The sequence below is a fragment of the Zingiber officinale genome, chromosome 3B (assembly GCF_018446385.1).
Source record: "Zingiber officinale cultivar Zhangliang chromosome 3B, Zo_v1.1, whole genome shotgun sequence".
Classification (NCBI taxonomy): domain Eukaryota; kingdom Viridiplantae; phylum Streptophyta; class Magnoliopsida; order Zingiberales; family Zingiberaceae; genus Zingiber; species Zingiber officinale.
Genome location: NC_055991.1, coordinates 46,765,615 through 46,837,703, shown reverse-complemented (window position 1 = coordinate 46,837,703; position 72,089 = coordinate 46,765,615). Strand labels below are relative to the sequence as shown.

At 39.7% G+C, this 72,089-nt stretch overlaps 2 protein-coding genes and 1 non-coding gene across 3 annotated transcripts; all 3 read right to left on the bottom strand.

Moving 5' to 3' along the window:
* Positions 1 to 38,553: 38,553 nt before the first annotated feature.
* Positions 38,554 to 39,177, bottom strand: LOC122054863. The gene is made up of 3 exons (XM_042616288.1): positions 39,080 to 39,177; positions 38,881 to 39,009; positions 38,554 to 38,673 (listed from the first exon to the last, which is right to left on the bottom strand). Exons 1-3 carry the CDS (start codon positions 39,146 to 39,148, stop codon positions 38,554 to 38,556), a joined length of 318 nt encoding a protein of 105 aa, XP_042472222.1. The 5' UTR covers positions 39,149 to 39,177.
* A 185-nt stretch (positions 39,178 to 39,362) lies between these two features.
* Positions 39,363 to 58,065, bottom strand: LOC122054862. Its single transcript, XM_042616287.1, has 2 exons — positions 57,684 to 58,065; positions 39,363 to 39,493 (listed from the first exon to the last, which is right to left on the bottom strand). Exons 1-2 carry the CDS (start codon positions 58,063 to 58,065, stop codon positions 39,363 to 39,365), a joined length of 513 nt encoding a protein of 170 aa, XP_042472221.1.
* LOC121968802 lies at positions 49,749 to 49,854 on the bottom strand. Its single transcript, XR_006108338.1, has one exon. It is a non-coding gene; the product is annotated as a small nucleolar RNA R71 (small nucleolar RNA).
* Positions 58,066 to 72,089: the final 14,024 nt, after the last annotated feature.

Below are 72,089 nucleotides of genomic sequence, written 5' to 3'. Positions count from 1 at the left end.
GGAGAGGGACGAAGTCCCAAACCTAAGATGAGTGAAAAGAGACACGGGCCTGGCACGGCCCATGCCATGACCATGTGACATCCACACGGCCAATATCTACTTGGTTTCTAGAAATTTCACGCTATCGTGTGGATTTACATAGTCGTGTGTCAAGGTCGTGTGAGTGTTTTGAGACTTTTATAACATCTTAACTTGGTATTATCAAGTTAAAGTATTCATCAAAGTTGTAGATCTTGAACTTATCAATATTTTGGTATAAATATCAACCTGAAAAATTAACCGACCAAAATGTTATGACCATTTTACTTTTAATGTGCAGTGTAGAAAATCTAGAATTTAACATGGTCGTGTGAATCTTATAGAGACATTTAGGATATCTAAATGTGGTTTTTTCTAGTTGAAGTCTTCAACAATGTTGTTGATGTTGGGCCGAAAAGTAGCTAGAGGGGGGGGGGGGGGGGGAATAGCTCGTCGCGTGCTAGATGCTCGTCGTTGCTTGTTTCTTCGAAGATGTGCAGCGGAAAATACAGAAACAAATCACACAACGCTAACAAGGTTGGTTTACTTGGTATCCACCTCACAAGAGGTGACTAGTCTAAGGATTCACACCTACTCACGTACCCTCCACTAATAAAAACCTCCTTTTCGGTAACTACCGAAGGCGGAGAAGCCCTACAAAACTCTCAGTACAAAAGAAAGGGAAGGGATACAAGAATACAAGCACAAGCTTACAATAAGCGTAGAAAACCCTAACCCTAACTTTTCTCCTTGCCTTTGATCCGCCTCTTGACTTGGAAAGCTTCCAAGATCTTTCAAGAACTGGCGATATGAGCTTTGAGAGCGCTGTGGAGGAGCTGGCGAGAGAGCTGAGATGAATCGGTTAAGCAGTGCCGAAGGAGACGCTCGCCTTCAGCTCAAATACGACGCAACGGTTGGATCCCGATCGATTCGAAAACTCCCAATCGATCAGGGAGGCTTTGGATCGATTCACGGATCGATCCAGAGCACCTCTGTGCTCTGGAAAAACACCTGGATCGATCCACGAATCGATCCAGCGCTTATCGTGCGAAGAAGCAGCGTCCCAATCGATCGGCTGATCGATTGGGACTTCTGGATCGATCCACTGATCGATTCAGAGACTCTCTGTTCGCTAGGAAAGGCCTGGATCGATCCACTGATCGATCCAGCTCTTGGTTTTTGCCCAAAACCAAGTCCCAAGCCTCTCAAACCAACATCCGGTCAACCTTGACCTGTTGGTACATCATACCTAGCATCTGGTCACTCCCTTGACCTGCCAGAACTCCCCACCAAGTGTCCGGTCAATCCCTTTGACCCACTTGGACTTTTTCTCTTTGTGCCAAGTATCCGGTCACTCCCTTGATCTACTTAGACTTCCACCAGATGTCTGATCAACCTTGACCCATCTGGATTTCCTCGTGCCAAGTATCCAGTCAATCCTTTGACCTACTTGGACTTCCCAACACCAGATGTCCGATCATCCTTGATCCATCTGGATTTTCCCTTGCCTGGCTTCACTCACCAGGGCTTTCACCTAGCTTCACTCACTAGGGTTTTCCATCTGCCTAGCTTCACTCATTTGGACTTTCAAGTCAGGTATCCGGTCACTTTTGACCTACTTGACTCTTCTTCATTCACCCTGATCAGAATCTCCCCATATGAACAACTGCACCTGCATTGTCCATGTGTCTACATGTATTGTCAAACATCGAAACTATGACCAAGACTCAAGCTTGGTCAAACCAGTCAACTTTGACCTAAGGGATATTGCACCAACAATCTCCCCCTTTTTGATGTTTGACAATACCTTTAAGTTAGGACTACTCTGAGTTAAGCTAATCCCACATCCTTAACTCTCTTCATGCCAAAGTATGAATGTTGGTTCCCTTCATTCTCCCCCTATGACCTCCCCCATAGGTAATGAAGGCCTAACTTAAACCACACATTCTCCCCCTATTGGCACACATCAAACAACCACTATCTCTCCCCCTGAAGAGATACTCATCATTGGTTACAACTTCACTCGTTGAACCTTTATCCCTTTTTAAACTCTCCCCCTGAAGAGTTTCTCAAGGTCGTGATCAACATCATAATGAAGGTCCCATACCCTTCATTTTCCCTACATTCTCCCTCAAAGTAGACAAATGCCCAACCTTGAGCATTTTTCAACTATTTGAAATACCACTTGAAATAATGAGGATATCCACTCTCCATTTCAAGTTCAAACGCTCATTCATGAGCATTTTCTCTAAAGAAGGTTAACCACCCTCCAAGGTTTATGAAAATAATTTTCATGTCTTTTAAAGAGTCCCTCCCCCTAAAGACATGGTGATAACTTCTGTCATTGCACCAACAATGACTTGGAGTCCCTAAACCTTTAGGAAACCCAATTTTAGAAGTTTTGAGGTTCAAATATTCAAAATTTGAAACAAACCTCAACCTAAACTTCAACTTAACCTTCCTTAACCAATCCATCCTTATTTTCAACATGAAAACACCCTTTATATGTATACAAATGTATTTTCAGGGGTTTGGAATGGTTACATTGACTAAACAAGGTTCAAAATGCTGAAATCAGGCCTTCCCAGCCAAAATCAGCAACTTGGATCGATTGGAGTTGAGTTCCAATCGATTGAACCTTACTGAATCGATCCACTGATTGATTCAGGATGGCTGGATCGATCGGTGGATCGATCCAGAAAGCTTCTGTTCACGAGAAGCTTGCTCTCAATCGATCGCCCGATCGATTGAGACCCTTCAAACGATTGGGTGATCGATTGAGGTCTGATAGTTGCTGAACTTCACTTTCTGTGAATTTCAGAAGCCCCTAGAAAAATCTACAAAATTCCAAAAATCGTAAAAATTTGTGTAGACATTATTTAGGGCATACTTTATCATGGAAAAATAGTTTTCTATGAAAATACATTATATTTTCAAAGATTGACACAAGCTTGAAAACTTGCTAAAACTTTAGCATTTTCTTCAAGTTTGTGTCTAACTATTCAATGATGATTACTATCAAAAGATAGCCTTCACCAAGGTTTTACAAAAGCAATTTAAATTAATTTTCAAAACCAATATCCCATCACATTCCTTGGGCTTAATGCACATGACTTGTACATTAGCTTTCCCAATGATGGGAAAACATATAACTATGTGTTTTGATGAATTTAAAACTCAAAAGAATGCACTAAATCAACATCTTGAGTTTTGTTCATCATCCTAACATCTCACTTGTATCCAGTGTGCACTAAAACACATACAAGTCATCTTATTGGTCTTTGTGAGATGTAAAGTTTGGTTTTGCCCTAATCTAGGGATCATGCATATCTATCTAGGCATTTTGTGGATATTGAACATCCACTTAGGATGTTACTTGTAAATACCACTTGTTGACAACACTTGTTGAAAACACTTGTTGATAAATGCCATTTGTCCTTGCTTTTAAGGAATTAAACATAATACATGATAATGTTATGGCATACATCAAAATGAAATAATTTTCAAAAGAAAATATCCTATAACTACATGATGTATGAATGTCATGACATGATATTTTTGTATTTTTCATAATAAGTCATGAATGTAAAATACAAAACTAAAACATGATGTCATGACATATAATGGGCAAACTATCATGGCAAGGTTTAGCATGAATAAAATATACCTAGATTACTTATCTAAGTATCCTTAACCATTTAGCTAACTCAAAATACACCACTTGTTTTAACTTAACACGTTAAACCTAGATTGCCATAAATGCTTTAAAGAAATGCCAAAACCTAAATTGACATTTCTATTTCTCTTGATTTGTTTATGCCACTTAAAAATTAAGCATATCCTCAAATGTTGGCACATTCCATTTTTCCTCAAGAGTAATCACATAAATCAAGGCCCGGATTGCCTTAAATTTCTAAGAGAATACCAAAATCCCAACTTGGTATTTCTCTAGGTTTTCCCAATTTATGCCATTTTAAGATAAAATCAAATTTTCCGCCATTAGGCACATTTTACTCTTTCAAGGAATAAATAATAATTCCATTTCATTTTAAGGTTAACAAAAACCTTGAAAATGCTCCTTGAGTGTCAATTTCCTCAAAGTTGAGTTAACTACCCTTCTAATCAGAGTTGACACTCTCTAACCCATTTATGGGGTAGAGAAGATGCTCCTAGGAACCCAACACCTATTGGTGCTCCTTGGATGCTCTAGGTACTCACTAGGGATAACTTCCCTAGATACCTTCCTAGTGACCTTGTTGGACTTCTTAGAAGCCTTGGTCACATTTTCTAGGTCAACTCTAGGGATAGCCTCCCTTGTGACCTTGTTAGTGACTTTCTTAGACTTCTTAGAAGTCTTAGTCACTTTGGTGACAAAGATGTTGGTGCAACCTTAGGTCAAGGTTGACCTGGTTGACCCGACTCGAGTTGACTTGACTCGAGTTGTATTTTGATGTTTGACTTGGGAAGATTGTCGGTGCAACCTTAGGTCAAGGTTGACCTAGTTGTGTTGCGTGTTGATGTTTGACACTCGTGAGAGAGTTCTATTCTTGATATGGGACAAGAATAGATGTTTGGGAGATTATTGGTGCAACCGTAGGTCAAGGTTGACCTGGTTGACCTGATTCGGGAAAAAGTCCAAGTATGGAGACTTGGCAACGGAAAAGTCCAAGCAGGGAGCTTGGCACTGAAAAAGTCCAAGTATGGAGACTTGGCAACGGAAAAGTCCAAGCAGGGAGCTTGGCACTGGAAAAGTCCAAGTATGGAGACTTGGCACTGGAAAAGTCCAAGCAGGGAGCTTGGCACGGGAAAAGTCCAAGTATGGAGACTTGGCACTGGAAAAGTCCAAGCAGGGAGCTTGGCACGGGAAAAGTCCAAGTATGGAGACTTGGCACGGGAAAAGTCCAAGTATGAAGACTTGGCACGGAGAAGTCCCGTGAGTGAAGCGGCAGATGGAAAGTCCTAGAGGGATGTTAGCGGTTGAAAGTCACGGTGAGTGAAGCTAGGTGAAGGTGAAAGTCCTGGTGAGTGAAGCCAGGCATTCGGGAAAATCCTGGTGAGTGAAGCCAGGTGAAAATCCTAGTGAGTGAAGCTAGGTGAATGAGAAAGTCCTAACTGGGATGTTAGGCAGTGTGAAATCCTGGTGAGTGAAGCCAGGTGGAAAGTCCTGGTGAGTGAAGCCGGGCAAGGGAAAATCCAGATGGATCAAGGGTGATCGGACATCTGGTGTTGAGAAGTCCAAGTGAGTGAAGCTTGGCATATGGAGTCGGAGAGGGCTCGGTAGCTCGTTCTCCGAACTAGGTTAGAGAGGGCACTCTAAACCGAGGAGTTGGATCGGTCTGGTGACCGATCCAGTGATACTGCGTTTGCCCTGATCGGTCTGGTGACCGATCAGAATTAGATCAGTGGCTCACTGATTGCAATCTGATCGGTCTGGAGACCGATCAGGAGGCAACGCAACCTTGCGAGAAGAAAACCGTGGATCGGTCTGCTGACCGATCCACCCATGGCCTGATCGGTCGGCAGACCGATCAGGAAGAGATCAGTGGCGAGAGGAGCCGAAGACTGATCGGTCTATGGACCGATCAGGAGGTTCCCTGATCGGTCCACAGACCGATCAGGGCTTCGATCGCGACACCTGATCGGTCTGGGGACCGATCAGGTGACAAACAGAAGCTTCACGCGCCTAGGCTGATCGGTCTGCAGACCGATCAGTGTTCTAGCCGTTGCGATGCAACGGCTAGTTTCTTCGCTGTTTCTTCTTCGCAGGTATAAAGGGGCTGAGGGCTTCTACAGGGTTTCTTCTTCTTCTTTCTGGATGTACTCTTCTGCCTGAAGCTTTTGCTTCTTCTTCCTGCTGAGCTTTGTTGAGCTCGTTGGGTGCTAAAGCTTTGCGTGAGCTTCTTCCCGTTGCTGGTTTTCTAGCTAGGCTTGGATCCGAGAAGCTGCTGCTTCACCAGGGTTCCTGCTGACTTCAAGAAGGCAAGCAAGTGTTGTTTACATTTCTGTTCTTGTTTTCTTGTTCCTATTTGTACTTCTATTGCTGTTGCAAAGATTGTGGTGAGGTTTCTCCACCCACAAGGAGTATCTATTAGCCGGGTTTCCGGGGACTCATCCACCGACGGATTGATAGGCTTCGTCCACCTTACGGACACGCCGAGGAGTAGGAGTTCATCTCCGAACCTCGTTATATGGTTTGTCTTTCTTCTCCTGTATTCTTTCTGCATCTATTTTTCCGCTGCGCTAACTCGACATTGTAGAAAGAATCGAACGAATTGGGGTCGGCTATTCACACCCCCCTCTCTAGCCGTACAAAGGATCCTAACAAGTGGTATCAGAGCGAGGCCGCTCTTCGACGGATCAACACCCGGGGGAGCACGGGCTAGAGATGGATCTCTATGGAGAAGATATCACGATTCAACCCTTCTACGAGTCTCACGACAACTTCACATATTGGAAGGTAAGGATGATGTACTTTCTTAGGACTAATATGTTAAATTGGTTTTGTGTACAAGAAGGTTTTTCCCCTCCGATGGACGAGGAAGGAAAACCTATCAAGAAGAAGGAGTGGACGAAGGAGCAAATCCACAAATCAACCATCAATGATGAGGTAACGAAAATCATTGAATTTTCTTTACCTAATGATGTTTTGTGTAGGGTAGAAGGATACAATAGTGCCAAGGAGTTGTGGAACAACTTGGCCAAACTTCATGAGAAGAACTCCACTTCAAGTCATGAAGAGGAGACAAGTGAGTCATCAAGTAGCTCACTTCATGGAGATAGAGAATTGGGAGTTGAGGGCTACTCAACATCCAAGGAAGAAGAGGAGGAGAGCTCTTCTTCAAGATCGGAGCAAGAAGAAGCATCTACCTCCGGAAGGGATGAGGAAAAGAGCCTTCATCCATCCTCAACCCTAGGTAACTCAAGCATCGTAATTTCAAATAAGTTACATATAATATGCTTTGAGTGTAGGGAGTTTGGGCACTACAAGAGTAAGTGTCCAAGGAGGGTTAGGAAGACTCCACCGGCACCAAAAGTCAAGGGAGCCGGAGTCCCGACACGCAAAGGCAAGGAGCACGTGGTATGCTTCCAATGCAAGCGAAGGGGACATTATCGGAGTCATTGTCCGAGGGGGAGGCAACATCACAAGGGCAAGAGACCGGGCACATCGATAGGGGGAGCTAAGGCAAACCCTAAGGTAACCTCTAAGGTTCATTTTTGCAATTCTAATAAAATGCATGCTAGGAGTTTTATTGCAATTGCAAATAATGATAAGCATGATAATCTTAGGAATCAATATATGTGCTTAGGTGCCAAACATGTGAGCCTAGATAAGGATAACACTAGGAAGGCTAACCCTAGGATCAACCCATCTAAGGCTAAGGATAACCTAGGTAGGAATCCTAAATCAATTAGACACATGCCTAGGAATACCTCAAGGAAGAGTGATAAATCAAAAATTGAGGTATTAGAGAAGGAGAATCAAGTCTTGAAGTCAAGACTTGATACTTTGGAAAAGACTCTTAAGAATTTGGAGAAGTCATCTCTAGGCTCTAAGAGTCAAAAACCAATGTCCAAGGACAAGAAAGGTTTGGGTCACAAACCTAAGTCCCAAGTGGTCAAGCCCACTTACCACAATGTTCCATTTGATTATGGAACAAAACCTAGGGCTAGGAAGACCATTACCAAGGTCACAAGGGGAGTCACCCCTATAGTTGACCTTGATGAGACCCAAATGACCAAGGCTTTAAAGCCTAAGAGGGTCATTAGGAGGGTTGCTAGGGAAGTTATCCTAGTGAATATTTAGTGAACCCAATGAGCTCAAATAGGTATTGGGTTCCTAGGAGCATCTTCTCTACCCATAAATGGGTTAGAGAGTGTCAACTCCAATAAGAAGGGTAGTTAACCCAACTTTGAGGAAATTGACACTCAAGGAGCATTTTCAAGGTTTTGAGAACTTTTGAAAATGAAATGAATTATCATTTACTCCTTTGAAGAGTTAAATGTGCCTAAAGATTGGAAATCTCATTTTTAATCTCAATTGGCACAATTTGGGAAAATCTAGAGAACTCTCGAGGAAAAATGAAACATGCCAAGTTTTGAGGATAAATTTGATCTTTAAGTGGCATGAATTAATCTAGAGTTCAAGAAGTGTCAAAATTAGGATTTTGGCATTTTGGGGCAATCTAGGATTAAATTTGAAGTTAGCCAAGTGGTTAAGGATACTTAGATAGGGAATTTAGGTATTTTATTTGTGTTAACTTACCATGGTTGTTTGCCATATGACATGTCATGACATCATGTTTAGTTTTATCATCATTTGAAATGTCATGATAGTGCTAGGCTAGTTTATATGTCATGCTTTATTTAAGTTTTCAAACTTTATGCCATGACATCATGACATTGGCACATGTTTTTACTTATGATATCATTATATGCCATGTCATCATCTCTTGCATTAATAATCAATTGAATTGATTTAAGGATGAAAAACACATTTTGATATTGAGATCAAATTTGTGTTTAGAAAATGCATGAGACCTTAGCCTAAGATACCTAAACCCATATCTCACATCAAAATTGACATGGATGTGCTTGATACACTCTAGATGTGTGTGAGATATTAGGATCATGAATTAGGATCAAGGTGCATAGCTCTTGTACCTAGATGAGCCTAATTCAAGATATGGGGGATCATAGGGAAAGCTTGTGTACAAGTCATGTACATATAGCCCTAAGATTGTGGTCCCAAATTAAAGGGTTTGAAATCATTTCAAAATTGTTTTGAAAAACCTTGATGAAGCTTTCCTAGTGATAGCATTCATCATTGAACATTGTGATACAAAGTTGACTTAACTTTGAACTATTTCAAAGTTTTTGAATTTTGTATCAAGATTTGAAAATGGAAGTTATTCTCATAGAAAACTATTTTTCCATGATAGTATATCTTATGAGGAATGTATCCTCAAAATTTCACAATTTTTCGAATTTTCTGGAATTTATTAGGGGTTTCTGAATTTCGAGAGAAATCAGATCGGTCCAGGATTGTGCGGATCGGTCACTAGGACCGATCCAGGAGAGTGTGGATCGGTCTGGTGACCGATCCAGTGAAGGCTGATCGGTCTGGTGATCGATCAGAGCGTGCCAAATGCTGATTTTTCGACTGTTGACTGAAATTTCAGCTATGGAAGTTGGTAGTTTAGATTTCTAAAGGTTTGAAACTCTCCAAGACATTGTTGGTGCAATGGTCAAGGGGGAGTTGGCCTTTAGGGGAAGTTTTAACTATTAGTCAAGGGGGAGTTGACTTTTAGGGGGAGTTTTTACTCCTGAGGATTTGAGTGATATGGGATTATCACTAAGTGGATTGTTGAGCTTAGTATCAAGGGAAAATAAGAGTTTCAATGAAAGGTATGGGACTTTCATTAGGAAGAAACTCTTGACCTTGATTCATTCTTTTTGATGTGTGTCAAAAAGGGAGAGTGTTCATTGGAGAATTATTGGAGAACCCAAGTTAGGTTATCGGTTTAACCTAAGCTAGGGAAGATTGTCAAGGAATGTTCGAGGAAGAACATTGGAATATCTTTTGATGTGTGTCAAAAAGGGGGAGAATTATTAGAGAACCCAAGTTAGGTTATCGGGATAACTTAAGGGGAGAATATCCAGAGAATGTTCAAGGAAAGAACATTGGACATTGGAAGATGGTTGGAAAACCTAAGTTAGGTTATCGGGTTAACCTAACTTGATTATGGGTTTTGTCAAACATCAAAAAGGGGGAGATTGTTGGTGCAACCTTAGGTCAAGGTTGACCTGGTTGACCCGACTCGAGGTGACTTGACTCGAGTTGTATTTTGATGTTTGACTTGGGAAGATTGTCGGTGCAACCTTAGGTCAAGGTTGACCTAGTTGTGTTGCATGTTGATGTTTGACACTCGTGAGAGAGTTCTATTCTTGATATGGGACAAGAATAGATGTTTGGGAGATTATTGGTGCAACCGTAGGTCAAGGTTGACCTGGTTGACCTGATTCGGGAAAAAGTCCAAGTATGGAGACTTGGCAACGGAAAAGTCCAAGCAGGGAGCTTGGCACTGGAAAAGTCCAAGTATGGAGACTTGGCACTGGAAAAGTCCAAGCAGGGAGCTTGGCACGCGAAAAGTCCAAGTATGGAGACTTGGCACTGGAAAAGTCCAAGCAGGGAGCTTGGCACGGGAAAAGTCCAAGTATGGAGACTTGGCACTGGAAAAGTCCAAGCAGGGAGCTTGGCACGGGAAAAGTCCAAGTATGGAGACTTGGCACGGAGAAGTCCTGGTGAGTGAAGCCAGGCAGTGGAAAGTCCTAACTGGGATGTTAGGCAGTTGGAAAGTCCTGGTGAGTGAAGCCAGGCAGACGGAAAAGTCCTGGTGAGTGAAGCCAGGCAGATTGGAAATCCTGGTGAGTGAAGCCAGGTGAAAATCCTAGTGAGTGAAGCTAGGTGAATGAGAAAGTCCTAACTGGGATGTTAGGCAGTGTGAAATCCTGGTGAGTGAAGCCAGGTGGAAAGTCCTGGTGAGTGAAGCCGGGCAAGGGAAAATCCAGATGGATCAAGGGTGATCGGACATCTGGTGTTGAGAAGTCCAAGTGAGTGAAGCTTGGCATATGGAGTCGGAGAGGGCTCGGTAGCTCGTTCTCCGAACTAGGTTAGAGAGGGCACTCTAAACCGAGGAGTTGGATCGGTCTGGTGACCGATCCAGTGATACTGCGTTTGCCCTGATCGGTCTGGTGACCGATCAGAATCAGATCAGTGGCTCACTGATTGCAATCTGATCGGTCTGGAGACCGATCAGGAGGCAACGCAACTTGCGAGAAGAAAGCCGTGGATCGGTCTGCTGACCGATCCACCCATGGCCTGATCGATCGGCAGACCGATCAGGCATAGATCAGTGGCGTGAGGAGCCGAAGCCTGATCGGTCTATGGACCGATCAGGAGGTTCCCTGATCGGTCCACAGACCGATCAGGGCTTCGATCGCGACACCTGATCGGTCTGGGGACCGATCAGGTGACAAACAGAAGCTTCACGCGCCTAGGCTGATCGGTCTGCAGACCGATCAGTGTTCTAGCCGTTGCGATGCAACGGCTAGTTTCTTTTCTTCTTCGCAGGTATAAAGGGGCTGAGGGCTTCTACAGGGCTACTTCTTCTTCTTTCTGGAAGTACTCTTCTGCCTGAAGCTTTTGCTTCTTCTTCCTGCTGAGCTTTGTTGAGCTCGTTGGGTGCTAAAGCTTTGCGTGAGCTTCTTCCCGTTGCTGGTTTTCTAGCTAGGCTTGGATCCGAGAAGCTGCTGCTTCACCAGGGTTCCTGCTGACTTCAAGAAGGCAAGCAAGTGTTGTTTACATTTCTGTTCTTGTTTTCTTGTTCCTATTTGTACTTCTATTGCTGTTGCAAAGATTGTGGTGAGGTTTCTCCACCCACAAGGAGTATCTATTAGCCGGGTTTCCGGGGACTCATCCACCGACGGATTGATAGGCTTCGTCCACCTTACGGACACGCCGAGGAGTAGGAGTTCATCTCCGAACCTCGTTATATGGTTTGTCTTTCTTCTCCTGTATTCTTTCTGCATCTATTTTTCCGCTGCGCTAACTCGACATTGTAGAAAGAATCGAACGAATTGGGGTCGGCTATTCACACCCCCCTCTCTAGCCGTACAAAGGATCCTAACAAAAGATACTTCTAGGGATATCTTCCCTTGTATCCTTGACTTGACCTCTAGACTTAGAGTTTGTTCCATAACTATATGGAACCCTATGATAACTAGGCACATCCTTTTTAGCTTTGAGTTTGTATCCCAAACCTCTATGGCCATTGGATGACTTTTGTACTCCTAAACCTAGGTTATGCTCATTTTGTCCTAATAGGATGTTTTCCAATCTTTTTAGGGTCTTTTCTAACTTATCAAGTCTTGACCTCAAGACTTGATTTTCCCTCACTAAGTCCTTAGTATTTGATTTTTCATTTGATCCATGAGCATTTTTATTCTTGGGCTTATATCTATTATGCTTAGTGTTCTTGCCCAAATTTTTATCTACCTTCCTAACCTTAGGTTGGGTAGTCTTGGCATGTAGGGCCACATGCTTTTCCTTAATGCCCTCATGCTTTCTATTCTTATGGTAAATTGCATTAAGATGATAAAAATTAGAACTATCATGCTTTTTACCATAATGTAAAGGGGTAGGCTCAATAAATGTTACCTTCTTCTTTACCTTGGAGGCTCCCCCTTGACTAGTGCCTCCTTGAGCCTTGACCATCTTCTTCCACTTGGAGCATTGACTTCGGTAATGCCCTTTTTGTTGACACAAGAAGCACACAATGTGCTCCTTGCTCTTCTTTGTCTCGGGGGTGGTCTCCTTGGGCTTCTCCTTGCCCTTTTGTGTCACTTGACCCTTCTTCTTGGCCAAGTTAGGACACTTGCTCTTGTAGTGCCCAGTTTCCCTACACTCAAAACATATTATATGATTTTTATTTTTAATTGAAACATTTATACCTTCTTGTGTAGGGATGGCACTTGCTCCTCCATTTGATATTTCTTGAATTTTGGAGGTGGCACCATCTTCTTGTTCTTCACTTGACCCGGATGTGGAGGCCTCTTCTTGCTCCGGGTTCATTGATCTACACTCCCCCTCAATCCTAGAGGTGGATGCTTCATCATCTTGTACATGGAACAAGGAGTATGCTCCCTCCTTGTTCTCTTCATTGCACTCCCTTGAAGATGAAGCTTCTTCTTGGACTTCTTCTTCAGAGGTTGAGCATCTCTCAACCTCAGAGTCCTCCTCTTGGTCTTGCTCCAAAGAGTCACCCTCTCTGGATTCTTCTTGCTCTTGTACAGTGGAGGGGATCTCTTCATGAAACTTGGCCAATTTACTCCATAATTCCTTTGCATCTTCAAATTCTCCAATTTTGCAAAGGATGGTGCTTGGCAACAAATTGACCAAAAGCTTGGTCACTTTGTCATTGGCCTCGCACCTTTGGACTTGCTCTTGGCTCCACTTGCTCCTCTTGAGAACTTTGCCCTTTGAGTTTGTTGAAGTCTTGAAGCCTTCCATAAGAGCAAACCATTGCTCTATCTCCATCATAAGAAAATTTTCGATTCTTGATTTCCAAGAATCCAAGCTCGTGGAAGTGTATGGTGGAGCCACCCTCGTGTCGAATCCGAGCCCAACGGAATTCCATTGTAGAAGTTGAGCTTTTGAATTTCTTTGACTTTGACAATTTTGCTTCAACTTCTTGACCCTCTAGCTCTTCTTGTTATGCTTGACCCTTCCGGCGATGATTCCGGTGAAGAGCAACCTTGCTCTGATACCACTTGTTGGGACCGAAAAGTAGCTAGAGGAGGGGTGAATAGCTCGTCGCGTGATAGATGCTCGTCGTTGCTTGTTTCTTCGAAGATGTGCAGCGGAAAATACAGAAATAAATCACACAACGCTAACAAGGTTGGTTTACTTGGTATCCACCTCACAAGAGGTGACTAGTCCAAGGATCCACACCTACTCACGCACCCTCCACTAATGAAAACCTCCTTTTCGGTAACTACCGAAGGCGGAGAAGCCCTACAAAACTCTCAGTACAAAAGAAAGGGAAGGGATACAAGAATACAAGCACAAGCTTACAATAAGCATAGAAAACCCTAACCCTAACTTTTCTCCTTGACTTTGATCCGCCTCTTGACTTGGAAAGCTTCCAAGATCCTTCAAGAACTGGCGATCTGAGCTTTGAGAGCACTTTGGAGGAGCTGGCGAGAGAGCTGAGATGAATCGGTTAAGCAGTGCCGAAGGAGACGCTCGCCTTCAGCTCAAATACGACGCAACGGTCGGATCCCGATCGATTCGAAAACTCCCAATCAATCGGGGAGGCTTTGGATCGATTCACGGATCGATCCAGAGCGCCTCTGTGCTCTGGAAAAACGCCTGGATCGATCCACGGATCGATCCAGCGCTTATCGTGCGAAGCAGCAGCGTCCCAATCGATCGGCTGATCGATTGGGACCTCTGGATCGATCCACTGATCGATTCAGAGACTCTCTGTTCGCTAGGAAAGGCCTGGATCGATCCACTGATCGATCCAGCTCCTGGTTCGATCCTCTGATCGATCCAGCTCCTGGATCGATCCACTGATCGATCCAGCTCTTGGTTTTTGCCCAAAACCAAGTCCCAAGCCTCTCAAACCAACATCCGGTCAACCTTGACCTATTGGTACATCATACCTAGCATCTGGTCACTCCCTTGACCTGCCAGAACTCCCCACCAAGTGTCCGGTCAATCCCTTTGACCAACTTGGACTTTTTCTCTTTGTGCCAAGTATCCGGTCACTCCCTTGATCTACTTGGACTTCCACCAGATGTCTGGTCAACCTTGACCCATCTGGATTTCCTCGTGCCAAGTATCCAGTCAATCCTTTGACCTACTTGGACTTCCCAACACCAGATGTCCGATCATCCTTGATCCATCTGGATTTTCCCTTGCCTGGCTTCACTCACCAGGGCTTTCACCTAGCTTCACTCACTAGGGTTTTCCATCTGCCTAGCTTCACTCACTAGGACTTTCAAGTCAGGTATCCGGTCACTTTTGACCTACTTGACTCTTCTTCATTCACCCTGATCAGTCCCTGATCAGAATCTCCCCATATGAACAACTGCACCTGCATTGTCCATGTGTCTACATGTATTGTCAAACATCGAAACTATGACCAAGACTCAAGCTTGGTCAAACCAGTCAACCTTGACCTAAGGGATATTGCACCAACAGTTGATCTTGAAGTTGTCTACATTTAGGTATAAAGATCTACCTGAAACTCCTACCGAGCAAATCATTATGACCAATTTACTTTTGGTATACAGTGCTGAAATCTCTAGAAATTCCACACAACTGTATGGACTTCACACGGTTGCAGCCTGCTTCGTCTCTAGAACTTCACACGATCATGTGATTTCACATGGCTCGGGCATTTTAGACACTCTACACTCCATTTTAGATCCATTTTCTATCAAATTTCTTTTGTAGGAATATGCACGAGTCAAGGAATATGGCTAGAGTGTATTCCTTGATTAAATATCCAATTGGAAGGTCTTTTGAATGCTTTTTTTTAATGTATATTTTGTGAGACCATGCTCCTTTCTTTAACTTCATGTTTTAAGACTTTTTACTCTGAAAATATGTCTTATTAATCAAAATAAGCAAAGAGCAGATATCCAAACAAAAGGAGTGGAAATATAATATTATAATGAAATAAAGTTAAATGAACATAGATTATGCTCATGAAATATAAGTAGATGTGTATTAAAGTATGTTTATACACTACAAGAAAAAAGCTAATAGACAACGCTTTAAAAGCATTGTCTATGTGGCTAAAAAATCGTTGTTAAAGGCACTATTGTTAAAAGTATGCTCAAAGACAACACTTTAAAAGTGTTGTCGTTTATAGCAAAGACAACGCTTTTGCAACGTTTTAAAAGAGTTGTCATTTCTTACAAAGACAACACATAAAAAACGTTGTCTTTGTTAAAGACAACGCATAAAAAGCGTTGTCTTTGTTAAAGACAATGCATAAAAAAACGTTGTATTTTTTAAGAAAGACAACAGTTTCACAATGCATAAAAAAGTGTTGTTTTTTATTGTAAAAGATAAGAAGTTTAAACTATTGTCTTTTAATACCAAAGATAACTAAGAGATAAATGAAAATAAATATATTTCAATCAACAACATATTATTAAATAAATAACTAAGATTAATATAGAAATTATCATCCTTACACTTCTATAACAAACATAATTACTTGCATACAAAGAAATTTTAATTAGGAGACACTCAAAACTACTCCTATCGACTACAACTTATTGCATGAACTTAAAGAATCTTGATAGATGCTACTTATCCTCTTGACTTGAATATTCTTTACTCATTAGCTTTAACCATCTTCTCGTTTAAATCCCAAAGTCTTCTTAATAGTTCTTTGCCAAAGTACTTTTCAGTCGCACCCTTGAGGTTTGGATGTAGTGCCACATAGCATGTAGTTGTTGCTTCTATAATCATCCATATCTGAGCTGAGATGGAGTTTTTGAATACCTCCATTCACCATTCAAAATATCTGAAAAGACACTGCATGTAAAATTTCAAAAATCTCAATATTTAATGAAAGTCAACAGGAATAAGCAAACGACATGTGAAATTTTCACAATCTCAACTTCTATCATCCAAGAAGTCAAAACCTTATTTCAAAAAGTTAAGAAATTGATGCATTAGAACATAGTCAACTGGAATAAAACTATCAACTAAACATAAAGACAAACATAGGAAAAATAAATACCTTGCAGATGACATATAAGATTATTTCTGTAGTCCACATGGCAAGGTCTGACCAGGATAATTAGTATCTGTTCTATGTAGTTGTTTATAGATTCACAATGTTGAGATACAGACTCAGTCATAGTTTTGCCACCCAAAACTAACTCTTGCAATGATGCAATGATAATCATCCAATGACAAACTATATATGCATGTCAACAATTTACAAGGGAAAGTAGGAAACTCACTTGTTCACAGTGTGGATTTTTGATCCAATCTAACCTAGAGCATGGAAAGTAAAAACACATCAAGTAAACATCTAGTGAAACAAAAACTAGAGCATGTAACAAAACCTAAACTAATTGCATTCAAATAAAGAACAAATATCATAGGAACATAAATCACTAAACTAACAAGCATTACATGGAATTAAATTAAAGAGACATTTCACTGAACACCTACTATGCATGAAACAAATAAAGCAAGATGAGTGCAATTCAAACATAGGGAATTAAGTTCAATACAAGCATTCAAACAAAACTCTGCTGGTGGCTGCACACTTCTACACGATGATGGTGAATGACTCTTCACTTGAAGAAACCCTCTCTAAATGAAGTTGGCAAGCTGTGGAAATGCATTGCAAAGGAATTTATGATCACTACTGATTCTGAAGATTACCAAATATCTAGTATCTTTTGTTAACAAAAGAAATAAGGTTGAAATTCAGAAATTTAGATTACCAAATAAAGATCAAACATTTACCCAAGGACATGTGAAAGCTACAACAAAGCATTCTTAACGGCATGAATTGGAGTTCAAAGAAATACTTGTGGGGCATTCACAAACTCAAAGTTAATTCTATCAGTTTGAAAGGATAAGTGATATTATACAAAGCTAGAGCTAAGTTCTGTTACAACTGCTAAACACTAACAAAGAAGTAATATTTCTCACATGTCCTTGGATAAATATTACAATTGCAAGAGGAACAAGAGTTTCACAATACTAAGATCATTCAATGATAAATCTAGAAATTATAAATGCATCCCTTTCTAGTGAGAAAAAATATCACAAACACTTAGTTAATCTGTTGGAGTCAAACATTTAAGATCCACAAAAACAACTAAAGATGACATTTAGAAACAACATAGAATTCTTGTGTTTTTGATTCAAAATCCCGTGAGAATCCACCTACTCAAGTTCCTAACTTTAGTGAGCACACAACTAGTTCCATCACGTGGACTTTAAGGAAACTCGTCTAAGAGGAAAATTCACAAACACTTGAAAGCATGAGTCAAGGGACACCAACCTCCAGCGCTTGCCGGTACCTTCGGCGCACACGAAGCTCTCTGATTATATTCTGGAGCTCTATGTGTCGTACGGATTTTCTCTTGTCGACCCAACGGTCAAGCACCGGCGAGAGGTTAATGTTGGGGTCACCTAGCGTCCATATCTTGGACTGCAGCGTCAGATGACGGGGTTTCCTGGTGCAGTAATGCCTGCCATTCGCCATGCCAAATCCCAGTGGAGGAAACAACTTTCGAGGAAATTTAAAGTTAGAACTTCTTTTCTAGAACAAACTCTACTTGATTCTGAAGATTACTACTAGCTAATAAAGAAACTTCAAACACACAGAAATTTAAGAGAACAATGAAGAAATTAAATATTTAAGAGAACAATGAAGAAAGTGATATATTAAATATTGTCAGAAATTCTGAAGGTGTGAATCCTAGACGATGAAAAGAAGATACCTAAATCAATAATAATCGAGTGTTGAAGGGAGATCTGAAGTAAGTTAAGAGTGATAAAATATTTAAGAGGATGCCTAAACTTTGAGCCGGATGATTCTTTGTTTAAGAGTAAGATCATCAGGAGTACAATCAAAATCTCATATTAAAAATATATAGAAAAAAAAATCATAAATTTAAAAAAAGAAAAGACATGTTAAGTAGAGTATAAAAGTAAATGTATGAGGGCTTAAGTCTAAATTATACCATATCATATCATTATAAAAAATAAAAAATTGAAAAGGTTATTAATTAATTTTGTTTTTTTTAAAAAAATAAAAACCGGCTTAATAAAAATTGTAAAAAATCTTAATATTTTTTTATTTTTTATTCTTTTATTACTTAATAAAAAAAATGATTCAATGGGTTTAATCATTTTTCTAAATGATTTAATCGAAATAATTAATTTATGTTTTTAAAAATAAATTATGAATAAACCAAATTGAATTTCTAAATTAGTTCGATTTGATTGGTTATTTCTATTTAATCAAAATGTTATTCATACCTATGTAAGTCTCTCTAATAGAGATAAATAATCGTTAATTCTTAACCGATACAAAATACCTTATTTGATATTTAATCTACTTCGTATAAACGACGATAAAATATTTTTTTTTTATTAATTCTTAACCGGAGAGGTGTTGGAAGGAGAGGCGTGAGAGGAGTTGGATGTAGAAGGCGTGAGATGATGAGTTGGGAGAAGGGTTCGGGAGGTATTTTAGCGGAGGATAGGTGGGCGAGTGAAACCTAGGGTTTTTCTACTTCTTGCTTGATCCAACGGTTTGTATTATTCTAGATTTAGATGAAAACTTGACAATAGACAATACTTTTTAAAAATTATTGTCGTAGACACTAAAAAAAGGCTAATAGACAACGCTTTTTACGAAGCGTTGTCTTTGACCCATAAAAATCACTAATAGACAACGGTTTTTAGAAAAGCGTTGTCTATTAATAAGAAAATAATGAAATAGACAACGCTTTTCACTAAAAGCGTTGTTAAAAAAAAATAGATAACGCTTTTTAAAAAAAGCGTTGTCATTTAAGTGTTGTAGAATCCCAATTTTCTTGTAGTGATAATCTATGTACATCACCAATCACCATTGTACGAGCTTGCTCACTCATCAAGGCCTCTTGTCTCATTCATCTTATTACCTAAAATAGTTAAAAATTTATGAGTCGAGAGACTCAGCACATTCAAACCATATTACGAATTAATTAGTTCCTATATCCATGTGTCCTAACAAGAAACATGGCTAACTACATCTTCATTCATATTAAAGCATTTTCCTTGTATATGCAAACTAAAGCATGAATGTAAACATATTACGTGCAAGGACATACACCTGATCATGAATATAAAAGCATAGACATGATCGAGCATGAACATACTCAGTCATAGACATAAACATATATGAACATAAATGTGAACATGTGCATAAAAGCATAGGTATGAGCATGAACATATATAACATAAACATACACATGAACATAAACATGAACATAAGCCTTCATGATATGGCGCGCTCCTCGGGCGTGAGTCCCCGGATCATACCACTGTCCTATACATGAAGTTAATTGATTTCTTAGGTAAGCTTCCGAGGCTTGCTCGAGACGTATTTTACCAATCCCCTTGCTCTAACCATAAGTGGCAGGGATCTGAACCTTTGAATGAACTGAAGGCGTTGGAATTCCGTTCTGTTTCAATTTCCCCTGTATAAAAATTGTACAAGTATAGAATTTTTTCTAACAAATCACATTTTTTATCAGACATGTGTTTGATCAATCAAGCAAGTACTTGACGGATCAAAGCACACCTTGATGGAAATACAAGATCGTTGGCCTCTTGTGTTGGTATTCAGGATCGATACAAAGAAAACTAAACTAATTACACAGCGGAATCAAAGAACTAGTTGTACCTTTCCTTTGTAGCTAAAGACCTCTTGATCTTCAGTTGTATTCCTCTCCTCTTCTTGGACGTTGTGTGGGCGACAATCTACCAAGATAACAAATACCCTTCCCTTCTTTGTTTCCAAACCGCCGATCACCAAGAGAAGCTCTAGGATGAGGCACCTTCTCTTCTTCTTCTTCTTCTTCTTTTCCAAGCCACCGTCCATAAAGGATGATAAGCAAGGGTCGCCGACCCTAACAAGGAGGAGGAGCCGACCCTAGCAAGGAGATGGAGGTGGCGTCGGCCCTAGCAAGGAGGTGGAGGTGGCGCCGACCCTAGCAAGGAGGTGGAGGTGGCACCGACCCTAACAAGGAGGTGGAGGCGGCGCCGACCCTAGCAAGGAGGTATTAACCGAAAACAAAACATGGATGGGTGGATGCGAGACTTTATATAGAGGCTACAACAGGGACTTAGAGGAGGAATTGGTTTAGGCATCCTGATGGGCTTGGGCTTCCTTTGTTTGGACAGAATACTCAACTCAAGTCCATCAATAATAACCCATACCACTAAAGAATTATTATTGAACTACCGCACCAATCCCATATTACAATATTGGCTCCTTCTTATCATGATTACGTTAATCTCCCTGTGTTTAAGATATCGTATGCCCGTTAATTAAATGAGTTACTGACAACTCAATTAATTAACATCTGACTCCAAGAATAGTATCACTCAACTTTATTATCATGCTGGATTAAGTCCACCTGCAGGGTTTACATGATAATCCTTATGACCTCCTCAAGGGGACATCAGCAACCTAAATAATTAGGATACAAATTCCTTCTATAATCAACAACACACCATATAAACCGTACTATTTGCCAACTCATCGGCCCTATTGATTTAATAACTCTCTCCATGGAAGATTTGCATATGAAACATTAAAGCCAGATCCTGTTATAAGTCAACTCTTGCTGAGCCTTCCAGTTCGAAAAGTTGTGAGTTTCTGGGGCATGGATGTTGAAACTCTCTGATTCAACTTTGTCTTTTTTTCACTTCACTAACAAGCTCATGAATCGACTTGAATGAATAGATATTCACTAATGGTGATTAAGCTCATGCTGCTAAAGTGCTTAAGAAGTTGGATCTGGAAGATTATTTTGATACTGTTATTTGCTTTGAGACACTAAACCCACCATCCTCTTCATTTAGAGAAGATAATTTAGCCAACATCTTCGACATAATTGGCTACTTATCAAAACCTGGTCCAAATGTTGATCTACTAAAGACATCAATATTTTGTAAACCATCCATTGAAGCTATTGAGCACGCTCTCAGGATTGCAAACATTGATCCCTAGAGAACTGTAAGTTGCATTTATGAATGAGTCCTCATTTCTATTTGGTTGTTGATAACTCATGTTAGGATTTAATAAGTATCTTGACCTTCCTGTTTGTTAGAGTGCATACTAAAAGACTAGCTTTCTGTAAACATTTATTTTGAAATAACTGTTAGCTATTCTAGTTGCTTGCCATGATTGTAACTATATTTTACTAATAGTAAAATGGAGAAAGCATGGTTTGTAAGTATCTGAAATTCTACGTTCGATGATTAGTATGCAGAAAAGGGATGAGAGAAAGCATGGTTATGGTTTACTTCTGTATAAACTTAACATGTTGTAAAAACATATGTGTATTTATTATTCTTTCAGAACAAGTTTTTTCATACATATAATAGTGTATTTCTTTTGATATCAGTAGGTTGTTGATCTCCTGGTGCCTTATCAAAGGGGTGGAAAGATTGGACTTTTTGATGGAGCTGGTGTGGGGAAGACTGGATTTATTATGAAACTGATGATCAATAATATTGGAAAAGGTTGGTATAAAAGAATCAACAAATGAGAAAAAAGAGTTCAATGAAATCCTACAAGTTAAAGATTGTGATGGGACTTGCGTTGATAATAATTAAGTGCAATCCTACATAGCATGAACCACCATCACAAGTTTCTAGTCTTTTGGCTATTGTTCATTAGTTGTAAATGGAACTTATTTGTTTATTTGTAATGAGATAAATTTTTTTTGAACATGAGACGTGTTTCTTCTTTTGTGATTGTAATTCTTATATAGGTAGCATTCTGAATGACATTGATGTGGAGAATATGCTTTCTTTTGTGATTATGATTCTTTATTATATATTTATATTGAAATATGATATATTGGTATTAAAAGATAATAATTTAAAAGACAACGGTTCAAAACCGTTGTTGTTGTCTCCCTCAAAGACAATGGTTAAAAACCGTTGTTGTAGCCCCAAAAACGGTTGTAACTGGCAGTTTTATTAAAAAATGCTCTAAACAACAATAGTTTTAAACTGTTGTCTTTTCATTCAAAGACAACGGTTTAAAACCATTGCAAAACTGTTGTCTTTTCATTCAAAGACACCGGTTTAAAATCGTTGTCGTAGCCCCCCACTTTTAACAACATTGTCAATTACAACGATTTTAAATGGCCTACGACAATGATTTTTAACCGTTGTCTTTTAATGTTTTTGTTGTAGTGGTAAGTCCATTCGGCGGTGTAAGTCCAAGTGTGTAGCCTTGGAAACGTAAGTCCATTTGTTATTAGCATTGTTATTTGTTATTTATTTTTCCTAACTTAAATGTATTGCCAAACATCAAAAGAGGGAGATTGTTTGAGCAATCCCAATGGTCTCTGCAACCATGTGCTTTGGTGTTTGGGCAAAGTGTTTAAGTTAGGATTATCCTTGTTATTTGATATGTGTATGTGAGTGTGCAGGTTTGCAGGATACACATATGACTGAGCTTGATGGCTTCGGGTCCAGTGAAGGATGGAGCATCCGAGGGACCGTTGACAAGGAAGCAAGGACAAGGGTCGAGGGAGGCAACTTTAAGGCATACGTGAAGGATGACATTAGGGACGAGCCACGAGCTTGTATGCATCAGAGGGACGAGAGCTAAAGGAAGTAGGCTTGAAGGCAAGAGGTCAATGTTGGTGCGGGAAGCATCCTACGATCGAACCTAAGTTTTGATAATGACAAAGGGTTCAAAGATAAGGTTATTTGTTATCTAATGTGTTTCAATGAGTTTGTAGAAAAGTCCTAAGTGTACTTAGGCAAAAAGTTCTAGCTGTGATTAGGCAAGTGGAAAACTCTAAGGGGCGGTGACCCTAGGTTCTAGGGGTGGTAACCCTAGACGGGAAGTCTTGGTGGGTCGAGGGCTTCGGGCAAAAGTATTAGAGTCGTGGACTGTAGGTGGAAAGTCTTGGTGTCGCGAACCAGGTGAAAGACTAGGCAGGTCGTGGAGCGGATGTCTACCGGAAAGTACTGGAGCCTCGGGCACTGAGCAAAAAACAAGTTGATCTGTAGGATCAACTGGCAACAGGTAAACTCTCCTGAGTGGAGTAGGTGAGGGCGCGTTCCCTGGTGAGGGAATAGTAGGCATCGGTTCAACCTAGGGTTTCTGGAAAGAAATCCGAAGTCAGAACCAGAAAGTCCTATGACTGTCAAATACAACCAAACCAAGTTAAGTTAAACCAAACCAAGTTAAACTAAACCAAGTGGGAGGATGCGAGGCTTTATATAGAGGCTACAACAGGGACCTAGAGGAGGAATCGGTTTAGGCCTCCTGATAGGCTTGGGCTTCCTGTGTTCGGCCCGAACACCCAACCCAAGTCTATCAATAATAACCCATACCACTAAAGGGTTATTAATGAACTACCACACCAATACCATATTGCAATATGGGCTCCTTCTTATCATGAGTGTGTTAATCTCTCTGTGTTTAAGATATCGTATATCCGTTAATTAATTGAGTTACTGACAACCTAATTAATTAACATCTGATTCCAAGAGTAGTACCACTCAACTTTATTATCATGCCGAATTAAGTCCACCTACAGGGTTTACATGATAATCCTTATGAGCTCCTCAAGGGGGCATCATTAGCCTAAATAATTAGGACACAGATTCCTTCTATAATCAACAACACACCATATAAATAATACTATCTCCCAATTCATCGGGCCTATTGATTTAACAAATAAATCTCACCCATTAATAAGTTAAAGAAATAAATATTAAGTATACGTGCTTGTTATTATATAGGGATTAAGAGGACGTACATCCATAATAACAGAGATTCTGTTCTTTTATGTAGTCAGTACAAATCGAACAACCTCAAACGATCCTGCTCAATACACACATAGTGTACTAGTGTAATTTTATAGTCAAGACAGATTAATACCAAATTACACTACAACCATTCCAATGGTTTATCCCAATCCATCTTGGTTGTGAGCTACTATTTATAATTTATAAGGAACCGATAACATGATCTTCTGTGTGGCACCACACACCACTCTATTTACAATATAAATTAAATGGATAACTACATTAACATATATATAAATATAAAATACAGACATTTGACCAAAATGATTCTCATTTCAAAATATTTCAAAACGGATGTTCATACAAAAGCTAGACTTATAGTATACATCCCAACACTAACAAGGTTGAAAGAGATTGCAGGAAAGTCCTAAGTGTTCTTAGGCAAAAACCCTAGTTGCGGTTAGGCAGGTGGAAAACCCTATGGTGTGGTAACCCTAGGCGAAACATCCCTAGACTTAGGCAATTTTTTTTTCATTTCGACCGATATACTTGAAACATCACCGTCGGACAATACGAAAACAAGTGAATCAAATATAAGACCATGAACTCCAGTAACAATTTTATTTTTAACAGACTCAAAACTACACGGCACTCCTGGAACTTCTGGACAATAACGTGCATCCATCTGGTCTCCTCGACTTCCCCATCTGCGTTTCCTCCCTCCATCCTGAGGCACATCTTCCTCACCTGTAAGTAGGCATCATGAGTCTACAACCCAGTAATTACAAACTGATATGAAGGGTATGACATTCAGGAACAATAAACAATCCAAAGCAGTACTATATCTAGATATCCAAGTTGATTACATTAAGAAGAAGAATGATGTATCTCACGGAAAAATAAAACCTCCTTAGTTAACTAGGGTGTATATGCCACACTGTGTTAACCACAATTAGAGCTAGTCTATTAGTCCAATCCATGACCCTAGATGTACCTCCTAGGTGAAAGTGCATCCATAGGGTCGAAGCCCACATGGGTTACAGTCTCTGTCATAGCATACAATTCCAGTCACTTTTTGGAAGGGCCCTCCCCAGAGCTCATCCCGGGGCACCCAACCCGTACTATCACCACATGTGTTCATATACATCCAGTTAACCTCTTAATCCCTATTATTAATATATATATATATACCACTAACTTCAAGATCCAAAAACAATAAGAAAGCAATAAATAGTTTCAAGTTGTGAAGGAACTAAACTTCCGAATCAAGGGCTAACATAACAAGGCAACTAACACTAACGAACCTCCTACTACAGAGAACTAACAATTTAAACATGGAAGCTAGCATAGCATGGCAATTTAGCATTAATGAAATTCCTTCTAATATGAACTGCAATTCAAAAAGGTGCAAGCTATCTTAGAATGGCAATTAACACTAGAAGAAAAATCATATTATACAAGAACTAAATTCCTTAAGTAGCAACCAACATAACATGGCAATTCTTACTAAGAGAAGATCATGCTGTACAGGAGTTAAACCCATGATTAGAACCTAATCTAACTTTTTAATTGCTACTAAAGAAACTGAAAGTAAGGTAGACAATTATTTCAGTACTAGGTAGCCCTCATAACATTCCAATTAATACTAAGGCAAAATAAGTGAAGCAATTAATCACGGATTCTACCCAAACTAGAACCCATTCTCCCTGCATAAGCTCCATTCATTCATAACAATAATAAGCATTCCCTTTCAGTAGAGATAAATACCAAAACATAGTTTATAGCACCGAATGCAATTCCAACAGCGAAGGGAATCAACATAAAACCTCAAACACACAAACCTTTGATCGATTCAAGAATCTGCACATACTAAGATCGAAATCACCAACTGCTAACTCCTATCAACTATTCCTGTAGAATCAATGATTCTACAAGAGTTTTCTTTGATTCAGTTAATAATAGTTAGAGCCTGCAACCACAGAGTTAGCATATCCTATTATTATCCTGCCTAAATTATGTATGACATGTGCATAATTAAACTAAAAACCAAACACACAGAGGCAAACCCTAACTCTGATACCAGTTGTTGGTTGCTACTCGGAATATTGTACCGGTTCCCCTGTACAAAACTTTTGTACAAGTCCTGTACCTTTCCTAACAACCTATTGTGTTCTTTAGAAATTAAATTTGGAATCACAAACGGAACTTAACATTACTGATTCCAAATTCAACTTATTTGTTCTTAGAGGTTTAGACTTGGATCGCAAACGATGCTTAACATTATTGATCCAAATTCACCCATGTTACAAATTCGATTAAATATTTATTTCAGAGATCGACTTCCAGGTTAAACATGGCGAGACACTAGGCCTTCTTGGGTATGGGATCATCCACCACTTCCTAGACAAAGCCTTTCAACGAAATTCAATATTTAATCTCCTTATAGTAACCCTAGGTTTAACCAAAAAGAACAATCGAATCACAAGATCAAAAAAACAAAAGAAACACAAATTCGAATCATAAATCTGAAACCTAGAATCATATGCCTCTTGTGTTTGGTATTTCAAGATCTAAATAAAAGAATGAACTAGTTATGATGCGGAAACTAATAACTAGTTATACCTTTTATAGCTTATAGACCTCACGATCTTCTATCGTATTCCACTTCTTATCTCGGAAGTCGTGTGGGCGACGATCTACCTAGACGAGAATCCACCCAAGCCTCCTTCTTCTCTTTGCAAGTTTCGGCCACCAAGAGTCTTCAAGAGATGAAGAACTTTGGCCACCAACCAAGCTCCAAGGGATGCAAGAAACAATGCCTCCTATCTCTTCTTCTTCCACTAACAAGATCTATCCACCACCAAGCTCCTTGAGATGAAGATGCCGCTGGCCACACAAGGAAGAAGAATAGGAGAGGAAGAGGAAGAGAAGGGTCGACCACCACAAGGAAAAGAAGAGAGGAATACTAGATGATATGTTGTATTAAGGTGATACACCTCTACCCTCTCTTTTATATTCCTTGGTCTTGGCAAATAAGGAAAGTTTTAATAAAAACTTCCTTATTATCTTTTCCATTGAAAGGAAAATTTAAAAAATTTCCTTTTCTCAATCATTGTGGCCAGCCACCTCTAATCCTCAAAGCAAGGAAAATTTTAAACACAAAATTAAAACTTCCTAATTTGTTTCTGGAAATTTTAAAATAAAAATTTCTCTTTAAAAATTCCCTTCATGGTTGGTTATAAAAGGAAACTTTTATAAATTAAAATCTCTCTATTAAAAGATGTGGATGATTACAATAAGGAAAGTTTTCTCAAAATTAAACCTTCCTTTCAATCAACAAATAAGGAAAGATATCAAATCTTTTCTCTTAATCTTTTGTAGAAACTATAAAGGGAAAGATTTAAATTTTAAAACTCTCTTTTAAAACCATGAGGATGGTTACAAAAAAGAAAAGTTTTATAAAAAATTAAAATCTTCCTTTTAACTACAAATAAGAAAAGATATCAAATCTTTTCTCTTAATCTTTTGTAGAAAGTTATAAAAGGAAAGATTTAAATTTTAAACTCTCTTTTAAATCAAGGCTTCCACATATGGAAAGATTTTAAAAAATAAAATCTTTTTTATTTTATTGTGGCCGACCACACCAAGCTTGGGTTCAAGCTAGGGTCGGCCACCTCTTTAAACCATCTCACCTTGGTTTGGCCGTTCCTAGCTTGGACTCCAAGCTAGGCTTGGCCGGCCACCTTAAGGTGGGTAAGAAGATGGGTATGGGTGGGTATAACACTTTATAAATAAGAGGCTATGACAGGGACCGAGAGGAGGAATTGGTTTTGGTCTCCCGATGAACTTGAGCTTCCCATGTTCGCTCCGAACACCCAACTCGAGTTCATCAATAATAACTCATACCACTAAAGAGTTATTATTGAATTACCGCACCAAACCCATATTACTATATGGGCTCCTTCTTATCATGAGTGTGTTAATCTCCCTATGTTTAAGATATCAAATGCCCACTAATTAAATGAGTTACTGACAACTCACTTAATTAATATCTAGCTCCAAGAGTAGTACCACTCAACCTTATCGTCATGCCGGACTAAGTCCACCTGCAGGGTTTACATGACAATCCTTATAAGCTCCTCTTAGGGATATTATCAACCTAGATTACTAGGACATAATTTCCTTCTATAATCAACAACACGCACTATAAATAATATCATTTCCTAACTTATCGGGCCTCTTGATTTATCAAACTAAATCTCACCTATTGATAAGTCAAAGAAATAAATACTAGATATATGTGCTTGTTATTATATCAGGATTAAGAGCACACACTTCTATAATAACAAAGGTCTTGTTCTTTTATGTAGTCAGTATAAAAAAAACTTACCTTAAATGGTCCTGCTCAATACATTCAGAGTGTACTAGTGTAATTTTATAGTCAAGATAAACTAATACCAAATTACACTATGACTATTCCAATGGTTTGTTCCTATCCATCTTAGTCGTGAGCTACTGCTTATAATTTATAAGGAACTGATAACATGATCTTCTGTGTGTAACACCACACACCATGTTATCTACAATATAAATTAATTGAACAACTACACTACATCGATACTATCCTAGCTTGTTTTAGCATGCAAAACTCCAAGAAAGGTTTTCTACCTTTTCGACATGGAGTACCTTTTTCTAAAGAGATGTGTCCTAAAACATCAAAGGAGATAGAGGAGATGAAGACAGTTCCTTATGCTTCGGCTGTAGGAAGCCTAATGTATGCGATGCTATGTACGAGACTGGATATCTATTTTTCCGTGGGCATGGTTAGCAGATATCAAAGTAACCTAGGACCGGGATATTGGATTGCCGTAAAGCATATATTAAAGTACCTGAAAAGGAATAGAGATTATATGCTAGATTACCAGGCAGATGATTTGCTCCCTGTGGGTTACACGGATTTAGACTTCCAATCAGATAGGGACAATAGTAAATCAACCTCCGGAAATCAATAGGTGAGATACTAAGTATGCAATACTTAGTATTTATTTCTTTAACTTATCAATGGGTGAGATTTATTCGTTAAATCAATAGGCCCGATAAGTTGAGAAATAGTATTGTTTATATGGTGTATTGTGTTGGGACCTTTGTGCCCGCTAGAGGGGGGGTGAATAGCGGTTCGTCACGCGCTTGCGTTGTTTGCTTCGTCTTGATGGTATGCAGCGGAATACAGCTCGAAGATGAACTATACAATGCTAACAAGTAGGATTTACTTGGTATCCACCTCAAGAAGAGGTGATTAATCCAAGGATCCACACACGACATGCTATCTCCACTATGAAAACCTCCTTCTCGGTCATAGTCGGAGGCAGAGAAGCCTCGTACAAACTCACACACAACACAAACACAAATACAAGAAGAAACTATAAGAATACAAGTAAATACACCTTTCTTCTTGCTACTTGGTGTTGCCTCTTGAACCTTGGAGATGCTCCCCAAGTGCCTTCAAGATTTGGTGTGAGTGCTGGAGAAATCACTATGAAGATTGCACAAAGCTCGCAGAAAATAGATCGCAAAAATCTACGGAGAAAACGCTCCGCCCAGTCTTTAAACAGTGCTCCCAATTGATCCAATTCATCCCCAATCGATTGCCACGTCAACACCGCTTCATCGTAGCCGTCCATCACCTGTATCCTGCGCAATGGTCACTTCCCAATCAATCGACCGATTGATTGAGACTGCCTGAATCGATCGCCCAATCGATTCAGAACCTTTCTGTGCTCTCGCGTCTACGCGCAAGCTTCTGCTGCCCAATCGATCGATCGATCGATTGGGACTGCCTGAATCGATCGCCCGATCGATTCAGCGCCTTTCTATGTTCTCGCGATCGCGCTAGAACTTCGCTACCCAATCGATCAGCTGATCGATTAGTAGCTCCCAATCGATTGTCCGATCGATTGACCAGCCTGGACTTGACTCAAACTCAAGTCCAAAGCCTCCAACCCAACTCCTGGTCAATAACTACAACAAAAACCCTCATAGACATCGGTTTTCCACCGGTGTCTATTACATTTTCGACCGATGTCTATGAAGGCGATGTAAAAAGTCTGCCATTTTAGACATCGGTTTAAAATCGGTGTAGTATCACTTAACGACACCGATATTTGAATCGGTTATTAACCGGTGTAGTATCACTTAACGACACTGTTTCATCAATGGTGTAAAATCGATGTAATATTATATGTTAATAACACCAGTTTTGGCAGCGGTATACGACCGATGTAATATTAGTTAATAACACCGGTTTTGCAGCGTTGAAAACCGATGTAATATCAGTATTTTTTAACAGTACAAATTTGATTTCCGAAACAGTAACCAAAAAAATACACAAATATTCACAAATTACACAAATATTCTTCATTCAACAGTATCTATAAAATACACAAATATTCACAAATTACATAAATATTCTTCTTACAACAGTATCCATAAAATGCACAAACATTCTTTTTACATCAAAAGCTAATAGATATCAGAATCAAGGTAGAACATTCTTTTAACAACACATCAAGGTAGAACCGCACTTCAAATGTAATCTAGCATGCATTCAGCCCACTCGAACCGCACTTCATCAATTTCAACTCTAGAGTACTTGAGATTTGTAAACTGTAAAAATACATAAATAATATATTAGTAAACCAAGACTAAAAATTATAGTTGAAAAAGTAGTAAGAGCACCAGGTAACAAGATGAATAATTGGAATGCTTAAAAAGAGAAACATTCATCAATTATCTCAACGTATATCCAATATTAAGGGAAATTAAGAGTAGAACGTTTTTCTATAGAGAGAACACAACGCAGGCTCTATATGCTCCTACTACATCTTATTCGAAATGTTAAGTTGCTCCAACGTTCTTGTAGTGCTCCAAACATGGATTCTTAGCAAACTCTTCAATCACCTGATAATTGAAAAGAATCAAACAATTTGTTACCTTCGGTTAGTGATCATGTTGATAGTTTTTCAAGTAGCACAAGTAAACAAGGCATGCTTATTTCAGTGCTTGCAATAAGGATCTTCAGTGGTTCACAAGGTATCAGAAAGTTGAATTTGTAGTTACAAATGAAGTAAAAGAATCATATTCAGCTGTCAAAAGATAACTAGATCCATGCTCTTAGAGAGAACCATACAAAACAAAATGAAAGGTTTCGAACATAAAAAAATTAAAAAAAAAATGTTAGCCATGCCAAGACTGAGATCACTCATCTATCTATCATTTCAACCTAATAAATTAGTTAATTTGGTTTTGCAAAGTCTCCCAATTGTGTAGGAACCTCAGTAGCTTTTATCCCAAGTTCAGAGAAGAAGAATAATAATGAGGAAAATCAATTTCTATATTTACAACACTATTTTGATGTTAAATGTTGTTAACCTGTTTGTTTAACATTGTTGTCTCCTTGTTTAGGAGCATTCTTCATAGCCCGCATGAATTTTTAAACAAAAATTATGTCTAGTACTATTTTCCATTTTTCTTATTGATGGAATTGAACCCAAATCCATCGCTAAGAATTAATTTGTCTCTGGAGCACAAAAAATTATGAATTTTCATAACCTCAATCAAAGCATTAGTTTGCTTTTTGTTCTAGCATCTAAAGCAAAAGAAAGTACATAAAGGATAGAGGATAAGGAATAACCATGACAAGAAACCTGGAAAATATATAATAACAGTAGTCCTTCAAAGACAATGAAAATAAAGTAACTAACTTAAATCTGAAGGTGATGCGTTAGTTCAAAAATCTTAATAAAATACTTTGAGTGAGACCATATTGATAACAGGTAGTCGAAGATTGTAAACCCAAATTTCATTCCCATGCTCTGATGAATCAAGGTATAGCAAGATTTTAAGATTTACGAACTACTAAACAAAAATATCATGAGGAAGAATCTATAGAAGTACCTGGACAACATGGGAAAATTCATTAAGAAGTACCTTAAGGCATTTCTAAAAAAACACATAAAGCTTATAAATTATCAGAACGCTTGTTCAAGTTTGCAGACACACTAGCCTCATTAAATTTGCAAATGCACAACACTTGTACATACAGTGAGAAAGGAACTGCAAATTCTATGGGTACATGATTAGAGTGTTAGTCCTTCATTGGCAATAATAGATAAAAGCTCATACACTGATAACCGAAGCTAACAAAATTAAAGATTTTAGTAAAAATTAGAAAAATTAACATATACACTGACCGGGAGAGTGAGGCCACCCAAGATGCCAGCAAGACTAGACAGGAAAGGAAGTGCTACTCCAATGAAGAACGAGATGAAGCCATAAAATACTCGAAAGCCAGATCGAACCCAAATCGAGCAGGGTCGATTTGTTCGACTTGTATAACCTGCTTCAAAGCTGTCAAAAATAGGAATGGAGTATATCTGAAAACTGCTGAGGCAGTTAAACACAACCAAGAGGAATGTTGTTGCTAGAAGCCCTCTTGGGATATCATGGCTGTGATATATATAAAGGGCATTTAGTATTCCTCCTTGAGGCATTTGGAAAACATATAAAGGTGTAAGAGGCAAATTATAATTCAAAAAATCTTTTAACAAGATGCAATATTTATTATTGACTGGCATACTTACTAGGTTACCATAAGCCCAGAAGCCTCCAATGGCAATAGGGAATAAACACATTGCTATTAGAAGATAGGCGACCTTGGCTCCCCTCCACATTGGAACATGTGCAGGGTGTTTGAAAATTGATGGCATTGTTGCCTGGAAACCAAGATATAACAATTTCTATAAGGCAGTAAAGAGGGTAAAGAATCTGTACCTTTCAATCCCACCACACTTTTACTAAAAAACTAGAAGCAATATGACTGAAGCAACAAGAGCTCCATCTGTTCAAATGATTACTTGAGATCAGGAACTAAATACCTGGATTTCTAAAGCAAGATTGTGTCCCCTGAATGCAAATGCTATTATTCCAAAAGCATTCAAGATCAAAAAAGCAACGGAACAAAAGGAAGATGAGGGCAGTGGCTGATAGGAGATGGAAGGGGGTCTTTCTTGGCTAACAGACAGTACCAGGAAAACGAACTCTAGTATGCTATGCATTTGAGCAGTCACTCGAAGCTAACAAAATTAAAGAGGTTCGACACTGGAAATTCAAGCTTTCACCATTCTTAATTTGACAATATTATTAGTTTAAGAAAAGCGTTAGATAAATCTGCCAGAGTTGAATTTCATACCTTCTTTTCCCTAGCCAGGTAGACATGGCCGAACTTTCCTCTTCCAAGGGGCTTCCTGATATCAAAATCATTCAGGGTCCATCGTTTCTCCACTTCTGAAGCCTTCAAAGGAGACTATTGGGTGTTGGAACCCCAAGGTTATTTTGGTGTAATCAACAAGTTAAGTTAGGTCCTGCGTTGTTTCTAACCTTGTGTCTAAGTGTGCAGGAGCTTAGGAACACAGGTAGTCGAGCGGAAGACGCAGCTAGCGAGAAGGACGGCGCGGGAGAGAGTCGACGGGCGAGAGGGAAGCGCGGTGGTTCCGAGGGACGAGAGCGGAAGATTGCTCGGGAGCAAGAGACGCAGCGAGCGAGAAGGATGAGTAGGCTGGTGGACGAGAAGGAAACACGCAAGATTCCGAGCCGGAAGGAAGCCCGCTTGAGAAGACCGGAAGTTGGGTTGGTGAGCCCTTCTCCGGATGGCGGAGATCACCCAAGTAAGCGGATCCGGGCGGAAGACCCGGACCGAGGCGGGACTAAAACGGAGTAGAGGAGCCAAAAGTCAACCGAGTTGACTTTTTGCTGGTCCAGTGCGTGAGTTTTGACGCGTTCTGGACGTTGGGGGATAAAGTTTTATCCCCCCAGGGCGCTCGGAACCCTTCCAGGCGCCCCGACCAAGACTATAAATATAGCCTTGGTCCAGAAGCTGTCAATCAACTGAAAACTCAAGCATTCTTTCTGCACTTGTACGCTTTTCTGTTTTAAGCTTCTATTGTGTGCTTCATCGCTGTAAAAGGCTTCTCCGCCTGAAGGAGATACTAGTGCTACGCTTTCTTGGATTAACAACCTTCCCGGTTGTAACCAAGTAAATCTCGGTGTGCCTTTTACTTTTCTGCTTTTATTTATTTCTCTTATTTTACAATTGTTAGTTTAAGAGTTCGAGAAGGGTGTTTGTGTTTTGATTTTTGCAGGGCTATTCAACCCCCCCTTCTAGTCGGCCCAACGGTCCTACAAGTGGTATCAGAGCCAAGACGCTTCAGGAGGACTAACCGCCAATCGAAGCAAAGATAATGGCCGGACCAAGCATCCACCCGCCGAAATATGGAGGAGATTTCGCTACGTGGAAGAATCTGATGCAGGTATTTTTTACCACAGACTTTGAATTAACTTTAACAATGGAATCCGGTTTTGTAGCTCCAGAAGGTAAGGAAAAATGTCAATGGACAAAAAAGGCAAAGCAGAATACCATCTGCTAAGCGTTCTTCCACCTCAAGAAGTCAACAGAATCGGACAATACCACTCTGCAAAGGAACTTTGGGAAAAGTTCCTCGAGCTGCACGAAGGGACTTCCGAAGCCAAGCTCGCCAGAAGAGATCTGCTTCGGAATCAGCTCACCAGCCTGCAACTTGGGGAAGATGAGACAGTCGCGCACTTGCACTCGAGAATCAAAGAGATCATCACCGGACTATCGAATCTCGGAGAAACGGTAAGTAACCGAGATTCGCTAAGGTACGCACTAAATTCATTTCCTAGAAATTCAAAATGGGCATCACTAGTAGATGCCTTTTATATTTCTAAAGATTTAGAAAAGATCTCGTTAGAAGAATTTTTTTTCTACTTTTGAAGTGCATGAGTCAAGATGTGCAGGAATGAAGGAGCCCAAGAATAATGTCGCCCTCAAAGCTTCGAGAGATGAACCAGAGTCGGAATCCTCTCTCGATGACGAGGAAATGGTAATGATGGTAAGAAGATTCAAGAAGCTTTGTAAATCTAGATCTACTAACCATCCACAGGGGAAGAAGAAAAGGACGATCCGCTGCTACCACTACGACGAAGAAGGGCACGTCAAGGACAATTGCCCCAAGCTGAAGAACAAGAACAAGGAAAAGGGTAAGAAGCCTATCCAAAAGCGAAAAGCCCTAAAGGCGACGTGGGATGATACGTCGTCGGAGTCGGAAGTCGAGGCATTCTCCGGACTTGCTCTAATGGCAAGTCATCAAGACGATGACTGCGAGTCAAGCTCTTCCGAAATGAGCATCGAGAGCATCGATGAAGGGGGAGCTTCGTCAGAGGAAAGCAGTAGTTCAGGGGGAGACACGGAAAACGAACTCGACAAGGTAAGTCAGGTACGTTCACTTCCTCCCGATAAACTTTATAAATTTGTTAAGTTATTAACTAAAGACTGCTGTAAATTAGAAAAAGAAATAAAAAATTTAAAAATAATCTTAGCTAAATCCTGCCCTCTAGAAGAATTAGATAACTCAAAATTGGAAAATGAAAAATTGAAACTTGAAAATAATGATTTGAAAATTCAAGTAGATAATTTGAAAAACCATGCATGTTCATCTAATTCTAGAAAATTTAAAAATTTAAATTGGTATTATAGACATCACCCGGGACAAATTAAGAATATCTCTAGAAAATATGTCCCTAAGAAAGTTTTAATCAATCCAGTAGGCTGGAACCTTTATTGGGTTCCTAAATCTTGCTTAGTCTAAGTTTTAAAATTAAAATTAAAATTAGCGCTTTTCAGTGAGAAAATTAAACAATGAATTTCTCTATGAGGTTTTGTCTAAGGAAGTGGTTGTTGCTCCAATAACCAAGAAGGCCTAGTGCCTCACCACGACCTGGAAGCCAAAATATTGAAATAAATGTTTAATTAACTTTCTGTCAAAGCATTAAAATTAGAATTAATTAATGCTTTCAAAGTTAAAAAAAAAAACATTTTTTTCAAAATATTTTTATACTTAGAAAAATACTTTTTGCCAAAGTCAAATTTTCACTTAGAAAAATTCTCAAAGTTTTCACTTAGAAAAATTTTCTGCTTAAGTTACTTAGAAAAATTCTCATTTTTTGTTAATTTAGAAAAATTTTCATAAGACAATTTTGTTTAAGTTAAAAGACCATTTTGAAATTGAAAGACTTTAAGAAATTTTTTTTACTCTAAGTCTTTAACCCTTAGTTCTTTTTAAACCCCATTTTTTGTGATCAAAGGGGGAGAAGAATTAGTATAAGTCTAGGGGGAGGTATAAATTGAAAATTGGAAATTTTTAAAATTTAATTTTGTTGCACATTATTGCAATAACTTGTTTTAATTTTATGTCTAGTTTTGACCCTAGCTTAACTTGGGTTGATCACACCAAAAAGGGGGAGATTGTTGGAACCCCAAGGTTGTTTTGGTGTAATCAACAAGTTAAGTTAGGTCCTGCGTTGTTTCTAACCTTGTGTCTAAGTGTGCAGGAGCTTAGGAACATAGGTAGTCGAGCGGAAGACGCAGCTAGTGAGAAGGACGGCAGGGACGAGTGCGGAAGAGTACCCGAGGTGCGAAAGCAGAAGCGGAAGATTGCTCGGGAGCAAGAGACGCTAGCGAGAAGGTCGATGACCGAGGGATGAAGACTGCGGATGAGTATCTTGGCGGACGAGAAGGAAACACGCGAATGAGGGACGAGAAGCCGGAGGAAGCCCGCTTGAGAAGACCGGAAGTTGGGTTGGGTGAGCCCTTTTATGGCCGAGATCACCCAAGTAAGCGGATCCGGCGGAAGACCCGGACCGAGGCGGGACTAAACGGAGCAGAGGTCCGGACGCAAAAGTCAACGAGTTGACTTTTGCTCCGGGCGCCGGAGGCGCCCGGTGCGGGCGTGAAGTTTGACCGAGCGCGTCTGCGTTACGGACATGGGGATAAAGTTTTATCCCCGCCGGAACCCTTCCAGACGCCCCGACCAAGACTATAAATATAGCCTTGGTCCAGAAGCTGTCAATCAACTGAGAACTCAAGCATTCTTTCTACACTTGTACGCTTTTCTGTTTTAAGCTTCTATTGTGTGCTTCATCGCTGTAAAAGGCTTCTCTGCCTGAAGGAGATACTAGTGCTACGCTTTCTTGGATTAACAACCTTCCCGGTTGTAACCAAGTAAATCTCGGTGTGCCTTTTACTTTTCTGCTTTTATTTATTTCTCTTATTTTACAAGTGTTAGTTTAAGAGTTCGAGAAGGGTGTTTGCGTTTTGATTTTTGCAGGGCTATTCAACCCCCCCTTCTAGCCGGCCCAACGGTCCTACATTGGAAAAAATCTATAGAAGTACCTTAAGGCATTTCTTTGACTAGATGACCCAATTTTCTGAATAAAAAATTAAAAACATCAGAGATCTAGTAAATAAATAAGAAAAACAATCAGGTTGTATAATTTTACTGAAAAACATTCACAAGAAGATATGAAGTGCAACAAATGTGTAAAGATCTTATGTGAGTTATCTTGTAGGTCATCCGAAAGTTTTTCTTTCTTTAATTAATAAAACATGATTGTGATTTAATAAATTGAGCTTTTAAATATTAGTCTATATGAATGCTTTTGAATTTGATTACATATTGATATTTTTTCCATCTTCTATTTCATATTTCTTTACTGTTTCAAAATTAAAATTGAGAATGTAAAAAAAATGATAACCAGAATGAAATAGATGCAATATGTAAAAAAAAAGAAAGGGATTTTTAATTAAGCCTTAATAGCATCGGTGTCTCCTTTATATCTTTTCTTTTTTTATTTATCTTTCTTGTTTTATCTAACGCCTTAGATCATGAACAACACCCAACCCTATTTATCACCACCATAAATCAATGCAGCAAAATAAAGATACAGTTTAAGACGATCCTGAAAGACGGATATATTTGAGATGGTGAATCAGAGATTTGAAAAGAAAAAAACATGAATCAGAGTTTATGGGTCTAACAACAGGTTACAAACATGTGGACTAATTTGATCAGTTAAACCATTGACCCACTTATTTTGCCAGTTCAATGTCTTTGGTTTTCAAGGCTTTGCTGCAGTGCGACAATCTCCATGGCCACAGTTTTTTCTTTATTCTTATGAAGAAATTATGATTCTTTTGAAAGAGAAAAGTTGATTCCGTATCCAATGACGAGTCAACCAAAATACTAAGTACAAAACTTCAATGTTAGATATAATCTTAGTCTTTGTAACATGTATATCTATGTTTTTACAATAGACAAACTATAAAAAGATAAATGGAATTGAGCAGTTTCATATAGTTTTATCCACCAATATTCTTAATTTCTAGATGAAAAAAAAGATGGCTTTAGATTTCATATTTATTGAAGTAATAAAAGAGAGAAACATTTGCACTGTTGTATGGACAAAGACCAAGCTATGAACAGCATATACTATAATTTGAAGCTAGGGAAGTCAATAACTCACATTGCTTTACAAGCCCCAGGAACATGGTACTTAAAGTGCATCCTGGCCAACCAGTATCGTGCATGAGTATTCATGTTGTCAATCTCAAGAGCCAATTCAAAGTTCTCCTTTGCACCCTATTGGCAACAAGAACATACCACTGAAATGAACCTATCTCAGTTGTTCAGGTGTTCTCTTCAAATTTTTTTTAAAAAAAAAAGTCTGCTTTCTATTGAAAATTCAATAGGAAATAAGAGGAAAGCGAGTGTATGCTCGTGAAGGATACAAGAAAAACATTCGATTAGAGAGAAAAAAGATTATTCAGTTAGTTTGTGAGTCCATACTCTGAGTTGTGGGATGAGGCGAGTGTCATTCCGATCGGCATAGTCGATAACCCTATCTACTTCCTGTAGAGCACTCCACCCTTTTGCCACTAATTCCATTGCCTTTTTGTTACGACTATGAATCCCTCTCTGTAGGGCGAAATAGCAAATCAACATATGCAGCGCGTTAAAACAAAGGCAAAGCGAAGGAAGAAATGACCTTGTGCATAAAAGAGGGCAGTGGCTTCCACACTTGTTTGGCAACTCTAGAGCATTGTTGCTGAATCATTTTTCAGATATCTCGGTTGCACAACTTGCCAATTTTGTCACTGCGAAACACCTAAAATCAACCCTCAAACTGTTAATGTCTAAACTCTGATCGGGTACACCACGTGAGGAGAGGAATCGAGCGAAGGGATCGGGAATCACGTCACCTGCTAGAGAGGATCCGGACTTCCACAGTTGATCAAAAACCGTTTATCAGAGATATTCGAGATGGTGAATTAGTCGCAGAGAACAGAGAGCTCGTCGGCCTTCTTCAGCAACCCGACCTTCCTCTTGGAGAAGGTCACCTGCCTATTGATCGTGTTCTCTATTCTCCTCACCTCAACCCTCCCCCGCCCCATCCTCAACCCTTAGCAATCAGACGATTAAGAAGAATGAAAGAGGAAACGAGAGGTTTTGAAGATGACCGTGTACCCAGCGAGCGAAGAGGCCGAGAAGGACAAAATGAAGCACGGAGAGCCCTTTATGCCTGTAATTTTAGGGTTTTAGCAGGTAGACATACTTCATTATTCTTGTACTGCACTCGATCTCTCTGCTTTAGAAGAAGGAGACCCCTTTACACAAGATCAGAGATCTCGGTGTTGTTCTCTCTTCCTTCGGATTCCCTCACGTTGCCGACCAACCGTGCCATGGTGGTCGTGGGCGTCCTCTCGCTGTTCGGATCTCGTCGGCCCCTACCTTAGCCGGGAAGAGCGAAGAGAGGAAGGAGGAGGAGGAAGAGAGGATCGGACGAGGAGGCAGAATGGAACGATTTATGCTGCGATTTTGCTTAGGACCGAAGTAGGTGGTTTTGATCCTAATCGGGAGAGGAAGGGACGTCGATCCAGGAAGGGGAAGAGATCCAGGAAGGAGAAGAGGGAGATGATGCTGAGAGAGATGGTCGGAGGTTTAGGTTTAGGTTTAGGCTGAGAGAAGGGGCGCGATATTGGTTTAGGTTTGGAGGGAACTTTGTGAAGTGTTGTAAATTTTGGCTGGTGGAAAAATTAAATTATATTTTTTTGGTTCATTAACACCGGGTTTTAAAAACTGCTATTAAAACCGGTGTCTATTAACAAAAAAAAAGGCGCTCATAGACATCAGCTAAAAAACCGATGTCTATGAGCGAAAATTTGCGCTCATAGACACTGGTTTTTGGAAAAATCGGTGTAAAATACTCAAAGACATCAGTTTTTGCTTAAAACTATTGTTGTTCCACTGATATCTATGAGGGTTTTTCTTGTAGTGAATTGTGGCCTGTTGGGTCTCCATGCCTAGCATTTGGCCACACCTGACCAACCTCGAACTAGCCTTCTAACCTCCTCCATCAGCCTTGCGTCCCTCGGATTTCTCCCATCCTTTACGCCTTGCCTTCAGGAGCTTCTTTCGGCCTCATCCTAGTTGTCGGATTATACCTTGCCAAGTCACACAAGGATTTACCCTGCCAAGACCACATGCTTGGACTTACAACCTTTGCCAAGATCACTCTTGGACTTTCTGTTGCCTGGCTCCTCACTAGGACTTCCCAATTGCCTCGCTCCTCACCAGGACTTTTTCCTTTGCCAAGATCACACTTGGACTTTCCAATTTGCCTAACTTCCAGTTAAGACTTCCACCACTGCCTAAACTCCAGTTAGGGCTTCCAATTTACCTAACCTCCAGTTAGGACTTCCACCACTGCCTAAACTCTAGTTAGGACTTCCATATGCCTAACCTCCAGTTAGGACTTCCATACGCCTAACTTCCAGTTAGGACTTCCAATTTGCCTAACCTCTAGTTAGGACTTCCCAATCAAGTCTCCTGTCAACCTTGACCTACTTGACTTGTGTTCTCATCAACCCGGTCAACCCTTTGACCATCTCCATAACCGGATGATTGCTCCAGCAATCTCCTTATATTGTCAAACATCAAAACTCAAATCCTGACTCAAGCTTAACTCAACTCAAGCTTAGTCAAACTGGTCAAACTTGACCTAGGGAAATTGCCTCAACAATCTCCCCCTTTTTGATGTTTGACAATACTTCTAAGTTAGGCTAAATCCCATAGCCTTAACCTCTTCTTTATACCAAGGCTAAATCCCATAGCCTTAACCTCCTCTTTATTACAAGGCTAAATCTCATAGCTTGAACCTCTTCTTTATCACAAAACTAAATCCCATAGCCTTAACTTCTTCTTTATCACTAGGCTAACTCCCATAGCCTTAACCCTTTCATGACAAGGCATGAATGAAGGTTCCCTTCATTCTCTCCCTTTCATAGAGGGCAAACTCCCCCTTCTTGGGATGAAGGCCTAACTTAACCTTCCATTCTCCCCCTTTGTCACACATCAAAAACTGAAATTAAACTCTTCTCTATAAGAGTTAACTCTACGTTGTTTACAACCTCATATGTTGTTAACAACCCCATAATGAAGATCTCAAATTCTTCATTGTCGCCTAAGCTCCCCCTTGAGCTCTACTTCACTTCACAATGCTCATCCTAAAGCATGCATCAACTTCCCAATGAAACTCCCATTCATTATATTCAATGCTCCCCCTTGAGCAGTAATTTTCTTCTCAATGCCAATCCATACTTGTTTTCATCATGAAAAACTCCCCCTAAACGTATACAAATGTATTCCAAGGGGTTTGGAGTGGTTAATGGGACTTAAAGTGACTTGAAGTGCTGAAATCAAGCTTTTCAAGCCAAAATCAAACTTCCCAATCGATTGAAGTTGGGACTCAATCGATTGAAATCACTTCAATCGATTCATTGATCGATTCCGCAAGCTACTGCTCGCAGAAATTCCCTCTGAATTGATCGATTAATCGATCCAGCCTGAGTCAATCGATCGGCTGATCGATTCACTACCCTTTTGTTTATGGGAATTGGCTTCCCAATCGATCGGCTGATCGATTGAACCCATCCCAATCGATCAGCTGATCGATTGGGTTCCTGATTTCCTGAAATTCAATTTCAGCGAAATTTGAAAACTCCCCAAAAATTCTACACAATTCTAAAAATTATAAAAATTCATGTAGATATTATTTATGGTATACTTTATCAAGGAAAAATAGTTTTCTATGAAAATACTTCTTATTTTCAAAGATTGACACAAATTTAAAAACTTATAAAAACTTTAGTGTTTTCTTCAAGTTTGTGTTTAACTATTCAATGATGATCACTATCAAAAGGTAGTTTTCACCAAGGTTTTCCAAAAGCATTTTAAAATCATTTTCAAAACCAATATTCAACCATGTTCTTTGTGCTCAATACACATGACTTGTACATTAACTTTTCCAATGATTGGAAGTCACATGACTATGTGCTTTGATGAACCTAAAACTCAACAAGATGCACTAAATCAACATCTTGTGTTTTGTTCACCATCCTAACATCTCACTTGTATCTAATGTGTGCTAAAACACATACAAGTCACCTTATGATTCTTTGTGAGATGTATATTTGATTTTGCCCTAAACTAAGGGATCATGCATATCTATCTAGGCATTAAGAAACTTATGATCCTCCACCTAAGATATCATTTGGTATAATCCCACTTGTTGGGATATTTACCATTCTTATTAAATGCCTTTTGTCCTTAATTACAAGGAAATTAACATAATGCATGATGTTACATGGCATACATCAAAATAAGCAATTTTCAAAAGAAAACATGCTATAGCTACATGATGTATGTATGACATGACATGGTATTTTTATATTTTTCATAATAAGAATGAATGCAACACTTGATGTCATGACATATGATAGGAAATCAATCATGGCACTTTAACATAAATAAAATATACCTAGATAATCTATCTAAGTATCCTTAAACCTAAACCTTAAAAATTAAGCTTATATTGCTCATCTCTTGAAGGAATGCCAAAACCCAACTTGGCATTTCTTTTACCCCTTTTCTATTTATGCCAATTGAAATTAAGAATTCATCCTCAAATATTTGTTTGGCACATATTACTCTCTTTAAGGATCAAACATTTAGATTGAGACTTAATTTTGCTCTTAATCCCTTAAGAACATACTAATATCTCAACTAGACATTTCTTAAACTTTCTCCAAGTGTGCCAACTTACCTTTGATGTGATTCCTCAAGGTTTGGCACAACTTACTCTTGCAAAGAGTAATTAATTTGATTATGGTTTAAATTTTTCCTTAACCCCTCAATAGAATACCAAATTTCCAACTTGGTATTTCTTTTTGCATTTGTGCCAAATTAAATTTTAGTCCAGTTCCTCAAGACTTGGCACATTTTACTCTTTCAAAGAGTAAATGAAATCAAATTAAGGCTTAGATTCGCCTTTAACCTTCTATGAAAATGCCAAAACCCCAACTTGGCATTTCTTATCCTCTTCTAAATGTGCCCATTTAACTTAAGTTCAAATCCTCAAAGTTTGATACATTTTACTCTTCCAAAGAGTAAACATCTTACATTAGGACCTAGATTTTCCTTTAATTACTCTAAGAAAATACCAAAACTCCAATTTGGTATTTCTTATGTTTTCTCAATTGTGCCAAGTTAAATTAAATCCAATTTTATTAGGTTTTGGCACATGTTACTCTTTCCAAGAGTGACAATTTGGATTAAGGTTTACATTTCCCTTAATTCCATAAGAAAATGCCGAATTCCAAATTTGGAATTACTTTTGCTTCTCTCAAGTGTGTCAATTTAAATTAGATTGAACTTGTCAAACTTTGACACATTTTACTCTTTCAAAGAGTAACACTTACAATCCTTTTCATTTTCAAAGGTTAACAATAATCTTGAAAATGCTCTCAAGTGTCAACTTTAACAAGGTTGGGTTAACTACCCTTCCAATTGGAGTTGACACTCTCTAAACCCATCTTAGGGTGTAGAGAATATGCTCCTAGGAACCCAAAACCTATTGGTGCTCCTTGGATGCTCTAGATACTCACTAGGGATGACTTCCCTAGATACCTTCCTAAGGACCTTTCTAGGCTTCTTAGTAGCCTTGGCCACTTCCACTAGGTCACTTCTAGGGCTAACTCCCCTTGTAACCTTATTTGTGACTTTGTTTGGCCTCTTTGGAGCCTTAGTCACCTTTACTAGGTCAACTCTAGGGATGGTCTCCCTTGTGACCTTCTTTGTGACTTTGTTAGACTTCTTAAAAGTCTTAGTCACATTGGTCTTGCCAAAAGTACTTTTGGGGATTCCTTCCCTAGTATCTTTGAATTGACCTCTAATCCTAGGGTTGGTTCCATAACTATATGGAACCCTATGAAAGGAAGTCACATCCTTCTTGGCTTTAGGTTTGTATCCCAAACCCCTATAGCCATTGGATGACTCTTGTCTATCTTTTCCTTGGTTATGCTCATTTTGACCCCTAAGCATATTTTCCATTCTTGCTAGGGTCCTTTCTAAATGATCAAGTCTTGTCCTCAAGCCTTGATTTTCACTCCATAAATCCCTAGATTTTGGGTTTTCATTGAATCCTTGAGCATTTCTATTCTTAGGCATATATCTAAAGTCCTTAGAGTTATTGCCTAAGTAGTTATCTACCTTCCTAACCTTAGGTGTGGTAAATCTAGCATGAGGAGGAATATATTTGTCCTTACTTCTATCATTCCTCCTAATCTCATGGCAATTATCATTTAAATGATGTACCTTATTTTTAACATGCTCTTTACCATTTCTAAAAGGAATTGCATCATTAAATGTTACCTTGGGGTTGCTCTTAAAAGCTCCCCCTAGACTTGTGCTTCCTTCTCTACCTTTGATTGGCTTCTTCCCTTTAGGGCATTGACTCCGGTAATGCCCATTTTGATTACATGAGAAGCACACAATATGCTCCTTGTTCTTGCGTTCCGTGGGACCAATCTCCTTGGGCTTCTCCTTGCCCTTGGGTACTACTTGACCCTTCTTCTTGGCCAATTTGGGACACTTACTCTTGTAGTGCCCATGCTCCCTACACTCAAAGCAAATGATATGATTTTTATTATTCACAATGCAAATTTCTATACCTTTGCTTGTAGGGGTAGCACTAAATCCTCCATTTGATTTATCTTGTGTTGTGGAGGTGGCATCATCATCTTCTTCTTCTCCTCTTGAGGATGTGGGTGCTTCCACCTCTTCAATTCATGAGGATGTGGATGCTTCCACCTCTTCCTCTCTTGAAGATGTGGATGATCTCTCCTCATCTTCCTTCTCCTCCTTGAATGTTGACCTCGTGTCAACATCGGATTGGTCCTTCTCCTCTTGGACCACTGAGCCCTTCTCCTTGGGCTCCTCCACACCTTGGAATTGTGTAGGGTTCTCATGATATGCAATGATCTTTTTCCAAAGATCACTTGCACTTGTGTATTCACCTACACTCACAATAATATTAGAGGGTAATAAGTTTAACAATATATTTGTTACCTCCTTATTTGCCTCTGCTAGCTCCTTTTGTTCCTCGGTCCAATGCTGAGGTCGAAGGTGCTTCCCCTTTTTGTCCTTTGGAGCTTCAAATGGGTCCTCCAAGACCATTCATTGGTTCCAATCCATTTGGAACCAAGTCTCCAATCGGTTCCTCTAAAAATTGAAGTCCTCTTTGTCGTATGGAGGTGGAATCCGGATGTCCCATCCGAGCGGTCCTTTGGACTCCATCTTCTTCTTCCTCTAGCTTCTTGCTCTCTTGGCGGTTAGTCCGTAAAAGAGCGACCTCGCTTTGATACCAATTGTTGGGACCTTTGTGCCCGCTAGAGGGGGGTGAATAGCGGTTCGTCGCGCACTTGTGCCGTTTGCTCCGTCTTGATGGTTTGCAGTGGAATACAACTCGAAAACAAACTATACAATGCTAACAAGTAGGATTTACTTGGTATCCACCTCAAGAAGAGGTGACTAATCGAAGGATCCACACACGACACGCTATCTCCACTATGAAAACCTCCTTCTCGGTCGCAGCTGGAGGCGGAGAAGCCTCGTACAAACTCACACACAACACAAACACAAATACAAGAAGAAACTACAAGAATACAAATAAATACACCTTTCTTCTTGCTACTTGGTGTTGCCTCTTGAACCTTGGAGATGCTTCCCAAGTGCCTTCAAGAACTGGCGTGAGTGCTAGAGGCTGTGAAGATCACACAAAGCTCGCAGAAAATAGATCTCAAAAATCTGTGGAGAAAATGCTCCGCCCAGGCTTTAAACAACCCTCCCAATCGATCCAATTCATCCCCAATCGATTGCCACATCAGCACCACTTCATCACAGCCGTCCATCACCTGCATCCTACGCAATGGTCACGTCCCAATTGATCGATCGATTGATTGGGACTGCCTAAACCGATCGCCCGATCGATTCAGCACCTTTCTGTGCTCACACGTCTACGCGCGAACTTCTACTGCCCAATCGATCGACCGATCGATTGGGACTGCCTGAATCAATCGCTCGATCGATTTAGCGCCTTTATGTGCTCTCGCGATCGCGCGAGAAATTCCCTGCCCAATCGATCGGTTGATCGATTGGCAGCTCCCAATCGATCGCCCGATCGATTGGGAAGGCTTATGTGCTTGCAATTTCACCTCCTAATCGATCGACCGATCGATTGAGCCTTCCCATAATTACAGCACCCTCCAATCGATCGACTGATCGATTAACTCAAGTCCAAAGCCTCCAACCCAACTCCTGGTCAACCGTGACTTGTTGGGTCTCCATGCCTAGCATTTGGCCACACCCGACCAACCTCGAACTAACCTTCTAACCTCCTCCATCATCCTTGCATCCCTCGGATATCTCCCATCCTTTACGCCTTGCCTTCAGGAGCTTCCTTCGGCCTCACCCTAGTTGTCGGATTATACCTTGCCAAGTCACACTAGGACTTACCTTGCCAAGAACACATGGTTGGACTTACAACCTTTGCCAAGATCACACTTGGACTTTCTGTTGCCTGGCTCCTCACCAGGACTTTCTCCTTTTCCAAGATCACACTTGGACTTTCGAATTTGCCTAACCTCTAGTTAGGACTTCCACCACTACCTAAACTCCAGTTAGGACTTCAAATTTGCATAACTTCCAGTTAGGACTTCCACCACTGCCTAAACTCTAGTTAGGACTTCCATACGCTGATGTGCGTAGATTGTATACACTTGTTTAGCATGTTTTGACGCACATTCACATATTTTTCACATGCTTTGTCTACGTATTTTTATACTTCCAGCTTTCCTTTTAGCATATTTACTCTTTTTGTTCGGAGATATACTTTTGTGCATTTTCTGTACACAGGAGTCGAAATTGGTGAAGGTTTCATGTTTAAGGCCAAATCCGCAAGCGAAGCAAAGGAGGAAGCCACCATTCTTGTACCTCACACGACCCTACCATGGGGGGTTGCCCAGGCCGTGTGGAGTTCCTTGGCCGTGTGGATGCAGCAGAGATGGAAGTTGCCATGGCCGTGTGAACCTCACACGACCGTGTAAATATTTGAAGCCAGATGGAGCCCTGGCCATGTACACCACACGACCATGTGAGATTTCCAGAGACCAGGAAGGCCCTGGCCGTGTACATCACACGGCCGTGCAGGATTTACAGTGAGCAAGAGGGCCCTGGCCGTGTACACCACACGGCCGTGCCAGATTTTTAGAGGTGGAGCCAGTGCAGGCCGTGTAGATCTACACGACCGTGCAAGGGGAGCATTGGAGGAAGCAAGCCACGGTCGTGTACCATACACGACCGTGTAAGGTTGGCAGAGAAGGGAATGACTCTGGCCGTGTGAACCTCACACGGCTATGCCTCGGGGCCGTGTGGCACCCGAACCTCACCTCTATATAAAGGTTTCTTCAAGATTTGAAGGAAGATCTTCTCCCTTTTGGGGGAAATTCAAGATTTGGACGTTCCTCCACCTTCTTGGAGGGTTTTCCGGTAATTCTAAGGGCGGATCTTCAACGTTTCGACTCCGAGGAGCGAGGATTGGACCTGAAGATGGTTCTTCATCATAGATAAGCTTTTCTTCCCTTTCTTTCTTGGATTTGGGGAATCAAGATGCTTATCTTTTCTTCTTCTTTTGGATGTTTTCCTTGTTCCATGGACTAGATCTCTTGTTCTAGGATGGAGGGAGTATTTGTAATGGAGATTTGACGTAAACTCTTGTGGATTTGCCAACATTTCTATTTCTATGATTTTGCCCTGTTTGTATATATTCTTTCTTGTGTGGATTGTTGTGATTAGGGCTTTATTACCATGCTTGATTGAATGTTTGAATATCTTGTGGATCTTGTAGAGGTAATTCCTCATTCGATTTTTCGAGTGACGTTCATGACAGGAACATGCTCGTGTAAGGACGTTTGAGGGGTAATCTTGAAGGGAAAATTAGGTATTTCAAGAGGGTAGGATAGATTGTATTCATTAATCTTTATATCTAATGAGGTTGAGAAGTAGTGATTTCTATGTTGATTTTCCGAGGGACGCACGTGACAGGCAAGCCCGTGTAAGGACAACATAGGGTTCATTCCTAATTAATCACATTTAGATATATTTCAGTCCTAGGCCGGTTGTCTATTGCAAGAGGGAATTGCCAACCTTCTACAAATGATGGACAATTGAGAAATAAGATTTAGTAGATCATTACATTGAATAACATTACGAAGAAACCAAAACTCCTAGAACATACCTTTATCATTGCCCTTATTCTTGTTTCTTATTCTTTTATTTCTTTGTTTACCTTTCATAGTTACACTTAGACTTTGTAAATCAATTGATTGGTTGTTTAGCTAACTCGCTTTGAGACATCTTTAGTGTTTATTCCAGTCCCTGTGCATTCGATATCTTTTATTATTACTTACGACATATCCGTACACTTGCGGAGGTCAATAAGTTTTTGGCGCCGTTTTTAGGGACTGGCTATAACATTTGAGATTATCAATTGGGTTAGACTAAACATGACTCTTCTTTTCTTTTTAATAGCATAGTTGTAACTAATCTTTAGAATTCTGCTTTCATAAGTTTTTCCTTTCTTGTATAACATTCTTATCAATTCTTTTTGTTGTAATTCTAATTCTGCATTCTTGATTCTAACATTTTAGTCTAACTTTTCTCTGTTTCTCTTTTGATCTAGTTTCTTTCTTCTTTTCTTTTGTAAACATATCTTGCAATCTTTGACATATGAATTATTTTAGACATTTTTATTTTTCCTTTTGTCTTTTCTTTCGTGTTTTCATTATGCACTTTCTTTCTTGCAATTTAAATTATGCATTTTCTTTCTTGCTTTTCATATTGCATTTTATTTCTTGTTTTTGATTCTTGAACATCCATGAGCACTAATATGTCAAGCAGGCCCATGAGAAATTTTTCTATTCCTTTTTCTGCAAGCTTTTTATCTCTCATTGTGCAATCTCAAATTGAACCAGAAAGTTTCCAACTAGACCCAGAGTTAATTTTCATGATACAAGGTCACAAATATGGAGGAGAAGTATCAGAAAGTCCTTATCTGCATCTTGAAACATTTTTAGAGATTTGTGATATGGTGAAATGTGAAGGAGTGTCAGCAGATGCAATTCGATTGATGGCATTTCCTTTTAGTATCAAGGATAAAGCAAGGACTTGGTTATATTCTCTCCATTCTCAAAGTATCACAAGTCGGGAGCAATTGGAGAAGCAATTTCTGAATCATTTTTTCCCTCCAAGTAGAACAGTGTATATGAGGAATTGCATAACAAATTTTGCTCAGGCATATGGAGAATCATTATTTGAAACATTGGATAGATTCAAGAGTCTTCAAAGACAGTGCCCTCATCATGGTTTTGAAAAATGGTTGATTCTACACATATTCTATGGGAGAATTTATTTTTCAGACAAGAGTATATTGGATTCATCAGTTGAAGGTTCTTTTATGGATAAAAGTGTAGATGAAGCATATACATTAATTGATCAAGTGACATTGAACCTCCATGAATGGTCGAACATAAGTTGGATGAAATTTCCTTCAAATATTCAAGAAGTGCAAGTCATAAATGCTATAGAGCCTATCAAACAAATTGTAACTCAACCATCTATGAGTCTTGAAAATCACAAGTCACAGAACGGGGAGTTCAAACATTTGGGGGCAAAGATTGAAAGTATTGTTTTAAAATGGTTTAAAGAAGATCCCCCTCCTTCACAGATAAGATCTAGTGAAAAGTGTGATGATGTTGGGTTGAGAATTGAAAAAAATCATGAAGAACTTCTAAAGAAGGGCATGTTTAGAATTGAGGAGAAGAATAATAGAAGATCACAAGAACTCAATTCCATTTCTCCAGGAAGTTCCCAAAGGCCACAAGTACCTTTCCCTCAATGATTGATCACATCAACACTAGATAAGCAAGTTGGACCTCCTCCAAAAGCTCAAAGGGAATTTGGTAAAAAGGAAGTTAAATCTTTCCCAGGACCTTCACTAAGGGTTCCTTTTCCACAAAGTTTAGTGGGGGTCGATGAAAATAAAGACTTCGGCAAATCCTGTGACACTGATATGGTTGAGTGCAAATTTTTGAATGTATATGAAGATGAGGACTCTTCAGATGAGGATTGTGAAGATAAAGCAGTGGTAAATCAGTTTTCAGATCTATCTCCAAATTTTACAGGGTGTTGTAGTGACATTAAATTTTCAGATGATGAATGTGATGTGGTAGATCAATTTAAAACTGCAAGTGAAGTTATTGATCCTCCTATAGTTGATTCTCCTATTGAGTATATTGATGTGGGTTTGCTTTTTGATGTTTGTGTTGATGATGTTGATATGGAACAATGTGTAGGGAGCTGTGTTGTGAAAGCAGCATCTCAAGAATCACCTCCTTTGTCAACACAATCCTTAGATGTTGTAAGAGTTGCAAGGATTGAGCATGTTGTGGACCAATGTGTAGGGACTCATGTAGATATGGTTGAGTCTCAAGAATCACCATCTTTGATATCGCCAACACTTGAGCCTAAGCCAGAACCATCATTTGATTCAGAGGAAATCACATCCACATGTTTAGAAATATCAGGTATTTCTCAGCAAAGCAAGGTTAGTACTTCTTGTGATCTTTTGGAAAATTTTATAGAGGTACCTATCATTGACTTTGTTTGATGTGATTCAGTTTTTATTTCTTATTCTACTTATCTTAATATGGTTATGGCTCTATCGTATCTAATATGTTTGTGGGAGATTTGTACTTTTTTTGCATGTGCAGATTTCACTTGGGCTAATGATTGGAAGCTCAATCTGAACCGTCTTCGACCACCTAAAAAAACTTTTAAGAAGATGAAGATGGAGAGAGTTATACTTTACTTTGTAGCTCCATTGATGAAAGCTCTCTCCATAACAAGAACCCCTGGTAGGAGGGTTCTAAAATATCTTACCCCTCCAAGAGCGAGATTTAGATGAATCTAATGAGGTGGTCGAGCTAATGACCTTAAACAAGCACTTCTTGGGAGGCAACCCAAGTTCATTTTCCTTATTTTCTTTTATGTCTTTAGTTTTGAGTTTATAATAAACATATATCCTCTACTTAATTTTTCTTGTCTATCATATTGTTGTAGAATTCAAAGTTGTGGAGGAATGTGAGTATTGGATGGAGGAGTATCTTTAAAAACATGAATGTCAACCATTTGGAGCTCATCACTTGGTAACTTCTCTTAAAATCTCCTCCACATTGTTTTTAGTTTTCATTGGGACAATGAAAAGTTTAAGTCTAGGGGGGATGCATTAGATGCATTTGAATTGCTTTGTTTGTTTTTTTGTTTTTGCTTATTTCTTGCATTTTATTTTGATTTCCTGTGGCATTCATCTTGAGAACATCAAACTTCATTTATATGCTTTCTTGTCTTTAAGTGAAAATGTTAGCACGTTCATTATCTAGATTCATGATGTTGTAAATGATGCTAGTAGCATGATTAATGAACCTTTTTTCTCTATCTTTGGTAGCATGATATAAGCTAAGTATCATATGGAGATGAGTTTTAGTTTTGGCTTGACCTTAAGAATCTTATCTTCACTTCACTATACTTGATGCTTGAATGGTTGATATCATTAAAATAGTCATGATTCATCTTGTTTGTTTAGTACTTGGTTTCCATGGTGATTTCTCAAACTTCATTTTGGTTACTGGATGAGGCTCAAATCATGTAAGCTTATTTGGAAAAATCAAAATATCCCAACATTTATGCCAAAAGTACATTTGTGAATAAGATTTGCATAATGCAAATACTTATGAACAAAAAAGTGTGAAAAAACAGAAAAAAGAAGTGAATAAGGGATATAAAAAATAGTTGTCGTGAGTGGAATCTAGCAAGTCACCCTTTGAGACCGAGTTAGGTTATTGGGGAAATGACTGCTTAGCTTCTCTTGAGATTGAGCACGCCTTTAAGACCTTGGTTGATTGAGAAATATGAACCAAGTGTATGGCAAGTAAGTGTCTATCACTGGTTACTTGTCTATCACTGGAAACATTAGGAATTCAAACTTGATGACGACTTGACTAGGACATGGATTGAAACTTGAAGAGTTTTGAGTTGTTTTATTTGCACTCTGCACAGGGTACTTATGCTTGAGCCAAACTTAACTTGTTTTCATGATCATGCTTACTAATGAAATCTTTTGATAGAGTTAGAAGAATGCATTAGGGATATGAGAGCATTGTAGAGTATATGAATTTATATTGCAGCATTTTGCTTGAGGACAAGTAAAGGTTTAAGTCTGGGGGTGTGATGTGCGTAGATTGTATACACTTGTTTAGCATGTTTTGACGCACATTCACATATTTTACACATGCTTTGTCTACGTATTTTTATACTTCAACCTTTCCTTTTAGCATATTTACTCTTTTTGTTTGGAGATCTGCTTTTATGCATTTTCTGTACACAGGAGTCGAAATTGGTGAAGGTTTTGTGTTTAAGGTCAAATCTGCAAGCGAAGCAAAGGAGGAAGGCATCATTCTTGTATCTCACACGACCTTGCCATGGGGGGTTGCCCTGGCCGTGTACACCACATAACCATGTGAGATTTCCAGAGACCAGGAAGGCCCTGGTCGTGTACATCACACGGCCGTGCAGGATTTCCAGTGAGCAAGGGGGCCTTGGCCGTGTACACCACACGACCCTGCTAGATTTACAGAGGCGGAGCGACGACCGTGTACCACACACGACCGTGTAAGGTTGGCAGAGAAGGGAATGGCTCTGGCCATGTGAACCTCACACGGCCGTGCCTCGGGGCCGTGTGGCGCCCGAACCTCACCTCTATATAAAAATTTCTTCAAGATTTGAAGGGGATCTTCTCCCTTTTTGGGGAAACTCAAGATTTGGGCGTTCCTTCACCTTCTTGGAGGGTTTTTCGGCAATTCTAAGGGCGGATCTTCAACGTTTCAATTCCGGGGAGCGAGGATGGGATCCGAAGACGGTTCTTCATCGTAGATAAGCTTTTCTTCCCTTTTTTTTTCTTGGATTTGGGAGATCAAGATGTTTATCTTTTCTTCTTCTTTTGGATTCTTTCCTTGTTCCATGGACTAGATCTCTTGTTCTAGGATGGAGGGAGTATTTGTAATGGAGATTTGATGTAAACTCTTGTGGATTTGTCAACATTTCTATTTCTATGATTTTACCCTGTTTGTATCTATTCTTTCTTGTGTGGATTGTTGTGATTAGGGCTTAATTACCATGCTTGATTGAATGTTCGAATATCTTGTGGATCTTGTAGAGGTAATTCCTCATTCGATTTTTTGAGGGACGTTCATGACTGGAACATGCCTGTGTAAGGACGTTTGAGGGGTAATCTTGAAGGGGAAATTAGGTATTTCAAGAGGGTAGGATAGATTGTATGCATTAATCTTTATATCTAATGAGGTTGAGAAGTAGTGATTTCTATGTTGATTTTCCGAGGGATGCACGTGACAGGCAAGCCCGTGTAAGGACAACATAGGGTTCATTCCTAATTGATCGCATTTATATATATTTCAGTCCTAGGCCGGTTGTCTATTGCAAGAGGGAACCAGCAACCTTCTACATATAATGGACAATTGAGAAATAAGATTTGGTAGATCATTACATTGAATAACATTACAACGAAACCAAAACTCCTAGAACATACCTTTATCATTGCCATTATTCTTGTTTCTTATTCTTTTATTTCTTTGTTTACCTTTCATAGTTACACTTAGACTTTGTAAATCAATTGATTGGTTGTTTAGCTAACTCGCTTTGAGACATCTTTAGTGCTTATTCCAGTCCCTGTGGATTCGATATCTTTTATTATTACTTACGACATATCCTTACACTTGCGGAGGTCAACATACGCCTAACCTCCAGTTAGGATTTCCAATTTGCCTAACCTCCAGTTAGGACTTTCCAGTCAAGTCTCTTGTCAACCTTGACCTACTTGACTTGTATTCTCATCAACCTGGTCAACCCTTTGACCATCTCCATAATCGAATGATTGATTCAGCAATCTCCTTATATTGTAAAATATCAAAACTCAAATCCCGACTCAAGCTTGACTCAACTCAAGCTTAGCAAAACTGGTCAAATTTGACCTAGGGAAATTATCCCAACATATTGTTGATTATAGAAGGAAACTGTGTCCTAATTATTTAGGCTAATGATGCCCCCTTGAGGAGCTCATAAGGTTTATCATGTAAACCCTGCAGGTGGACTTAGTCTTCCATGATAATAAAGTTGAGTGGTACTACTCTTGGAATCAGATGTTAATTAATTGAGTTGTCAGTTATGCCAAAGGATAGACATTTAAACCTATTAACACAATGATTCTACAGGAGTTTCCTACAGACATTTAAACAAGTAACAACAACTATTCCATTGAATCAAAGAGCAACCTGTAGGAAACAACTATGTCAAAGGCAACAATACAGACATTTAAACCTCAATCAATCCGGAACTCTGAACGTATGGAAATAAAATCCCGAAGCTTAAAAGAAGAGATTTCAAATCAGAGATTTGATTCAGTGAGACATACCAAAACCATCTCGCAATCAAATTTTCAATTACCAAAACCGGAACCATCTGAAATCTCTATGTCACACCAACTCTGAAATTCCCAACCATACATAAAAGCCGGAAAACTTGAAGTGAATCCGAACCAGTTCCTTTGAAATTCCCAATCTGAACAACCATCCGAAGAACTCAAATCGACCTGAAGGACCCTAAAGAATGGCCAAATCTTGCGAAGTTCCTGTATCCATTGCGGAAAACCGAAAAAAAGAAGGAATAACTCGCAAGAAATAGCAAGACCGAATAGAATATCTCAAAACTGTTGGGATCTTAGATGGCTAGAGGGGGGTGAATAGCCTCTTTGAAAAACACTAAACAGAAATTTCTTCAAGAACTTTGTTAGCACAGCACAGCGGAAATAGAAAAACTAAAACGAAAGAAAACAAACACAGCAGACACAAGGATATACGAGGTTCGGGGATAACTTGCCCCTACTCCTCGGCGTGTCCGTAAGGAGGACGACTCCTTGATCTTTCGGTAGATCACACCCCGGACAAGATCCGGCTAAAGATGTCTCCTTCTCGGTGGAGCAACCTCTCAACAAAGTCTCAGATGATTATAGATTTAAGCACAAGACTTACAGTGGCTGAGAAAAATATTAAGATGAGCTTACAGCCACGCGGAGAAGAGAACAGAGCAGAGAGCGCACAATCAACCTTCTCAGCAAAAAGCTCACAGCTTCACCAACTTGCTTTCTCGAAGGCTTGATCACAAAAGACAGAGCATTAACTTTCTGAACTCCTCTTCTTCCTACTTATGTCTCTCTGCTCGTATCACCGCCGTCTGCAGAATCGCTGCTGCCAGCAAGGCGTAGCCAATCACCTCTCCTCCTCTTCTGATTCTCTGAACACATGCCAATGGAAATCACTGGCGTCTCTGGATACCAACCAATGGGTAGAAGTCAAACTGAGCAGCCCAATCGTAATCGGATTTCGCCAGTGAACGTTGATGCCCCAAACGTATCTGTTGCAGCAAATTACAGTGAAAAGGGTACTTGTCTCCTTCTATTAATGAAGCTTAATTTGAATCCAAACATGCGAATGTGACCTGCAACCTGCAAGCTAGAAAGACTCACAGCAGATGGTTAAAAACAGATGGTGAAGACAAATACGGCAATCAGAAAAAGTACATGCAAAACAAACAATACTGTGGATCGGTCTGCAGACCGATCCATGCTTTCTGGATCATCTCTGATCGGTCTGCGGACCGATCAGGAACTAATCTGATCGGTCCCCAGACCGATCAGCTAGCGGTGTTTGAAAATACGCACAGCTCCTGATCGGTCTGCGGACCGATCAGGAACTAATCTGATCGGTCCCCAGACCGATCAGATAGCGTTCTTCCCAAACGTTTACAGCTTCCTGATCGGTCTCCTGACCGATCAGTAACATCACAGTAGGCTACTGATCGATTTCTGATCGGTCTGCAGACCGATCAGTAAACGTTCAGTAGCTACTGATCAATTCCTGATCGGTCGGCAGACCGATCAGGTATAAAGGTTTCACTGGATCGGTCCGCAGACCGATCAGGTGTCCAAGGTTTCACTGGATCGGTCTGCCGACCGATCCAGCTTCTTGACTCAGTCCGGGTCGAGCCCTCTCTGACCTAGTCCGGAGAAACGAGCTCCCTAGCTCTCTCCGACTTCATCTGGTCCTAGAGAACGAGCTACCGAGCCCTCTCTGACTTCGCATGCCAAGCTTCCTTCTTGGACTTTTCAACACCAGATGTCCGATCACCTTTGATCCATCTGGATTTTCCCTTGCCTGGCTTCACTCACCAGGACTTGCACCTAGCTTTACTCACTAGGGTTTTCACCTGGCTTCACTCACCAGGATTTCCAATCTGCCTGGCTTCACTCACCAGGACTTTCCAACTGCCTAACATCTCAGTTAGGACTTTCTCAATCAGGTCAACCTAGATTAGTAATTAATCTGAGTTAAATATCTGATACAAACTTAAATCAGTGTCAACAGCAAAACAACATCCAGGTCAGACTGTATCAACAAAAACCCCAAATCGCAGCTCAATAACAATCGATCATCCTCTGCATAAACCCTAGGAACAGATTTCACCGATCGCCTATCCATTCTATTTGAACCCCATACCCTCATAAGCGGAATGTACTTGCCTCTCTCCTTCGAAGTCTCTGCTGGAAAGGAGCTGCACCATGCGCCGCTTGACCAGAGCTCAGGCACTGTGAATCGTCGCCCGGTCACGCTGTCGGAGGCACTAAGACGGAGATGACTTCGGGAACTCAACGAATGATGAGAAGAAATACCGACACAATAACCTAGGTTCTTTTATACTTAGGTTTTGACTGTTTTAACTTAGGCTAACTAAGATTAATCATCACTAACTTAAATAAGGTATTTCCCTTATGATTCCATTAAATCCCATAATTCTATTTTATTGTAATGTGTGGTATGAATTTATTTTACAAGAATTTAGGTAGAACTTTCTTCAATTTGGTAAAAAAATATTATAAACTTCAAACCCTTAATTAGCACTCATGTGTCCTTAATTTATTTTGTAAATAAATTCCTTAGTTACGCTCCTGAGGCCTTACAATCCCCCCCTCCCCCCTTAACAAAAAATTTCATCCTCGAAATTTGACTTACCGAATAACTCGGGGTAGAGGTTGCGTATATCCAACTCAGATTCCCACGTTGCCTCCTCCATCAGCTGGTTTCCCCATAGAACCTTTACCATTATGATCTCCTTGTTCCTCAACTTCCGGACTTGGTGATCAAGTATTTGCTTCAGCACTTCCTCATAGGACAGATCTGGTGTCCACTGCACGCATGCGTGACCAATCAATTGAGAGGGGTTAGGTACGTATCCTCGAAGCATGGATATGTAGAACACATTATGGACTCCAGACAGACTCGGTGGTAGAGCAAGCCGATAAGCCCGAGTCCCAATTCGTTCTAAGACCTCAAAAGGCCTAATGTACCTTGAACTGAGCTTTCCCTTCTTGCCGAACCTCAGTACCCCTTTCATCGGTGACACTTTGAGAAATGCATGATCCCCTACTGCAAGCTCCAAATCCCTCCATTTTAGATCGGCATAACTCTTCTATCGGGTTTGTGCTGATAGCATCCTGTCCTGAATCTTAGCAACCAGATCCACTGTATTGACCACAATGTCTAGACCCAACATGACTCTCTCTCCTACCTCATCCCAATGCAATGGTGTCCTACACTTCCGTCTATACAGCGCCTCATACGGAACCATACCGATTGTAGCCTGGTAACTGTTGTTGTATGTAAACTCTACCAGTGGTAACTTCGATTCCCAGCTTCCTTTAAAATCTAACATACATGCTCGTAGTAGATCCTCCAAAACCGGAATCACCCGTTTGGATTGACCATCGGTCTGCGGATGGAAAGCGGTACTAAAAGTGAGCTGTGTACCTAATCCACGGTGCAAGCTTTCCCAGAATCTGGATGTAAACTTTGGATCCCTATCTGACACAATTCAAGCTGGAATCTCATGTAATCGTACTATCTCCCGTATGAACAATTCTACATATTGTGTCATAGTGAACGTAGTTTTTATCAATAAGAAATGTGCTGACTTTGTCAGTCGGTCCACAATAACCCACACTGCATTAGACCCCCTAGGGGTGGTTGGTAATCCCACCACAAAGTCCATAGCCACGTCCTCCCACTTCCGTATAGGAATCGGAAGGGGTTCTAGTAGTCTTGCTGGCCTCTGATGTTCTGCCTTCACCTGCTGACAAGTAAGGCACTTGTGGACTACCTTGATTATGTCCCTCTTCATGCCCGACCACCAATACAGCAGTTGCATATCCTTGTACATCTTTGTACTCCTTGGGTGAGAGGAGTACTGAGCGGTATGCGCTTCAATCAGGAGGTCCTCTTTGAGTGAGTCAACCTTGGGCACCCATATGCGGCCCTTATACCGCACAATTCCTTCAACCATGGAGTAAATATTGCTACCCTTTGCTTCATCCCTGCATTTCCATTTCGTCAATTGCTAGTCTAAGGCTTGGCCTATCCGGATTCATTCTAGTAAGTTGAATTTAACGATCAGTGTTGACAAACTATTCTGTTCTTTTGATGCTATCACTTCCAATCTCATCTATTGGAATTCTGATATTAGCCGTTGCTGGGTGGTTACCTGTGTCAATGTTATGGACTTGTGAATCAGAGCATCTGCCACCACATTGGCCTTATCGGGATGATAATTGATATTGCAGTCGTAATCCTTCACCAATTCCAACCACCATCTCTGCCTCATATTTAATTCTTTCTGCGTAAAGAAATACTTCAAACTTGTGGCCAATTCAAGGTCATGGGTGGGATAATTATATTCATGCATTTTCAATTATCGTGAGGCATAAGCAATTACCTTCCCATCCTGCATCAACACACCCCCTAATCCATTCTTAGACGCGTCCGTGTACACCACAAATTGTCCAGAACCTCCTGGAATTGTGAGTACTGGTGTTGTCGTCAATCTTTCTTTCAGTTCTTCAAAAATCCTCTCGCACTATTCAGTCCATTCATACTTTACCCCCTTCTTGGTTAGCATGGTCAGGGGTAAAGCGATCCGGGAAAAATTCTGGATGAATCTTCGGTAATAGCCGACCAGCCCTAGGAAACTCCGAATTTCGGTAGCATTCCTCGGTGTAGCCCAATTCTGAACTGCCTCTACTTTAGTTGAATCCACCTCTATACCTCTCTCTGAGATTATGTGCCCCAGAAACAGAATCTGTCCCAGCCAAAAATCACATTTGCTATATTTCGCGTATAACTGTCTATCTTTCAGAGTTTGCAACATGATGGACAGATGCAACAGATGCTCTTCGTGATTCCGAGAGTAGATCAATATGTTATCAATAAAGACGATGACAAATTGGTCCAAATACGGATGAAAAATCTGATTCATCAGATCCATGAAAACCGCAGGGGCGTTAGTAAGTCCAAACGACATGACCAGAAACTCATAGTGATCGTAACGAGTTCTGAATGCCGTTTTGTGGACATCATCCTCTTTTACCTTCACTTGATGGTATCCAGATCTCAAGTCAATCATTGAAAATACCGTTGCCCCCCTTAGTTGATCAAAAAGATCATCAATCCTGGGTAGAGGGTACTTGTTCTTGACTGTAACTTGATTTAGCTCTCGGTAATCTATGCATAGACGCATTGCCCCATCCTTCTTACGCACAAACAACACTGGCGCTCCCCATGGTGATAAGCTTGGTCGGATAAAAATTTTGTCTAGTAGCTCCTGTAATTTCTCTTTCAATTCTTTCATTTCTGTGGGTGCCAAACTATACGGTGCTTTAGGCACGGGAGTGATTCCAGGTATCAATTGTTGGTGCAGGAAGCATCCGATGATGAAACCAGTATTTTGATAATGGCAAATAATTCAAAGTTAAGGTTATGTTGTGATCTAGCAAGTTTGAATGAGCTTGCAGGAAAGTCCTAAGTGTACTTAGGCAAAAGCCCTAGCTCCGGTTAGGTAAGTGGAAAACCCTAGGGGGTGGTAACCCTATGCGGAAAGTCTTAGTGGGTCGAGGGCTTCAGGTAAAAAGTCCTAGGGGGTGGTAACCCTAGGTGAAAAGTCATGGTGTCGAGAACCAGGTGGAAGACTGGACGGGTCGGGGAGCGGGCATCCAGCAGAACGTCCGGGAGCATCGAGCGCCGAGAAAAAGTCCAGTCGATCTGGAGGATCGCACTAGCAACAGGTAACTCTCCTGAGAGGAGTAGGTGAGGACGCGTTCCCCGTAGAGGGAACAGTAGGCGTCGGGTCAACCTAGGGTTTCCGGTTGGAAATCCAAAGTCAGGCCCAGGATAGTCCAGAGACTATCAATATTTTATCTATCATATCTATTGTGTGCTAACTTTGTTTTGCAGGGTATGTGTTTGGGACTAACATATTTTGCAGGAACAAAGGAGCAACTTTCACCTCGGATGAACAGTGTCCGAAGCGCCTCCATGGAGCTTGGAGGTGCCTCGGGTCCAAGTCGAAGCCAGCTGTCTAGAGGAGTTGGAGCCGCCTTCATGGGGACTGAAGGAGCCTTGGATCACTGCTCGAAGGCGCCTTGGAGCGGCATTGAAGGCGCCTTCAGGTGGATAATGAGCAGCGGTTAAAGCTTGATCGACAGCGATCGAAGCGGGATAAAACTTAGGTTCTAAGGCGCCTTGGAGCTTGATGGAGGTGCCTTGAACACCCTTTATAAGAGAGTCTCCACTAGCAGCCCAACACAACACCTTCTGAGCAATCCTTATGCTACAAGCTGCTAACGAAACGATCTCGAAGTGCTGCAACATCATCCCGACAACCCGGAGCATTAGTTTTTCAGTATTCTATTGTCGGTATTAATTTAATTACTGTTTCTCTCTGTACTTAGATTGTAATAATTTTTGAGCTTATAGTTGTTGCCCACCGAAAGCGATCAACGATCGCGAGCCTTGAAGTAGGAGTCGTCACAGGCTCCGAACCAAGTAACTCCTCGTGTCTTTATGTGTGATTGCTCTTTTAATTTCTGCTGCATTTATTAATCGAGTTTTATGATTCCGAAATGAAATAGTCAGGAGCGCTATTCACCCCCTCCTCCAGCGCTTCTCGATCCAACATCAATTATATCTCAAATTCCACCTCTCTAACTGGTAGCAGTCCCATGATATCATCCGAAAATACCTCAGGGAAATCCTGCACCACCTCCACCTCCTCCAGCCTCGGTCTACATCTTTCAGACTGGACTACGATATTAACCAAGAATCCATCGCACCCCTTTCTCATCATCCGTTGCGCTCTGCATGCTGTGATGACATATAGACATCTCCGATCGGGGATTGCGTTGAACAAGTAATACTCATCATTAGGTAGTTTCAACATAACTGTCTATTGCTTGCAATCAATGAGAGCTTCGTGCCATGTCAACCAGTCCATTCCCAATATCACATCAAAGTCTGCCATTTCTAACACGATGAGTTTAGCATACACTGCCTGATGTTGCATCATCATCCGAAAATTCCTTACTATACTATTACTATGTAATTTGTCTCCTGAAGGTAAGGCAACACTGTATCCTATAGTCATCCGATCGGGTAATATGCCTAGTTTTGTGATATATGCCACAGATATAAAAGAGTGGGTAGCTCCAGAATCAATCAATGCATGAGCAGGTATGTTGCCGACCAAAATCATACCTGTGATGATAGCCGAATCCAGATCCACCTACTCCTGTGTCATAGCGAACACTCTCCCTTTGGTTGCTCCTTGAGGTGTGGGCATTCTCTAGCAAAATGTCCTATCTTCTTGCACATGAAACAAACATCTGAACCCATCAAACACTGCCCTGCATGTACTTTCTCACACTTGGGACACTGAACTTTATCTTTAGTCTTGGAACTTGTACCGTCCGCTGGTCGGGGTCCCCGGGGTCGCTGCTGCGTCTAGTTCTATTTCTGTGGTTGCTTGCCTTGAGTTGGAATTGTAACAGGCTTGTTACCACTTGGCCCCTACTGATCTCTTCCTGGATATCCTGCCCTCTTATTTTGTGCTTCTTTGATCATATCATTCTGATCTCTCTCGGACATCAGAGCCTGATCCATAGCCTCCCTGTAAGTGGTAACTCGACTTAATCTGACATCATGTCTAATTATAGCTCTTAACCCCTCTATGAAGTTCTTCAGTTCCTCAGCCGATTGCCCTACAAACATGGGCACGAAGTATCATCCCCTTTCAAATTTCTTGACATACTCAGCTACTGACATGTCTTCTTGTCGAAGCTCCAGAAATTCCCTTGCTAACCGTGACCTGCTATCGGTGGTGAAGTACTTCCCATAGAATATTTCTTTGAAGTCATCCCAAGTCATGGTATTCAAGTCTACTGAAGAGCGAGTACCTTCCCACCAAATGCGTGCATCGCCTCGCAACATGAATATGGCACACCTGCCTTTATCAGTATCTGTGAGTTGCATGAAGTCATAGATCGTTTCTAGTGATCGTATCCACTCCTCAGCAACCAGCGAGTCTGTGGCGCCCTTAAACTCTGTCGGGCCAAGCTCCTTAAACTGCCTATACACCGGGTTCGCACTGACAGTTGAGCGACTAGGTGCATGCCCATCCTCTCTAGCTCTCAATAACTGCTGGATTTGTTCTCCATGAACACAATTCTGCTCTTGTAGTAGCGCTGTCAACCCTGTCAAGAACTGATTGTTCTGTCCACCCATCTCACCATTGTTTCTTCTAGCCGCCATGACCTGTATCACCCATCACAAATTCATCATTACTTTTATTTAGCATTCCTCTTATAGTCAGGTTCTCAGTCAAATTCAGAACTATAGTATAATAAATCTTACAAACTTGAGGCAGAAGTAGTCGAGTTCCTGACAAGATGGCATATGCACGCTGTCCTTCAGAAGTGATCAGGAGTGACGGCTCTGATACCAACTGAAACATCCATAGACTTAGGCAATTTTTTTTATTTATACCGATATACTTGAAACATCACCGTCGGACAATATGAAAACAAGTGAATCAAATATAAGACCATGAACTCCAGTAACAATTTTATTTTTAACAGACTCAAAACTACACGACACTCCTGGAACTTCTGGACAATAACGTGCATCCATCTGGTCTCCTCGACTACCTCGTCTGTGTTTCCTCCCTCCCATCCTGAGTCACATCTTCCTCACCTATAAGTAGGCATCATGAGTCTACAACCCAACAATTACAAACCGATATGAAGGGTATGACATTCAGGAACAATAAACAATCCAAAGCAGTGCTATATCAAGATATTTAAGTTGATTACATTAAGAAGAAGAAAGATGTATCTCATAGAAAAATAAAACCTCCTTAGTTAACCAGGGTGCATATGCCACACTGTGCTAACCACAATTAGAGCCAGTCTATTAGTCGAGTCCATGACCCTAGAGGTACCTCCTAGGTGAAAGTGCAGTCATAGAGGCAAAGCCCACATGTGTTATAGTCTCTGTCATAGCATACAATTCCAATTACTTTTTGGAAGGGCCCTCCCCGGAGCTCATCCCGTGGCACCCAACCCGTACTATCACCACATGTGTTCATATACATCTAGTATATACCACTAACTTCAAGATCCAAAAAAATAAGAAAGCAACAAATAGTTTCAAGTTGTGAAGGAACTAAACTTCCGAATCAAGGGCTAACATAACAAGGCAACTAACACTAACGAACCTCCTACTACATAGAACTAACAATTTAAACATGGAAGCTAGCATAGCATGGCAATTTAGCATTAATGAAATTCCTACTATACTACACTACAATTAATGGGTAAAAGTTAACATAACATGGCCATTAGCATTAATGAAATTCCTTCTAATATGAACTGCAATTCAAAAATGTGCAAGCTATCTTAGAATGGCAATTATACTAGAAGAAAAATCATACTATACAAGAACTAAAGTCCTTAAGTAGCAACCAACATAACATGGCAATTCTTACTAAGAGAAGATCATGTTGTACAGGAGTTAAACCCATGATTAGAACCTAATCTAACTTTTCAATTGCTACAAAAGAAACTGAAAGTAAGGTAGACAATTATTTCAGTACTAGGTGTTGGTTGCTACTGGGAATATCGTACTGGTTCCCCTGTACAAAATTTTTGTACAAGTTCTGAACCATTCCTAACAACCTATTGTGTTCTTTAGAAATTAAATTTGGAATCGTAAATGGAACTTAACATTATTGATTCCAAATTCAACTTATCTATTCTTAGTGGTTTAGACTTGGATCGTAAACGATGCTTAACATTATTGATCCAAATCCACCTATGTTACAAATTCAATTAAATATTAATTTCAGAGATTAGTTTCCGGGTTAAACATGGAGAGACACTAGGCCTTCTTGGGTATGAGAGCATCCACCACTTCCTAGACAAAGCCTTTCAACGAAATTTAATATTTAATTTCCTTATAGTAACCCTAGGTTTAACAAAAAAGAACAATCGAATCACAAATTTGAAAAAAAAAAGAAACACAAAATCAAAAACATAAATTCAATAACCTATATTCATTAACCTCTTGTGTTTGATATTTCAAGATCTAAATAAAAAAATGAACTAGTTATGATGCGGAAACTAATAACTAGTTATTGCAAAGGGCAAAGAGCATCTAGTATGTAAGCTCAATCGGTCTATTATGGACTGAAGCAACCTTCAAGGTCTTGGAACATCCGGTTTAATGAAGTAATCTAGTCGTATGGATTTATTCAGTGTCCGGATGAGTCTTGTGTATACAAGAAGTGTGATGGAAATGTGGTGGTATTTCTTGTACTATACATAGATAACATTTTTGATAGTTGGAAATAATATCAAAGTATTGTCAGAAGTAAGGGTGTGGTTGTCCAAGCAATTCGATATAAAAGACTTGGGTGAAAGTGCACATATTATCGGGATCAAAGTAATAAGGGATCATAAGAAAAGAATATTGTACTTATCCCGCGCTTCATATATCGATATTATCCTAGCTCGTTTAGCGTACAAGACTCCATGAAAGGTTTTTATACCTTTTGGGCATTGAGTATATTTATCTAAAGAGATGTCTCCGAAGACATCAAAAGAGATAGAAGAAATGAAGGCAGTTCGTTATGCTTCAGCTATAGGAAGCCTAATGTATGCTATGCATGAGACCAGATATCTGTTTTTCCATGGGCATGGTTAGCAGATATCAAAGTAACTCAGGACCGGGACACTGGACTACCGTAAAGCATATATTAAAGTACCTTAGAGGGATTAAAGATTATATGCTAGTTTACAAGGCATATGATTTGCTCCCTATGAGATACACGAATTTTGACTTCCAATCAGATAGGGACAATAGTAAGTCAACCTTGGGGTTTTGTGTTCACTTTAGGAGGTAAAGCCATAACAATGGAGGAGTATTAAGCATAGACGATTTTTGGACTCCACCATGGAAGCTGAGTATGTGGCAACCTCTGAGGCAGCCATAGAAGCTGTATGACTCAAAAACTTCATGATGGACTTAGATGTGATTCCTGGTTTGCCCAAAAATTATTACAGTGTATTGTGATAATAAGTGGTGCAGTAGCAAACTCGAAGGAATCACGAGCCCATAAGGCAAGTAAACACATAGAGCGTAAGTACCACCCAATACGAGACATTGTATAACGAGGAGAAGTTGTTGCCGCCTAGATTGCATTAGTTGATAACCTGGAAGATCCTTTCACTAAGGCCCTTAAGGCAAAAGCTTTTGATGGGCATGTTGAGGGGTTGAGAATCAGATGCATGGCAAGGTATATGGCAGCATAGTCTTTTAGTATCAGTGGGAGATTGTTAGAGTGTATACTAAAAGCCTAGCTTTTTATAAATATTTATTTTAAAATAAAGAATCACATTGGTCAAATGTCTACATTTAAATGATAAGTGTAGTTGTTCAATTAATTTATATTGTAGATAACATGGTGTGTGGTGTCACACACAGAAGATCATATTATCAGTTCCTTATAAATTATAAATAGTAGCTCACGACTAAGATGGATAGGAACAAACCATTGGAATAGTCGTAGTGTAATTTGGTATTAGTTTATCTTGACTATAAAATTACACTAGTACACTCTGAGTGTATTGAGCAGGACCATTTAATGTAAGTTCTTTTTATACTGACTGCATAAAAGAACAAGACCTTTATTATTATGAAAGTGTGTGCTCTTAATCATGATATAATAACAAGCACATATACTCAATATTCATTTCTTTAATTTATCAAAGGGTGTGATTTAGCTCGTTAAATAAATAGGCCCGATAAGTTGTGAAATGGTATTATTTATATGGTGTGTTGTTGATTATAGAATGAAACTGTGTCCTAGTAATTTAGGTTGATATTGTCCCCAAGAGGAGCTCATAAGGATTGTCATGTAAACCCTGCAGGTGGACTTAGTCAGACATGACGATAAGGTTGCGTGATACTACTCTTGGAGCTAGATATTAATTAAGTGAGTTGTCAATAACTCATTTAATTAGTGGACATTCGATATCTTAAACACAGGGAGATTAACACACTCATGATAAGAAGGAGCCCATATAGTAATATGGGATTGACTCAGTAGTTCAATAATAACTCTTTAGTGGTATGAGTTATTATTGATGAACTCAAGTTGAGTGTTTGGGGCGAACACGGGAAGCTCAAGTTCATCGGGAGACCAAAACCAATTCCTCCTCTCGGTTCCTGTCGTAGCCTCTTATATATAAAGTGTTATGCCCACCCATACCCACCTTCGTACCCACCTTAAGGTGCCCGACCAAGCCTAGCTTGGAGACCAAGCTAGGGCCGGCCAAACCAAGGTGAGATGGTTTAAAGAGGTGGCCGACCCTAGCTTGAACTCAAGCTTGGTGTGGCCGGCCACGATAAAATAAAAGAGATTTTATTTTTTTTAAAATCTTTCCTTATGTGGAAGCCTTGATTTAAAAGAGAGTTTAAAATTTAAATCTTTCCTTTTATAGCTTTCTACAAAAGATTAAGAGAAAAGATTTGATATCTTTCCTTATTTGTAGTTAAAAGGAAGATTTTAATTTTTGATAAAACTTTCCTTTTTTGTAACCATCCTCATGGTTTTAAAACAGAGTTTTAAAATTTAAATCTTTCCTTTTATAGTTTCTACAAAAGATTAAGAGAAAAGATTTGATATCTTTCCTTATTTGTAGATTGAAAGGAAGATTTTAATTTTGAGAAAACTTTCCTTATTGTAATCATCCACATGTTTTAATAGAGTGATTTTAATTTATAAAAGTTTCTTTTTATAACCAACCATGAAGGGAATTTTTAAAGAGAAATTTTTATTTTAAAATTTCTGGAAACAAATTAGGAAGTTTTAATTTTATGTTTAAAACTTTCCTTGCTTGGAGGATTAGAGGTGGCCGACCACATTGATTGAGAAAAGGAAATTTTTTAAATTTTCCTTTCAATGGTAAAGATAATAAGGAAGTTTTTATTAAAACTTTCCTTATTTGTCAAGACCAAAGAATATAAAAGAGAGGGTAAAGGTGCCTCACCTTAATACAACATATCATCTAGTATTCCTCTCTTCTTTTCCTTGTGGTTGTCGGCCCTTCTCTTCCTCTTCCTCTCCTATTCTTCTTCCTTATGTGGCCGACAGCATCATCATCTCAAGGAGCTTGGTGGTGGCCGGATCTTGTTAGTGGAAGAAGGAGAGATAGGAGGCTTTGTTTCTTGCATCCCTTGGAGCTTGGTTGGTGGCCAAAGTTCTTCATCTCTAGAAGACTCTTGGTGGCCGAAACTTGCAAAGAGAAGAAGGAGGCTTGGGTGGATTCTCGTGTCGGTAGATCATCGCCCACACGATGTCCGAGATAAGAAAAGGAATATGATAGAAGATCGTGAGGTCTATAAGCTATAAAAGGTATAACTAGTTATTAGTTTCCGCATCATTAATAGTTCATTCTTTTATTTAGATCTTGAAATATCAAACACAAGAGACATATGATTCTAGGTTTCGAATTTATGAATCAAATTTGTGTTTCTTTTGTTTTTTTGATCTTGTAATTTGATTGTTCTTTTTGGTTAAACCTAGGGGGACTATAAGGAGATTAAATATTGAATTTCATTGAAAGGCTTTGTCTAAGAAGTGGTGGATGATCCCATAGCCAAGAAGGCTTAGTGCCTCGCCATGTTTAACCTGGAAGCTGATCTCTGAAATAAATATTTAATCAAATTTGTAACATGGGTGGATTTGGAACAATAATGTTAAACATCGTTTGCGATCCAAGTCTAAACCTCTAAGAACAAATAAGTTGAATTTGGAATCAATAATGTTAAGTTCCGTTTGCGATTCCAAATTTAATTTCTAAAGAACATAATAGGTTGTTAGGAAAGGTTCAGGACTTGTCCAAAATTTTTGTACAGGAGAATCAGTACGATATTCCGAGTAGCAACCAACACTGTTGAGGTCTTAGAAATCAATGTAGTCATTACTTTCTATCACTAGTGGTTACATAATGGCATGCTATTATTTCCTAAGAAAAACTGTGTACTAGTCTATTATGTCACAAGATTGTTGAAGAATACTCTCTAGCTTGAGTAGTTGGGTGTTATATATATATATATATATATATATATATATATATATATATATATATATATATATATATATATATATATATATATATATATATGTATTTCTTATGCATGTATAAGAGCATTGATTGCCATTTATTCTAGAGGAAAAGGTGAATGGCAAGTTCTTACAAGTATCAAATGCCAAGTCATATTTATTCTTTTCCCTTTTAACAAAAAATGTGTTTGTATATACAAGGTGAAGCTTCTCTATTAACACAATGCTTCTACAGGAGTTTACTGGAAACTTTATTATCCTACTATTAAAGAACAACCTGTAGGAAACAGCTATGTGTTAACTTGGTTTAGTTTAACTTGGTTAAAGAAAGGGAGATTTTTTCTAAACAGAATTCTGTTATTTTTCTTTCTTTGTAACCGACAGCAAGCCTATAAAAAGGAGTAGGTGGTAGCTCCTAAAACCTAATTAATTAATTTTCCTCACCTCTTCTCCTCCTTGTGGCTGGCGGCCCCTTCCCCCTTGCCTAGGGCCAGCGCCCCTCATCTCCTCCCTCCTTGGTGGCCGGCGCCACCTTCTCCACCTAGGGTCGGCCCCCTCATCCTTGCTTAGGGTAGGCGCCCCTTCTCCCTTGGTGGGCGGCGGCTTGAAGAAAAGGAAGAAGAGGAAGAAAAGAAAGAAGAGGAAGAAGAGGAAGAAGAAGAGAAGGAAGAAGATTAGAAGGTACCCCATCCTAGAGTCTCCTTTTGTAGCTGGCGGTTTGGAAACCGAGAAGAGAAGGAGGGTGGTGTTGTCTTGGTAGATCGTCACCCACACAACATCCAAGAAGAGGAGAGAAATATAGCAGAAGATCAAGAGGTCTTTAGCTACAAAGAAAAGGTACAACTAGTTCTTAATTTCGTTGCGTAATTAGTTAGTTTTCTTTGCATCATTTTTTTGGAATACCAACACAAGAGGCCAGCGATCTTGTACTTCGATCAAGATGTGCTTTGGTCATTTAAGAATTTGCTTGATTGATCAAACACATGATTGATCAAACATGAGGGTTGCTAGGAAAAGTTCTGTTCTTGTACAATTTTTTGTATACGGAATTGAAACAGAATAGAATTCCAGCGCCTTCAAGTGGTATCAGAGTAAGTTTTCTGGTTCTGCGTGATTGGTTTTCGGCTAAATTATGCACTGCTCGTATATAAATTTAGGCCGGATAATAGTAGGATGTGCAAGATAGATTAACTCTATGGTTGCAGGCATCCTAGATCCAACTATTATGTCGTTTGTGTGTTTGTGTATGATTTGAACCCTCGGGCATGTCAAGGTTGTTTATGTGTGCATGATTGTAATAATTAAATATGGCTGGTTGCCGTATTATTTTTTACATTTTGTTCAATCTAGATTACACGTAAATTCCTTTGTGGAATATAGGATCGATAAATGTATATTTTTATTTTTTTTGTTGCGGCTTGTATCCTTGTTATGCGTGGTGCTATTTTGAGGACCGGAGGCACAGTGGAGAAGGAAGCGAGATAGACGCGATGACTTGATCCATTGGCGGCATATTGGAGGACAGCGTTGGATGAGGCCATAATAGTTGAAAATTTTATTTTCATATTTATTGGCTTTATATGCTGTTTTATGTGTTGTGATGTGTGCTGTGATGTGTGTTCATGTTAAAATTCCTCAATTTAAATAAGTAGGAGAGAGATTATTTAAATAAATTCCACGGTCTCCATTACTAGTTTGTAAGTGATGCATTCAAACTTGCGCGTTGGCTTTAAGTGCCTTTCTCCATATCAGATGAGTTTGTTTGCGGGTCACTAGATCAAACTTTCTCTATGGATGATTATAGGAAATTATTTAGGTTTGTGTGATCTTCTCCATCTGAAGGGGCACAATCCTAATTAATGGACTAACTATCAAGTAATGGTATATACTTAGGCACATTTAATAGTATCCTCCCCATGAGAGTCACTGCTATTATTTGTGTGGCTGAAGATGAACCAACTATTAATTTTATTTGTCATGAAGTAAGGTTGAAAAGATAATAAAATTAATGGGTAAAACCTCCTCTTACAAATGTTTGAATTAGTATACGTCCACATTATCATGACATACAAAATTCATGGTGTTTTGAGGTGTTGGTGAATTTAAATTATATTGTTTGAGGAATCAATATTATTTTAAATTCTAAAGTTTTGACCATTTTATTTTGTGATTATCAGGATTTCAAAATTACTTTCAATTCTCTTGTTGTTATTTTAAAAGAAAACAAACTTACTGGTCCAAATTATATTGATTGGAAACGCAACTTGGACATTGTCTTAACTGCTGAAGAATACAAGTCCGTACTTCTTGAGGTCTATCCTAGCGTGCCTGATAAGGATTCTAGTGAAGAGGAGATAGAGAGACATAGGAAATGGGTTAAGGCAGATGAGATGACGCGGTGTTACATTTTGGCTTCTATGTCAAATGTGCTGCAACATCAGCATCATGTCCTACCCACTGCCTATTATATGATGCTCAATCTCAAGGAACTATTCGGACACCAGAATCGGGCTGCCGGGCAGGAGAATAATAAAGGTGTATCTTATTTATTAGTTGTTGAAACATGTTTAGCGGTGTTATCTATCGATACCTGATGTGTAGATACGGGAGCCACTGATCTTGTCTGTAATTCATTGCAGGGGTTCCGGGAAACCCAATGACTACATGAAGGGGAAATCACCGTCCACATGGGCAATGCTACGAGAGTGGCGACTATTACAGTGGGAGATGTTTATTTATCTTTTGATAGGAATAAAAATTTAATTCTGAGAAATTGTCTTTACGTACCATGTTTTAGAAAGAACTTGATTTCAATTTCTAAATTATTTATGGATGGATATTCTCTTTCTTTTGATGACAAAGTGGTTGTCAAGAAAAGTAGGGTGGTTATCTATTTTGGTGCGTTAGTT

Bases quoted from the DNA above. Each gene is read 5' to 3' on its own strand.
- LOC122054863 (XM_042616288.1), bottom strand. From the start codon at position 39,148: ATGATTCAGCAACAATGCTCTAGAGTTGCCAAACAAGTGTGGAAGCCA. The intron at 39,010-39,079 runs GTCATTTCTTCC...TTCGCCCTACAG, and splicing joins TGCCCTCTTTTATGCACAAG to AGAGGGATTCATAGTCGTAA. The intron at 38,674-38,880 runs GTATGGACTCAC...TGTTGCCAATAG, and splicing joins GCCTCATCCCACAACTCAGA to GGTGCAAAGGAGAACTTTGA.
- LOC122054862 (XM_042616287.1), bottom strand. From the start codon at position 58,065: ATGAAAGGGGTACTGAGGTTCGGCAAGAAGGGAAAGCTCAGTTCAAGG. The intron at 39,494-57,683 runs GTAAGTCAAATT...CTGATTGCTAAG, and splicing joins CCTCTACCCCGAGTTATTCG to GGTTGAGGATGGGGCGGGGG.